The 69,890-nt window shown below is 47.5% G+C and overlaps 10 protein-coding genes across 10 annotated transcripts; 5 read left to right on the top strand and 5 right to left on the bottom strand.

Moving 5' to 3' along the window:
* Positions 1-19,257: 19,257 nt before the first annotated feature.
* Positions 19,258-19,957, bottom strand: PtA15_1A905 (uncharacterized protein; the record flags this gene model as incomplete). Its single annotated transcript, XM_053165981.1, has 3 exons — positions 19,258-19,617; positions 19,699-19,848; positions 19,925-19,957. The coding sequence occupies 3 exons, from the start codon at positions 19,955-19,957 to the stop codon at positions 19,258-19,260; spliced, it is 543 nt and encodes a 180-aa protein (XP_053017118.1).
* Positions 19,958-25,837: 5,880 nt separating this feature from the next.
* PtA15_1A904 (uncharacterized protein) lies at positions 25,838-29,891 on the top strand (the record flags this gene model as incomplete). Its single annotated transcript, XM_053165980.1, has 6 exons — positions 25,838-25,903; positions 25,957-26,075; positions 28,868-29,321; positions 29,396-29,468; positions 29,572-29,584; positions 29,681-29,891. 6 exons carry the CDS (start codon positions 25,838-25,840, stop codon positions 29,889-29,891), a joined length of 936 nt encoding a protein of 311 aa, XP_053017117.1.
* Positions 29,892-30,700: 809 nt separating this feature from the next.
* Positions 30,701-31,948, bottom strand: PtA15_1A903 (uncharacterized protein; the record flags this gene model as incomplete). Its single annotated transcript, XM_053165979.1, has 3 exons — positions 30,701-30,940; positions 31,265-31,645; positions 31,751-31,948. The coding sequence occupies 3 exons, from the start codon at positions 31,946-31,948 to the stop codon at positions 30,701-30,703; spliced, it is 819 nt and encodes a 272-aa protein (XP_053017116.1).
* A 7,860-nt stretch (positions 31,949-39,808) lies between these two features.
* PtA15_1A902 (uncharacterized protein) lies at positions 39,809-40,771 on the top strand (the record flags this gene model as incomplete). Its single annotated transcript, XM_053165978.1, has 5 exons — positions 39,809-39,838; positions 39,920-40,069; positions 40,138-40,230; positions 40,311-40,448; positions 40,523-40,771. 5 exons carry the CDS (start codon positions 39,809-39,811, stop codon positions 40,769-40,771), a joined length of 660 nt encoding a protein of 219 aa, XP_053017115.1.
* Positions 40,772-41,594: 823 nt separating this feature from the next.
* PtA15_1A901 (uncharacterized protein) lies at positions 41,595-42,945 on the bottom strand (the record flags this gene model as incomplete). The annotated part of the gene is made up of 2 exons (XM_053165977.1): positions 41,595-42,734; positions 42,826-42,945. The coding sequence occupies 2 exons, from the start codon at positions 42,943-42,945 to the stop codon at positions 41,595-41,597; spliced, it is 1,260 nt and encodes a 419-aa protein (XP_053017114.1).
* Positions 42,946-43,607: 662 nt separating this feature from the next.
* PtA15_1A900 (uncharacterized protein) lies at positions 43,608-47,361 on the bottom strand (the record flags this gene model as incomplete). Its single annotated transcript, XM_053165976.1, has 9 exons — positions 43,608-43,650; positions 43,733-44,091; positions 44,180-45,345; positions 45,484-45,859; positions 45,952-46,539; positions 46,624-46,775; positions 46,845-46,988; positions 47,058-47,224; positions 47,294-47,361. The coding sequence occupies 9 exons, from the start codon at positions 47,359-47,361 to the stop codon at positions 43,608-43,610; spliced, it is 3,063 nt and encodes a 1,020-aa protein (XP_053017113.1).
* Positions 47,362-51,034: 3,673 nt separating this feature from the next.
* On the top strand, positions 51,035-51,890 carry PtA15_1A899 (uncharacterized protein; the record flags this gene model as incomplete). The annotated part of the gene is made up of 5 exons (XM_053165973.1): positions 51,035-51,138; positions 51,227-51,435; positions 51,509-51,562; positions 51,655-51,731; positions 51,819-51,890. The coding sequence occupies 5 exons, from the start codon at positions 51,035-51,037 to the stop codon at positions 51,888-51,890; spliced, it is 516 nt and encodes a 171-aa protein (XP_053017112.1).
* Positions 51,891-55,060: 3,170 nt separating this feature from the next.
* On the top strand, positions 55,061-56,102 carry PtA15_1A898 (uncharacterized protein; the record flags this gene model as incomplete). Its single annotated transcript, XM_053165972.1, has 5 exons — positions 55,061-55,253; positions 55,332-55,467; positions 55,537-55,805; positions 55,879-55,961; positions 56,034-56,102. The coding sequence occupies 5 exons, from the start codon at positions 55,061-55,063 to the stop codon at positions 56,100-56,102; spliced, it is 750 nt and encodes a 249-aa protein (XP_053017111.1).
* Positions 56,103-61,245: 5,143 nt separating this feature from the next.
* Positions 61,246-61,919, bottom strand: PtA15_1A897 (uncharacterized protein; the record flags this gene model as incomplete). The annotated part of the gene is made up of 2 exons (XM_053165971.1): positions 61,246-61,599; positions 61,665-61,919. 2 exons carry the CDS (start codon positions 61,917-61,919, stop codon positions 61,246-61,248), a joined length of 609 nt encoding a protein of 202 aa, XP_053017110.1.
* Positions 61,920-62,954: 1,035 nt separating this feature from the next.
* On the top strand, positions 62,955-64,744 carry PtA15_1A896 (uncharacterized protein; the record flags this gene model as incomplete). Its single annotated transcript, XM_053165970.1, has 3 exons — positions 62,955-64,421; positions 64,506-64,634; positions 64,700-64,744. 3 exons carry the CDS (start codon positions 62,955-62,957, stop codon positions 64,742-64,744), a joined length of 1,641 nt encoding a protein of 546 aa, XP_053017109.1.
* Positions 64,745-69,890: the final 5,146 nt, after the last annotated feature.

Genomic DNA, 69,890 nt, shown 5'->3' with positions numbered 1-69,890 from the left:
CAGGATCAGCGCCTATTGTTTTGGGAGCATCAGGAGCGGGCGGCCCAGTGAGGACAACCATGTCCTTGTGAAAAGCCCGTAGGATATTTTGCAGTTGCTTGTTTCACATGGCCCCGGGTTTGACAGCAAAGTTGTTGACGCTAATGCTGTGGTAATTGTTCTTGATGCGCAAAGTGACCCCAAGCTTCTTCAAGGTTGGGGCTGTTTTTTTTCCTGGCCAGTGGTTCTGCAAACCACGGGTGACTTTGGCTGAATAAAAGTCCAAATCAGTAAGTAAGAATCAAACTGAGCTGGTGACTTTGATGGTGAGAGACAACTTACATATTGCAACATTTAATTTCTCTTTTGCAGTTTTTTAGTTGGCTACTTTACTGCCTGTAACATTCAAGATAATTATACCAATCAGTGAAATTGGACACAAAATAATCAGGGATAGATGGCTTAGCATAATTCCAGGGAGTTTTCAAGGGCCCGGCTTTGCGTGTCCGATTCTTCCTGGGCTTGGTAACTGGGGTAAGTTTTCCAGTAGCTCTCTTAATTACCTCTTGACCGCTTGCAAACAATAGGAAGTTCGCCTCGATGTCTTTCTTTTTATCCTGTGAAAACAGGTCCACAAACTGCTCGCCCAAGAAGCTGCCGCCACTTATGACTTCGCCTCCTGTGTCCTTGGGCTTGTACACCACAAGGAATCCTTCCACCTCATGTGCGGCCTCGAGGTTCTTCAACTAAATCATAAGTTTCAGTGAGTGCTATTTCAATGAAATTTAACAAAATAGTAGTCAAGGAAATACTTACATCAAGTATGGTGCTTTGGGTCCACGACTCAGTCTTGGCCTGCCGGAAAAATTGATCATTTTTGTTTTTTTCACGGGATGCTTCCAAAGTCCCACCGTCCGGTCCACCAAAATCGCCATGTCCAAACGGATTGGGTAATGTTGCCAAGAAATTGATGTCTTTGTATTTGTTTTTTGTAGCCTGATTGAGCTTTTTCCAGAGGCAGCCACATTCTGTCTTTTGTTCCTTATCAGTTAGATCATCTATGGATTTATAAACACAGGATGAAACAAAAGATCAGTTAGCAGACGTAGTTGTAAGAGGAGGGAGCTAACCAAAGGAGTAAGTTGAACGGGACCTTACATTTATAAAAGGACTAGAGGCCACGCTGCAAATTCAATGGCCATCCCACCACTTTCAATCACCCTTTCCCTTCACAGGCTAGCCATATTAGATAGGCAAAAATGATTTTAAAACTGGCTAAGTAGACTGTTGTGAACTATCCCCCATTCCCTGCTAAGGAACACAAACTCCATTGCATCCCATGCATGCAAAAAAACCAAATTTCTCATTCAAATCAATTTCATGCAAAAAGAAATGGATTGCACAAGTCTTAATCTGAAATGTTTCTGTTAGACTGATCAATATATAGCAAAAATGATTAAAGAATCTAATGAAAATTTGATTATGATTCATCTAATCACTTCATACTCCTCCATATCCAAGCAATCTCTGTCCATGAGCCCCGCTGTCTGATTGTGTGACCCAGTCCATCTGGAGTTTGATCAATGTGGCCGGGAGGAGGGCGCCAGGGAGAAGCATCCAGAGCAGGTGCAGCACGGATTGCCATTGACACTTTCCAGTTGCTCTGCACAAGTGCCACCTGCGCAGGGGCAAGGTTTTTTGGTCAGAGGGGGCTGGACTTAACCAAGTCCCTCCTGGGCGCAAAGCGCCCCCCTCCAAATGAGGGCCTAACAATTTTTATTTTTTTGGCATGACAGGTTTGCTCAATGTACATGAACAGTCAAAAGGCCTGCAAATCTATCAGTATTTGTTTTTATATATATCACCCCACCTTAATGGTCAAGGAATCAGCTAGCAAGAAGGCCTCATAATGGGTAAGACGCAGATCCCTAGGGGCATTGTCTCACAGATTACAATCCATTTGATGTCCGTGTCATCAAAAAAAGCAAAATTGCATCTACTTTTCATCCTTTGTACATACACCTGTCAGAGCTATGAAAAAAAGAAGACCAATGTGTCACTTTTTTGCCTCAAAGGAACTGTATTCACTTCACTGTTTCAGGGTACCTGGTGGAGTGTCTCACAGGTCAACTTCTGATACTGATTTTTTGTTGAAGGAGGGGTGGTACAGCCCCAAAATTTTGTGAGGTTGTAGGCCAAGTGTAGACCTTCATCATGTTTGTTGCGGTGCCACAATAGCTATTGTTTTGCAAAATTTATTGCAGACTTGGGATTTTCTCTGGAAAATCTGAAAAATTCCACTGATTCAGAAGTCCCTCCTTCAGAGGCAGGCGCGAAGTGCCCAGGAGGGGCTTAGGTCATTTTGGGAGGGGGCTTTCGACTCGCGAGCGGTATGGCAGGGGAAGGGACGGTGGGGGAGTCACATTATCACATCTACTCTTGATGACCGGTCTGACTGGTCATCAAGAGGTGGTGAGTCCCCTTGATGACCGGTCTGACCGGTCATCGAGAGGAGATGTGAGTCCCCTCGATGACCGGCAAAGACCGGTCATCAACAACTGTTAGTCCCCACGGTGACCGGCACAAACCGGTCATCAAGAGCTGTGAGTCCTCTCAATGACCGGTATGTGCCGGTCATCGGGAGGTGGTGAGTCCTCTCAATGACCGGTCTGTGCTGGTCATCAAGAGGCGGTGAGTCCTCTCAATGACCGGTTAGACCGGTCATTGAGAGGTGGTGAGTCCTCTCAATGACCAGTTTAACCGGTCATCAAGAGGTGGTGAGTCCTCTCAATGACCTGTCTGTGCCGGTCATCAAGAGGTGGTGAGTCCTCTCAATGACCGGTATGTGCCGGTCATCGAGAAGCGGTGAGTCCTCTCGATGACCGGTCTGACTGGTCATCAAGAGGTGGTGAGTCCCCTCAATGACCGGTCTGACCGGTCATCAAGAGGAGATGTGAGTCCCCTCAATGACCGGTCTGACCGGTCATCGAGAAAAGATGTGAGTCCCCTCAATGACCGGTCTGACCGGTCATCAAGAGGAGATGTGAGGCCCCTCAATGACCGGTCTGTGCCGGTCATCAAGAGGCGGTGAGTCCTCTTGTACTAATACATACTGAGACCCCTCTTTAGGCCCTCGAGCTGACCTGTAACCACTCGGATGAGTGTGTACAGGCCAGCATTGTGCCTGCCCAGGCGCAGGGCCCTGGCAACCTTCAGGGTGCAAAGCATGAAGGCCCAGGTGGTGTGCAGCTGGGTCGGATACTTAAAGGGTGTGGGGGATAGAGATGGGCGCTTCGCATCCGGGTACCCGCGGCCAATTTTAGCCATTTCCTGGCATCCGCATCCAACAGCGGGTACCCGCGTGCCTGGGCGGATACCCGCGCGGGTATCTTCGGATACCCACCCCTCAAAATGTGCTTACCAGTTGACTGCTGTATATGTCAGTCAACCGGGTGGCACTTCTCCCTGCCGACTGCTCCATATGGCTGTTGACCGGGAGGGACGCCTCCCGGTCGGCTGCTCGATATGGCTGTTGACCAGGAGGGACGCCTCCCGGTCAACTGGTATGTCTAGTTGTCAACCGGGAGGGATATCTCCCGGTCAACTGCTCAATACATATGCCTGTTGACTGGGAAGGACTCATCCCGTTTGACAACTAGACATACCTGTCAACTGGGAGGGATTTCTCCCGGTTGACTGGTGTGTATAGTCATCGACCGGGAGGGATTCCTCCCGGTTGACTGGTATGTCTAGTTTTCAACCAGGAGGGATTTCTCCCGGTTGACTGCTCAATACATATGCCTGTAGACCGGGAAGGACTCATCCCGGTCGACTAATTTATGTTGCTGTCGACCGGAAGCGACTCCCCCCGATTGACAGCAACATAGAACGGCTTTATGGCTGCCGACCGCCGCAGCTCCCATACCCTAGGGAGAGCGGATACCCGCCGGAATACATGGGTACCCGCTGGATTCTGCCGGAATCTCAGACATCCGCATCCGCTGGCGGGTACCCGAGGGCCTCCAGCGGATAGCGGATACCCGCAATGGGTTTCGTGCGGCCATCTCTAGTGGGGGAAGCTGTTTATCCCCCCAGGGGATGTGGTTTCGTCCCACCCCCTCCCTGGAGCCCACTAATCACTTGATTAGGGCCTCCTTGATGACATTTTTGACCGACCTTCTTTTGCCTGTTGCTCCGGCATGGGCTGGAGGGTCAATCTGAGGTGCCCTCCGGGGTGTTTGGGGATTAATCTCAACTTTTATGTGATTTTTTCTAATGAGCACAGGCAAAAACTTTGATCTTGCCTTCTGTGTTTCTTTATTTTAATAAACTTGGATTTCCGAGCTTCAATGTTGTATTCACAAAAGTTGTTGTACATTGTTGAACCTCTGAAACCACTGCGGCTACCCAAATGCTTCAAGATTGTTGATTTTCAGGAGTCTCTCCGCAGCAAGTAGGTGGACTTCTTTTTGGTATCTGAGGTAAGCATTGGTGAATACTTGTCGATCATCAGCATTGAGTTGTTTGTATTTAGCGTGCGAGTTGACCTTTTGGCGCAGTTGATCAAGGTCAAGATGCTTCATCGACTTGACAATGCTTGGGTCTAGACGGATTCACTTATTCTTTCCGGACTTTACGGCTCCGATTGCGGTCTCTTGAGGAGGATTAGAGGTTTGAGCTTCCAAAGGAGAGTGATTTTGATTACCAGGATTGTCGAAGCCTCTTGAAGCAGTCTCTTTGCAAGGGGGATTTGAGGTCTGAGTTTTGGATTTGGAAAGGGGGCAATTTTGAGATTCAGAAGGGGAGTGATGTTCAATAGGTGACCGCTGATCCTGAGTTGAATTCTGAGTATTGGTAGGAGTAGTGCGCAAATGCTGGGTTTTGGTCTGAATATTTACGCGCTTTGGGAAACAAGCACCCAAGAGCTGGCGTTTTGAAGGGCCACATTTTTGAGCGGTGCGGCCAGTTGAAGGAAGGCGTAGCTCCAAGCAATCACTCTCCGTCTGAGTCCCAAAGGTTGGTGGTATCATTTGTGCAGATGGTGAATTTGGAACTATGAAATAAATGTAATGTAGTAATTTTTTTGTAACTCTGGACGTAATTACCTGGCTGAAAGGTAGAAGAAAGAACATACATGATAGCTCAGCAGTGGATAAAGCAGGTGAAAGGTTTTGATATTTCGCCAATGAAGATCCAACACTGCCCAAGGAAGATGTTATTGGAGTCGCAGAAGGGTTTGCTCCACGATTCAATCAAACACCGGCTAAAGAAGCTGTTTTTGGTGTTGCAGAAGAAGTTTTTGCTCCAGGATTCAGAAGGAAATTGGTTGGGGATTTTGCTAAGTAAGATCAAACACCGGCCAAGGAACTTTGGGATGATGCTAACAAAGATTGATTTCCAGCCAAGGAGCTTTGGGATGATGCTAAAGAAGATGTAACACCGGGCAAGGATTTTCCTCCAGTGGAGGCATCTAATAGCCAAGCGGATCCCTGGAGGGTAGAGCCAGGGGCCCAAATTAGGCGCTGCTCAGAATTTTGCGCCGCGCTCCCCATCATAGCTCGTTGCTGAAGCTGCTTCATGAGGTCATTCCGGGGACGGTGTGGTGGTCATACTGGTAGAGGCTGACAAGAGCATCAAAATCATCAAGTCAGAAAGATCAGCAATCTCACCAGCAAAACCCTTAAGCCTTAAGATTATCAAGATCCCTCAAGATTCATCCTCAAGATGATCCCTTCTCTCACTTTCTCACAGCCTCAAGATTCTGGATCCCTCCCAGTTTCTCTTTTCCTTTCTTGGTCCTAACACATGTACTATGTGGGTTTATTATGATGTTTTATTTCTTCACTTTATCCTGTTTGGTTTCCTCTTTAAGCTTTGTTTATTCTTTTCTTCTGCTTGTTGTTTGTTGAGTTTTGTTTTCTTTTCTTTCCTTGTGGTTTTGTTTTGTAGTTAGGGATGTGATGACATGTCCTGTGACATGTCACTCCCCAGAGTCCAAGTTTGAGTTCAAACTTGGAGGATGGGACGGCATGGGACTTGCTCTGATCCACAAGATTTTCCATCACCCTTTTCTGATCCGCTGGCAGTATCCCCAGCACTATTTCTGATTCTTTATCCCTGATCCTGATCCATCATCATCATCTGATCCTCAACAAACCAACCACCGCCAACGGTATTCCATCCCGGTCGTCTCTCAAAAATCCCCCCCCAACGCTATCACTTTTCGATCCACATCTCATTTGCCGGACCACCTTGAGGGCAGCCTCAACAGCACCCATCCCCTCAACGCTCTGCCTACCGCCTGGCACGGTAGGAGTTCCACAACGGGTCGAAGAAACAGCTACTGGCTGGGACCGCCAGGCGGCGCCGGCTCTAATAGCGATTCTCTTGCACCAGGCATGCCAAAAAAACAGTCAGGAGCTACTTATAGGTAGGAATATAATAGATCTAGATGAGTGGGTTTATGGATGTTTCTAGTTAGTTGGATAATGTTGAGAGGGAAGATTTGAGGGTTTTAGAGCCAGATTATATACCCCAAGTCAACCATTTCTGGTGCTAATCAGACCTTTGATCCGGTGCCTGAGGTGTTTCGATATCACAATATCCCCAAGCAAATAATTACACTGGTAAAAAGAAAATAACACTGGTAACATAGCTATGATCGTGCTAATCAGACCTTTGATCCAGAGTCTGATTTGTTTCTATATCAACCTTTGATCCAGAGTCTGATTTGTTTCTATATCACAATATCATCAAGTAAAGCACACTGGTAACGGACTCGTGGTACTATCACCGCGCACAAGGGTGGCAGTGCCATAGTGTTGCATATTTCTGCTTGACAAAACTTAAAGCGGTAGAATCTGAAAATATGATTGGTAGGAGTTAGGCGTCAGTCATCCGCAAGCATTCAGATATCTGATGATACAGTGGCTAGGTGGTTGTTGGCAGCAGTGTTGTACCAACCAACCAAAGGATGCAACTTTCCAAAATATAATATCAGACATCCGAAAGCATTTGGATGTCTGGTGATCCAGTGACTAGGTGGTTGTTGGCAGCAGTTTTGTACCAACCAAAGCGCTCAACTTTTCAAAATATCTGCTTGGTGGGTGTGAACTGGTATCTGGTATCTGAAAGGAGCAAGATTTCAATTAGGAGTTTGCCATCAAACATCCGGGATCACTCGGATGACTGATGATTCAGTGGCTGTTGGCTATACCAACCAAAGCGGTAAACTTGACAAAATATCCCCGCTAATCTTGAGAAGATATCCCAGTTGTGGGAGGAGAATATTATTGTAGGCTGGTGTTCAAAAGCAGCTGCTGTCTGAATTTTATTAGGTGACTGGATTTCATTCAAACAAATTACGCTGCTTGCGGACTGATCCATATCTTTTGTGATGAAATTGCACTTTTTACTTTTGGAACCCCAAAAAGAAGAAGGGTGTGTGTCTGGTTTGGTGGTTTCGTCAAACCACATGTGTCTTGAGGTTGCTTGCCTCCGCATATCAGCTTTACCTTGAAACCTGCCCGCAACCACTGATATATCTATCTCACCCGCACCGAACCGCACCGAACCAATCTCTCACTTTCACCAACAACAAAAAGATTGCTCACTTCAATCTCAAGTCCCCAATATCTTCCTCATGGCCGAGAAATGTGTGAAACAAAAATCAGCCTTTTTTTGAGGCCAATGAAAACCAAAACTTAGCTGCCCTACAACAACTTCAAGGTTTTCAATCGGCAATGGCACCAATGGACCAGTTGGTGGCGGCTGATACTCGGTTAGCGGAGGATCTAGAGAACGGAGATTGGTACAACAACAAAGATGACCAACAACAATGATGCATCTATTAATTGCGGTGCTTTTACTGTATCTATAAAAATGAAAACTAAGATGTCATAGACATGTGGTTTTTTTTTGATATTCTTGTTCCCCACAAACCCTAGAATCAAATCCGCTTTTTTGGCCTATCTTCACTGGGGGATCTGTCTTGAAATGCATGAAACAACTTCAATTACAGCTATTATTAGGGCCCTAATAATAGCTGTAATTGAAATTGTTTCACGGATTTCAGGACAGATCCCCCAGTGGAGGTAGGCCAAAAAAGCGGATTTGATTCTAGGGTTTGTGGGGAAAAATAATATCAAAAAAAAAAAAAATCTACATGTTCATGACAACTTGGTTATAATCATTTTTGCAGATACAGTAAAAGCACCGTAATTAATAGATGCATTGTTGCTGACAAGATCAATTTAGAGATGACATTGAAGTTGAAGACGAGGATTCTGAAACTGACTGGGTTCCTCCTATCAACTATGAAGAACCCAATGAAATTGACCTTGCAATATAATCCAACATTGAACGCCTCCGACAAGAATTGCTGCACTTTAATTGGAACAATCTCGTCAAGGACCTCCAGGCGACATATCTAGCTCAAAAAGCCAAAACAAGAAATCAGACAAAGGACAACTGCTACTCCGCTCACTCTACCTGCGTCTGTATCTCAGCCACTAGGAGAGTTATTGATCTTGTTGATATATACTGTATGTCACTTTCTCTCCCGCTGAGAAACCGTATAGGGTGACCAAACTTGAGCTAATGAAACACTTACTTCATATTTTGTCGCAGGTCAACGACAGGCAAAGTTAAGTTCTGTTCATGCCAACCTGATGCGGTACGTCTAGTCCGGATGGGGTATCTCCCAGGCTCCCCAATTAGGCCAGTCACTGCCTTTTCAATCCCTCTGCTCATCCTACAAAACTGCCTATGGAACAATTGTCACATTGGGGCATTGCTGTTTACAACTGCGCTGAAGCAATTTCTGGAACCTTGATCTGAGCGGTTTGTTGAGTTGTCTGTTAGTCTGCTACCATGATGTATCACCACAGTATGGAGGGCTGTTGGATTGACCCATGAGCACTACCAACCAACCACCCAGCTGGCAGCCACAAGCGTCTGTAGCCTAGTTGGTAAAGGCAGCACTCTAGTATGTGTCTCAGCATAGCTGAGGTCGTGAGTTCGACTCTCACCAGACACATCTTCATTTTACAGTCTCTACAGGTTATGAGCCCAGAGCTACCTGAGCGCTACTTGCTTACAATAGAGACTTGATGAATTTGTGAATGCTTACTTGTAAGACCACGCAAACCCCTATAAGCCTACATCTAGATCACGGGTTCAATCCCTACGCTGATCATCTTTCCTGGGTCTCATTCCCACTCTCTCTTGGGGTCAATCCCCACTTCCCATCATGTAGCAAGGGGGGGTGTTGAGTTGTCTGTTAGTCTGCTACCATGATGTATCACCACAGTATGGAGGGCTGTTGGATTGACCCATGAGCACTACCAACCAACCACCCAGCTGGCAGCCACAAGCGTCTGTAGCCTAGTTGGTAAAGGCAGCACTCTAGTATGTGTCTCAGCATAGCTGAGGTCGTGAGTTCGACTCTCACCAGACACATCTTCATTTTACAGTCTCTACACGGTTGACTGCCCAAAACTCTACTCATGTGAGTGATTTCTCTGTTCTTTAGGCGTAGAGTATAATCTCTTAGGATGTGAGTAACTTATTTCATGTTTTGATCAGTCTCGTGACCTCCGAAAACCCTTCTCTGCAGTGGTTGACCTTTACAGGGAACTTGAAGATCAAACCAATACCTTTATATTCAAAGCCATGTGTCTTGAGGAACAGACGATTCTGGCGTGCCATTCTTGTCCTGCGTGCTTTGGCCCGGCGCCAACAAACCTTCAAGATTATCCCTGAATGAAGGAAACTTATCATTTGTCTTGATGGTAACTTTCAGCATCGCCACATTGCCAAGGCTAGCCAAGACTATCACCAAATAAACACACCAAGTATATTCCTCAAGCAAACAGAAGTGGAAAAAATGAAGGCCGAAATCCAAGACATTGAGCTATGCCATAAGCCAAAAGCCCAAGTGAGTAGGACCAATAGCAACATCATGCTATTTCAACGTTTATTGACCCATTTTCTGCTGCAATTTCAGAAAGACAGATGTACAGACACCACGGAAGTTTGCTCAGCACCTGTTTACAAGTGCCTTTGCACAATTCATGCCGAGGTTTGGTCCGATCCTTGTTAGCTACTGGTTTGAAGTCGGTTTGAAGTTGGTCTGATCTTGGTTCAAAGACCAGGTCATGTAATGCACAATCTATACCGATGTTTCCTGGAATCATGCCAGATGTTTTGTGTAATGTAACCGTATAATTTACACCATAAATATGTTGAAACCCAGCCCAACTTTATGATCAGTTGTACTCAATCTATAATTTTGACCAAAGACAAGAATTTTTTGACCATGATGATTTTTAACCTCTGTGTAAACCCATACCCTACAGGTTGCTCTGGAACATTCTTTTTTTAATTTTCAGTGCACACATAATTCAAAAGGAGGTGTGTGAGGTGACAAAGTAATTATCAATGCTGCTTGAACTTGGTCCCCTTGGGCCAAGGTATCTTATCCTTGCCAAAAATATGCCAGCTTTTCTTAAATCATGATTACAATCTGGTTTGAATTCAGTGTGCATTTTCTGAGGGGCTAGCTGGAAGTATTTGTCACACAGCTGTACGCCCGTACATTTGTGTGACACCTATATTACCACACAGCCAAGCAATGCTGAGCTGAGTGCCCACGCAACACCGGAATATTAGATGAAATGTTTAAAAGAGTTATATATATTTTCACCTATATGTACACACATTCTTTTGTTGGGATTTTCTGAAGTGATTAAGAAACCCTGGATAATCTGGGGCTCCCCTGAACTTAGCTCAGACTTCCAACTCTCTTGTGAAAAAAATCATAAAATTTGCTAACAAAATTATGTGAGAATGCTTGCAGCCCAGATGCCTATCTGCCACCTGCAAGATCACAAGGTGGTTATGGTGATTGATCAGTTAGCAATTTTTAATCATTTGATGCAACAATAAAAAATCAAGGGGATAGCCAGTGAGTGAAGCTAGCTCAGTTCAGAAGGAAATCACCTTTTCTCTCAAAGTATGTGATGCTTATAGCATCAATCAATACAAAAGATATAAGTATCCACTATGTTAATTTTTTTCCACAAGTCTATAAATATCTCAAGTGATAAAAACAGAAAGAAGATTCATTGAATTTATGCACTTTCATCACAAAGGTATATCTACCAAGCCAAAAGTTTTGTTTTTCATATATGAAAACACAATATTGGGCAGTTGAGGAAAGTGATTAGCACTCCGTATGAGGACCTGGAAAATTCTCCGCCCCACAAGGCTTCTGCAAAAGTCTTAAGGGGTTTAGCATCACAGGAAGAAAAAAGGGATAAACACTGGTCTTTGCTACTGGCCAAATAGTTCACCAGGTGCCTGACTCCTTTCCAGTGCGCGGTACCCGGTTTGGCTGCAAACCTCGCCAAGTAATTCACAGCAAAGCAAATATCTGGCCTTGTCCCCACAGACAGACAACTGAAAGACCCAATGACCAACAGATACCGTCCAGAGTCTGCCGGAACACCATCTTTTTCTGTTGTCGCATTGAAACCAGCAGGTAGAGGAGTAGCTGCTGTTGTCAATCCATCCCAGTGTTCAGGGAGAATTCCCTCCACGAGTTCCTTCTGAAACAGTTGAAATCCTTGCTTTTATTGTGTAACATTAAGGCCCACAATCAATTCAAGACTATGGGACCACTTGATTTTCAGGATCCTTTTCAGGTCTTCTTCCAGTTTCTTCAAGAGGGCTGGGCTGGAAGCAGTGACCACACCATCATTGACATGGAGCCATACAACACCAGCTTTGTCCGGATGACGCAGAATATATAGACTGTTGTTGTACTTCAAAGGCGAGTATCTGAACTTTTCCAGGACATCATTCAAGTGCAGCCACCAGAATCTGGCGGCTTGACAAGTACTGTAAAACGCTTTTTTCAGGAGGAGTGCGTGACCCGGCGGCGTTTTCATCCCTTCTGGTGGCTTCACCCAAACTTCCTTGTCAATTGGCGAGTTAAGGTATGCCGCCACAAAGTCAAAACTCTGAACAGGCCATCTGTGAGCTGCCGCAACGACCAGTAGCAGTCAAAGGGAGAAAAACATTGCTGCTGGCGCAAAAGTCGTGTTGAAATCTTCACCCTCAACCTGCGTAAAACTCTTTGACCGGATCCCAGAACCGTTTTAGTCTGCCTTCATAGCAAAACCCCAGCGTCCCCCTAGCGCCTTCTTGTCCTCTGGTTTCAGCTTTAAAATCCAGACGCGCATCTGTTCAAGGTTCAACAGTTCTAGCGCAATTGCTTTGGACCAGGCTTCTTTTTCCGGGGAGTTCATTGCTTGCTTGAAGGTCTTTGGCACCGAAATGACGTAGAACTGACAGAGATCAATGATCTTGTCTACTATAAATTCCTGATTCACAAATTTGATTTCCTGTGAGAAATCTCCCAGATGGAGGAGGTTCATAATATAATCTACCAATAATTTTGAGCCAGTAGCAACCGTGTCCACAGGATCTGTGGCAGTTGGAGTATCATCTTTTTTCTTCACAAGCACAGTTGCCAGGTCCGCTGAAAAACGCACCATTGCGGAGGAAACAAAACATTTCTGATCTGGGATCCAAAAGAGCCAGCCTTTGCTTTGTTCTAGGTGGGCTATGGAAAAACCTTTCAACGCGCGTTCATCAAGCTTTTTCCTCTTTTCCTCGGGTATGTGAACGTAGCCCGTGCTGCCAAAAACACGGAAATTATCGTACTGCGGTTTCTTGCCGAAGAGTGCTTTGTAAGGTGTCTTGTTGCCGCTTGCCTTGTTAGACAACCTGTTAAGCACATACATTGCCCAGACGAAAGCATAGTTCCAGAACTCTTTTAGTAAAGGGCTGTCAATGAGAATTGTTTGACCTGTGTCTGCCACTGTCCGGTTGAAACTTTTGATGACTCCGTTTTGGTAGTGGTGATAAGGCAGGGCTTTCTCCGCCGCAATGCCTCTGGATGCTAGGAAATCATTGAGCTTCTTTTTGGCAAATTCACCTCCGTTATCACTTTGAAAGGCCTGCAGACGCTTTCCGGTGGCTTGCTCCAGGCGAGTGATAGTGTTGATAATGTGTTGGTTGGCTTCTGATTTTTGTTTCAGCACTTTAATGAAAGCGTAACCTGTTGCAACATCTTGCATGGTCAGCAGGTACTTCCCTCTGTTGATTGAGTCCACCTGGAACAGGCTCATCAGATTGGCTTCCAGAATGTCAACTCGTTCTACTGTCCTAAGGGTAGAGGCCAAAGGGTTAATTCTCGTACTCTTGCTAATTGCGCAGACAGGAAAGTGAATTTTTCCACTTGGGATCTCCTGTGGTAGACCATTGCCAAGGCCTAATTTTATTATCCGCCTGATATGGTGTAGGCTGGCATGGCCAAAAGCTTGGTGATAATAGAGCAATTTCAGCTCATCTTTGGTAAGTGCCTCAGGTTTCCACTGATAGTCAGTTGCAAGGCCAAGTGGTTCCTTAAAAATCTCCTCAGAGTGAGACGTGTTAGTTCTGGATGCCATAATGGAGATGTCATTGCCACATAAAAAAGGAGAACTTGGCAAATTTTGAGAAAGAGTCTTATCAACGGAAACAGAACACATAACAGAGGAAAAAAGTGGACTGGGGACAGGAATTGATGGAGTAAGGCAACTAGGGAGACTAATGGGGAGTGGCAAGAAAGGAGACTGAAAGTTAGAGAACAAAACGTGGAATTTTTAAATCTGAGTTTGTTGAGGCCTATCCAATCTGATCATTGGGTATGGCATGCACCACCAATTCTTCTTTGGTTTGAAAACACATTCAAAAAGCAGTTCGCTGGATTCACGGGATATTTGAAAGATGTCTGTTGCATTGTCATAGTCAGCAAATGTGTTAGCCTTTCGGAGCGCTGCCATTGATATGAGGGTGGTCTTAGCTGGCTCACAGTAAAGCACTTGTCTGAGGACAATAACGGATCCATTGGGGGCCTGAAACTTCAGACTCCCCACACCGGTGATTGATGACCTGGCACCGTTGGTAGCTAAGGACACGCCAATGGGTTTAGGGAGAAGTTGAAAGTCATGGAGAAGAGCTTTAGAACCCATGGAACCGTGAGAGGCACTGGTATCAAAAATTGCTACCTCACTCACCAAATCTTCACCTAAAGCCATAGAGTGAAAGTCCAGGTCATCCAGATCGTCCGGGAGACCATTGACCTCGACAATGTGGGCCGTTACCCCCCCCCCCCCCCCATTTCCTTGAGCTGGACTGGCGGCTTGATTGGTTGTTGGGCTGGGTGCTGGACTGATATCTCGGACGGTAATGATCCGCAAGACCCCTCGCATGGACTTGGCTCCTTGAGGGGGGTTAGATTGGTCGGCGGAAGTTGGTTCGCGGGAATCTGCCCGAATCAAGTGGTACACCGCTGGGCAGCTGTCCATAGATTGTCCCTACAATGTTGCCAATGGGGTGGCCTATTCTTCAATCCTGCTGTCCGGATTGAGTGCGGTCCGGGAAGTTCTTGGTGTAGTGATTCTTGCCTCCGCACTGCCAGCACTTGTGCGCAGTCAGCGCATAGAAATCAAGCGCATCCACATCAGCAAGAAAAGCCGAAACGTTGAAGTGGTCTGTGTCGACTGCCAAGGTCTTCAGGGCTGTTGGTGGGTTGGGGGAAGTGAAACTGGAGCTTGCATTTGCCGCCGCATCAACCGCATGTTTATGCTGATCCTTGCAGATATTGAGGGCTGTCATGATAGCCTCAAAAGTCGGGCATCTTCCCTTCTTGTTGTCCTGAACTAGCTGTTCAACTTGCAGCTCAAAAGCTGTTTTGTAAGCTTCTCCTGAGTCCATTACCGCTTCTTGTAAGACAAAACCAGGATAAGCATCAATACCAAACACAAAATTAACCGCCATCCACTCCGCGTGAAGATCCCACAGAACTGATGCCACTCCGGCATTGTGGCCGTCCGGATCCAATCTGAAGTTCCTGAATTTGTAAAAAAAAAATCATCTGGGCCGCCCTCAAATATGTTTTGAACTTGGCGACAAGAGCTGTGTACATGGCGAAACAGGTGGGTACACCAGGGGAGATATGTTCCCACTCCCCAGGGAGTGCCCTACCATAACTTTTTTTCATAACTGTGCTGGAGGCCTTTGGTAAATAAAAATTGGATAGGTATGAAAAAGACTGGAATTCAGCTGTGGAAATCAGCTGGAAATCATCCTGAAATAAACCATAACTTGCCAAGAAATCATCCAGAACTCATCTAGAATTCATCCAGAACTCATCCAGAATATAGGCCTTTCTTGGCTCTGTGACCAGTGTGTCCTTTTTGTGGAGATGTGAGAGGCCCAGCCTCTGATATTGTCCCCCTCATGTACTCGCTTACATCAGGGGGACAATTGGTGTCTCAACGCAAAGCTTTTAATTTTGATGTGGCCATGAAAAGCCCATCCTGTGATATTTCCACATCAATTTACGCGCGTACATCAGGGTGACTATTGGCAAAGTGCAAAAAATTTCACTTGCATGTGCACATGTGAATTTTGAAAAGCAAAAAAAGCAAAATTCACCAGATCATTTTTGTGAGGAGGCAAGGATATCTGGTCAAACTGGAGTGGCACTGCAGTCCAACCTTGACTTAAATCAGAGTTTCACCCTATTGAAAAAGTTTTTCACCATTTTTTTAGCCAAATTCAAATCAATTCCCGCATTTCCAGGAAAATGGGTTTCACTACTTTTACTGCAACATTATAACCACATTCCAAAATTATAAACCCAATAATACCAAGTTGAATTTTACTTTAATTTTGTACATCAGGGCATATGATATGAATTACAAGAAACCCATTTTTTCAGAGGAATTACATTTTAGACTGTCAATTTTGCTTTTCTATCCTTCAACATCAGCAAACAGGAGCAATTGATGAGTTGGATTTGGGTAAAATATCATTTCATCATATTTTTTCCTCCAGTTCTACCTAGAAAACAAGAGAATTCCACACAACATTGTGTTGAGTCCCAAATCAATTCTGACTGACTTCTGAATCAGTTCTACATCCACTTTACAATTCATTTGGTGATGAGTTACTAATCCACATCAGGCCCACAACCAACCAAAACTCACGTAAAATTCAGCTCTGGCACTCCCTGGGGAGTGGGAACATATCTCCCCTGGTGGTAGTGCTTGCATCTTGGCCACCAAAGATGGATCAATGCTGGCAATGAGAACTGCTTGTCCTATCTTCTTGTATGTCAAATTGCAACATTCTTCAGAGAAAAAACGGGGTCCTTTCAGGTTTGGACAAGCCACTTCAGCCAAGTTGCAATACCAATTGCCAAAGTTTGACCCATCTGCTTTGAGGACGTTCTCAGGTCTGAACTGAGAATTTGCCACCTGAATGGTGTTTCCAACGAGTTTGCTCTGTTTGAGGTGGAACTTGGCCTCTTCAAAGTCCCGGATCTCCTTTGCCAAACGCTTGTCCGACCCTATTTGGTTCACCTGCTCTGCCAGTCAAGGATGAAAAGTGTCAGTCTGGCTACTTGGGGCAACCATTGTGTTTAAAGGAAGTTGAGGGTCCAGATGTGGGGCAAAACCTCAAGGTGGAACGCGGCCTTCAACCGGAGCTGCTTCCTTCTTTTTGGACATCGGACCTTTGTTCTTGTGTCTGTCCAGGCCAGTGGTTGTTTCAGGGCTGGGAGGGAGTTTCTCAAAATTTGCCTGTAGCAATGCAATATCTTCAGCTAGGCGGGTGCGGTGAGAGATGTTATCAATGTGCCAATTTGAGGAACCAACCAATTTTGAGGTCGAGGCAGGGTTTGGTGTTGGGGTCATGGAATGGAAAAGGTCGAAGTGGGGAAAGAGGAAAGGAAGGGGAAAAAAAATGAGGTCAGAGAGGACAAAAAGAAAAGGTTTTGGGTTGTCTGGTGATATGTATGCGGAAGAGAATAGGAAAAGGTGAAGGGAAAACACAAACTTAAGATGGATGAGGGTTTTTGAACGTAGGGATATATAAGATTATTTATATTCAGGTAGATAGAAAAAAGAAAAGATTGGTCCAAGAAGTAGGTGTGAAGTCGGTCGGCGGGCTGGTTGATGCCCAGGACGTAGAAGTACCTAGAGCTCTCTTTCTCTAAAATTCAGCAGCAGTTGAGACCGGGCCACAGTCTGGGATTTGGAGAGATGGCTAGTCTTCCTAGCTACTGAAAATCTTCAAAATCAAGCTTTTGATACCTCTGGCAAGTCCTGACTGGATTTTCCAAACGAAGTCAATCCAAAGAGAGATGTGAAAACACAATGAAAAGGGGATATATGCGACCTGACAAAAATTGATTAACAGATCAAATAAGCAAACGTATTAAGTTTGGCGGCCGCGCGATGAGTGTGGAGAGGTGAAAATGTGGATATTCAGAGGATTGGTTGGAATTTATAAGCGTTGGGGGCTCATAACCTGATGTGACTCAGGAACTCTAGTGACAAATATGGATTGATTCACCCTCTCTCCTGCCCAAACACAATTCCGGGATGCAGAAGATACCGCGACTGCAGCAAGTCTTGGAGTGCGTAGCCTTCTGGGCTACAACAATTCTGATCTTGCAAGATTGAGATTTTAGCCCCCGGGTGGCCAAACCAGCCCTTAGAATGTTTCTTTAATCTTCTTTTGAAGTCATGAATATGAATTAATTCCCTCTTCTTACCCTTCTTCCCCTTCCTGTTGCTCTTCCTTGTCATCTGCACAACGCGCCTGGATCACCATACCATAAATAAACAAAAACTTGAAATGAATCAATTAATTAATATGCTTGGTGGTATAACTTGCAAACCACATAGGTTTCCCAGTAAAAAGTCTTGGCTAGTTTCCTTTAGCCTAAAAAACTAGGGCTGATTACAGCTCACGCTGAATCAGACCTCCTTCAGTTTCTTTTGAATAAGAGGCTAGTGACTTTTCCTAGCTTATTCACACTCAACTTTAAGTTGAAAGCGCTCAAAGGAAGCCTAAAAGCTTAATAAAATCTTAAACTTCATCTTACTCCTCCTCTCCACATTGTTATTTAGGAATAGGCCGGGCATACTCTCATGCGCCCTGCTGCAGACTGAGAACGATTAGGTTTGAACCCAGTTGATGAGACGGGTAACCCTATTAGATTTAGTACTTCAACCATTGTTCCCCAGTTGTTTTCCCATTCATCTTTCTTATTGTTACCAATACATCAACTCATTCTCACACCTTCACTCACTCGGTTTTAGGTATGCTCACCACTCTCATCCATGCTTCTCCCTTGGTCTCACATCCTTGTTTTCTCTTTGTCAGGTGTGCTTCACACCTTTTCCTGTGCTTTTGGTGTGTTCCCTCACTCACAGCCTCTGTGCTGCTCAGGTTTGTATAGTTCTTTTCCATTCATCTTCTCCCATTGTTACCAATACATCAACTCATTCTCACACCTTCACTCACTCCGGTTTAGGTGTGCTTCCCACCTTTTCCCGTGCTTTTGGCGTGTTCCCTCACTCACGGCCTTTGTGCTGCTCAGGACTCCTCTTTGTCATCCATTAGTTGTAATTACCTTTATCCTTGAAATTACAACAGATTCCCCCTATTTTATTTGTGTCTGCACATCACATAAGAGATGCCGGCTCACAATCCACTCAATGATTGGCACCAACTTGTAATTGAGGCTGTTTCCTCCCAATGACTGGTCTTTTTATATATGTATTTATGTGCTGGCCTTGATTTCTGGTCTGCACCAGCCATCAAGGCAGCAAGATGCACTCCAAGGGTTTTTGGAGTGAGGCAGGGTGCACTCCAAGGGTTTTTGGAGTGAGGCAGGGTGCACTCCAAGGTTTTTTGGATTGCACAGAAGTGCTCTCCAATATTTCCTGGAGTGAAAATAGTTCACTCCAAAAACCACATCTTTTTGTAGTGAACTATTTCCATATGTAATTGCTAGCTATGTACATGAGAGCCTGTGCTGAGGAGCTGGCACTACAGCTCATAAAAACTGCCTTGTTATGTACAAAGGGGCACCTTTGTACCTAACATGACAATGTGTATACATTTCCCTTTTTTTAGGTCCAGTGTATGCAAAAGCAGCAAAAAATTCAATAGACTGGGACAAGAATAGAGAAAAAAATCAAAGGATAAATTAGAGCCAATCTTAGATATATTTAGTTCTATGCTTCCAACTAATGTAGCAGTATTTGAAGCAAGAGATAATAGAAGTGAGAATCTTCAAGTGGTAAAGATTTCATCAAGGAAATTTTCCGCCCAGTAGATATGAAGAACTAGGATACTCATAATTCACACTTAGAATTTGTGTGTGATTAAGTGAATCAAATAAAACATCAATCCAACAAGGGGTAGACCAAAGACTATTAAAAAAGGCATGACTTCTAGCATATAAGAGTTACAGTCAAATTTAGGTGGTTGTTCTGGGTCCATAACTTCTTTTCCTTTGTCCTGTGCAAGAATTTGTTCACCTTCTTTCAAGCTCAGAGACTTTTGGTCTGTGGAAATTCCTGCTGGGTTCTTCTTTTCTGATTTATTTGAATCTTCAATGACAGTTTCACCCACTTTCCCAATTGTGTTTTGATCAGTACATTTTCCCACTGGTTCTTGACTAGGAATATCTATGATTTGATGATGCATGGGTGGCAAAGTTTGGCTCTAAAACAAAATGCAGAAGATTTGACATTGTTAAGATAATGACATGAGATTGGTGGGCTGGAAATGATCAACACAACTCACAGGGTCAAATTCTGCAGTGTGTTCCAATTCATGGGATGATCCTAGATCAGATAACGGGATCTCCACAGAAGACTCCATGACTGCTTCATCCGAGATTTTATGTGCTGGGCATGTAGCTGTCAACTCAGCTGCGCTGTATTGACCAACAAGCTATTTTGGAAGCCTTTATTGTTAGTTAAGAAATATTCAGGGTTCATCAAGATGCATGTCAGATCAAGTAACTCACCAATGGCAAGATGAGCAAAAAAGGAAAGTGCATGATGCAAAAGGTTGGGCTTGAAAACTGGTTGATTTGAATGTAAAAAAGCTAAGTAACTTGAGGGTTGACAAGAAATAACTCTTTTTAGGCCACTGAACTACTCTTTAGTCCAAGTATCTCACGATGGCTGGCCTCTTTATTGGGAGAATGGGGCCTTAAATGGAGAACATTATACGTTTGTGGTTGGTACGTTTTACTGGAACCGCCCAAACTCTTATAGAAAAGGTAGGCGCGGAGGGTCTTTGGAGACCAGCGAGGTGTTATTATAACACACGAGACTATTGACGAGACCACCGAAGCACACCTTTGGAGACCAGCGAGGTGTTAGTATAACACACGAGACTGTTGACGAGACCACCGAAGCACACCTGATTGTGCGGAGAGAGTTGAGACAGAAAATGAAAACTGAATGAAGAAAAGGAAAACAGGAACCGGTACAAGGTAGGCTATTTAACAACTTCAATTAGGTTTCATTTAGGTTTCAACTATATTTATCATCACACAACCGGTTGTAGAGTATGCTAATAATGAGATATCTCAATACCCTCCCTTGCTCAAAACCTGTTGATGTTCAGCTTGATGAGAGTGTCAACGTGTTTCTTCTTGGCGAGAGCTTTGGTGAGGAAGTCAGCAAGTTGATCGTTGGTTCCAAAGTAGCTTGTTGCAGCGCGTCCCTCCGCGATGAATTCGCGAATCCAGTGGTATTTGATGGGAATGTGCTTGGTCCTTTGCTGAAACATTGGATTGTTGGCTAGGGCTATCGCTGATTGGTTGTCGACGAGTAGTGAGAGTTTGCCCGTGATTTCAACTTTGAGGGAGTCTAGGAGTGTGATAAGCCATTTAGCTTCTTGACCCGCCTCGAAGAGAGAGATGTATTCCGCTTCTGTAGTCGAGACCGCGACCACAGGTTGTTTGTGAGCGCGCCAGGAAATAACGGAGTCTTTGAATGTTGCGATGTACCCAGAGTAAGAGTGGCGATCCTTCACGTCATTAGCCCAGTCAGCGTCAGAGTACACTTTGAGTGAATTGGACTGAGAGCGCCCGTCGAGAAGTATTCCATGACTTCGAGTGCCTGAGAGATACCGGAGGAGGTGAATGATTGCACGCCAGTGCGTGATGCCTGGCGATTTGAGATGCTGTGAGAGTTGAGAGATAGTGAATGCTATATCAGGTTGAGTGCAAACCGCAAGATACATGAGCATTCCAACTGAACGACGATAGTTGGCCCCGATCCTTTCAAACTGTTGGCGTTCAAAGGCCGTTGAGCGGGTTAACTGCGTGTTGGGAATCATTGGCGTTGAGGCCGGTCTGACGTCGAGCATGTTGTGATCAGCTAGGATTTTTGCCAGGTAAGCTTCTTGCGATAAGTACAACTGCTTGTCGTCGATCCTTCCTACTTTAACTCCAAGGAGATGGTTGAGTTCGCCGATGTTGTCCATCTTGAAGCGCGCAGAAATGAGTTTCTTGAATCTTTGCACATCCGGGCTGACGATGACCATGTCATCCACGTAAACGTGCACAAAACACACCCAAGAAGGCGAGTTGCTAATGAAAAGGCACGGGTCAGCGGGTGATGGGTGAAAATTTATTGAATTGAAGAAGCTGGCCAGGGCCGAGTACCAAACACGAGGAGCTTGACAAAGACCGTATATTGCTTTCTTCAGGCGTAGACAGTGACCAGGGGGAACTGACAATCCGGCCGGGGCTCTAAGATAGACCTCCTCTTCGAGTTCACCATTCAGAAATGCGTTCTTCGCATCCATTTGGTGGATTTGATAACCCCGGGACAATCCAACCGTGACAACCGTTCGAAGAGCAGAGAAGCGACCCGTCGGAGCATAAGTATGCATGATGTCTTCTACTGCCTGAAGTGAGCCTTGCGCACACAAGCGAGCTTTGAACTTGCAAACTGAGCCGTCTGAGTCGAGCTTTTTGCGAAAGACCCAAATCGTGCCAAGAAGTTGGTGGTCTTCGGGTATTCGGACGATTTCCCATACACCTAGGTCTGCCATTGCCGAGAGTTCCAGATCAATCGTGGCTCTCCACTCTTTGAACTCCCCTGAGTTCATCGCCTGATTGTACGTTTGGGGTACACCGACGGACACAAACGCCATCGCTCCAATATCAAAGCTTGGGTCAAGGTAATCCAGCATGAAGCCATCGAGTCGATCCAAGATGCACATGTTGGCCCTTCGCTTATGCTGGAGGATGTTTGACGTGTCGATTGAGGAAGAGATATCATTCAGCGCTTTGTCCGGCGCAAGGATGATGTCCCAGCCGGGCTTTGGTCTGGGTTGCCTCTCATTAGACTGGGGGTTCGCGTCCACCATGGCTTGTTGATCCTTGACTTGATCTTGCTGCTCGACCAGACCCTGGGGATCGAAGTCGTTGGAGTTGGGTTCCGAATGGGTGTCTTCCTGATGGTCGTTTGATTCAGCAACTAGAGGAGATTCATCGAGTTCTTCAAATTGAGTGAGGTCCGGAGGGTCAATAAAACCGGAATTATCAGCTGGAGAGAGAAGGGAGACTCCTGGGAAGTCTGCTTTGTCAAAAGAGACATCATGGCAGCGCTCAACCTTCCCTCCCGGAAGTAGAATGCGCCAGTTATGCATTCCCAGCTGATAACCGACCAGTAGTCCTTGTTTTGCGGTGTTGCCAAACTTCCCTTGTCTTAGCTTTTTCTGGATGTTCACGTACGCCTTGCAGCCAAACGGGCAAAGTCTTGATGTGTCAAATTGAGAGTCAAACCAGAGTTCGTAAGGCGTCTTCCACTTCAGCTTGCGAGTAGGAGTTATGTTCTCAAGAAAAACTGCTGTAGAAACAGCTTCTCCCCAGTACTCTGCCGGAAGCCCCGCTTGCTTGAGTAATGCTCGAGCCTTCTCACTTGTTGTGCGGTTTCCTCTTTCAGCGACAGCATTCTGCTGAGGAGTGTACGGCGCCGTTACATGAATGGTGACACCTTTCTCTTTCAAGAACTGAATGAATTCCTTTGAATTGAATTCCCCGCCGCCATCGAATATCACATTTTTGATTGGACGATCATGGAAAGTGGTAACGTTGTTGTAGTATTCCACAAACTTAGAAAAAGCATCGGATTTGGCAGAGATAATGTAGACATAGCGGTACCGAGTAAACCAATCGGTGATTTTGAAGTAATAGGAACCGCCGCCGAAGGAAGATGGAGTTATTTTCCCACTCAGGTCCATGTAGACCGATTCAAGTGGGTGAGAAGCTTCAGGAAGATGAGACGGAAAAACAAGACGATGTGATTTTGACATTGAACATGAATCACATTTGATTTTTGGTACTGAGATCCCAAACATCCTCTTTAGTGCCTCGTTGCTGCAGTGACCGGCGCGTCTGTGAAGTAGATCAACGTCAGTGACCGTTGAAGCGAGAGCCATCGTCGGAGGGGACTGACCTTCACGAGTTGCGTTCAACTGAACCATGCATGTACCGCCGACGATGAGTGTCTTGAAGATAACTTCTCCTTCTCGAATTATGACGAAGGAAGACGAGCTAGTTCTCTTCAATTCACATCCGCGTTCAAGCAATCTTCCGAGACTGATGAGGGTGGCGCTCAATCCGGGAACGTGCAGTGACTTCAGTGGGATGATCGTTTTGTTTGCGACAACATTGACAAATCCGCTACCTAGAACTTCCAACGTGTGTCCATCGGCTAGTTCGACTCGGCTTGATTTTTGCCGGTAATCCTTGAAGAGAGATTTGTCTGTGAACATATGATGCAAAGCTCCGCTATCCAAGTAGCACAAGTTCGGTGATTTGAGTGCGGCGAATGCTTTGATGGTGCATCGAAGCCCGTTCCTGGTGGATTGAGAGTCTTCGCTGTCTGAGTCATTCGCTTGAGCGGTGTGAGCGTTCTTGGAAGAAGTTGACTTGGTGAGTTGCCAACACTCCTTTTCAGGGTGGTCCGTCTTGGGGTTTTGCTTGCCTCCAGAGCAAAATTCTTGCCGTGCCTTGCCTTTCTTCTTTGAGGATGAAGCGGCCATAGCGGTGTCTTTGGTCTTGATGGTGACCGAGGTTAATTTGGTGTTCTGACGTGTGTTGTTGAGCGCCTTGAGAACTCCTTCGATTGTTAAGGGTCGTTGAGCATATAAAAGGTCTCTTGCTGTCGAATACTTGTCAGGTAGCTTGAGGACAATCGTCTCGGCAATGTATGTCTCTTTGATGTCGATGTTGGGTCCAGTAAATTTCATTCCAGCTGAGCTCATTATCTTGAGGTGTTGATTAACACTGTCAATGTAATTAGCTAGATCGGGTTTGTAGGGTGCAGCTAGAAATTCATTGTAGACCTTAGACTGGTTGCCTTCGGTCTTCGCCTCATAGTGGTCGGTAAGAAGCTTCCAGAGCTCCACTGGGTTTTCTTCGTTGGCATCGGTTACGAATCGGCTGAAATTACTGATGCCCATGTGAGATAGAAGAATACCGGCCGTCTTAGATCGGTTAAGGTTGAATTGAACCAATCCAGCGGCATCGGTACCAGCGGGAGCAATGGAGGTCGTCAAGTAAGTCTTGAATCCGAGCTGTTGGCAGTATCTGAGTATCTTTTGCTTCCAGGTCGGAAAATCGACTTTGGAGAGATCTGGAATTTGTGCCTTAGATTTGGACATGACAGCAGAGTCGGTCGTGTGATAATTAGCGCGTCCTCAGAGTTAGGACTCTGGGCTCATAACCTATAGAAAAGGTAGGCGCGGAGGGTCTTTGGAGACCAGCGAGGTGTTAGTATAACACACGAGACTGTTGACGAGACCACCGAAGCACACCTTTGGAGACCAGCAAGGTGTTAGTATAACACACAAGACTGTTGACGAGACCACCGAAGCACACCTGATTGTGCGGAGAGAGTTGAGACAGAAAATGAAAACTGAATGAATTTCATGATGAAGATTGAATGAAGGGAAACAATGAAAAGAAAAGAAAAGAACCTTTGGAGACCAGCGAGGTGTTAGTATAACACACGATACTGTTGACGAGACCACCGAAGCACACCTGATTGTGCGGAGAGAGTTGAGACAGAAAATGAAAACTGAATGAAGAAAAGGAAAACAGGAACCGGTACAAGGTAGGCTATTTAACAACTTCAATTAGGTTTCATTTAGGTTTCAACTATATTTATCATCACACAACCGGTTGTAGAGTATGCTAATAATGAGATATCTCAATAACTCTTGCCTGTCAATGCTCTCTCATCAACAAAGTTTCATAGTCTGTTTTATCTTATCTCGAAGTTCATTACACAACACCTACAGGCAAGCGATCTGTCTGGACAGAAGAAGGTGGAACTGCGGAGTGTTATGGCCTGGGGGTCAGACAGTCAGGAGTAAATGTCTGACTCTGGAGCATGCTCGATAAGTATTAAGACAGTCGAACGAGTCGATGGAACTTTCGACGAGCCGCGATGGGATGTTGTACCAGCTTATGATGAGCCAAGGTGCGACCGCGGTGCTTAGGGAACTTAGTTAAGTTCGAGTCCAGAGGTGCGATCTTAAAGAAACGTGAGATTGACGTCGATTGAAGCTACAAAACATGTGACTCGCCGATTGTTATGACCTTGAGACGTCACAATGTGCACAAGTGGTACATTTGCCCTGCGTTGGAGCAGACTCGCTGCACAGCGTGATGGATTGATATTCTCACATTGCTTGGCATTACAGTCACCTCGTCAGCCAGTGCCACTGTATTCTGCCAAAGCTTTCAGTAAGGGGTGTGCTTCGAGTCGTTGGGACCTTTGTCCATGAGTGTCTATGCCCTTCAGGACAGTGTTCATCCCGGTATCTTAACTCCAAATCTCTAGATTCTGATGCCGTGTCGAGCGGAACAGGTGCTGTTGGGCCAGTCCTACGACGACCTAAGCCCTGGATGCACTACGCTCAGAAGAGTCTATCCGACCCCCACCTGGACTGCCGCGTCCAAGCCATTCCGGTTGTGAGTTCGAATTCGCGTTGCCAAGCGCTGGATTCGTTGCTTAACTTGTCAAGTTGTCCCGCTTCTGCGGGACCCGCGTGGTGACCGAGCTGAACGAAGTCCTGCTCCGAACGCTTTGCGCCCAGGAGGGACTTGAACAAGATGAACTCGACACGAGTGCCGTAGGCGTGTTGTACGCAGCTTAGATGCAATCTTGCAAGTTACTCTACAAGATGTATTTTTGCCACTGTTCCAGATCAAAGTCGGAGACGAATTGCAAAATTGCACACGGGTGCCTTCCGATGGTTTCTTCTCCGGGTTATGTAGAGCCATTGGTCCAAGTCCGCAAGGGAAGTTGATCAGTTTGTGTCCCATTCCGTAGAAGTCAACCGACTCCGGCAACACTTGGGGTTGATCCTTCCCAGTATCATGTCACCTTCTTGATTGTTGACTCGGTCCTAAATGAGTTGAGCAATTACTCAAGCTAGCAGTTTACATGACAAGTTATTTGGGCGCTACGAGTACGTGCAGCCCTTGACAGTAACTGTTGAACGTCCGGATGTGGCGAGAGGTGAGGTCAGCGCGCAAGTCCTACATTCCTTCTTTCAGGGGATCGTCTACAAAATCATTAAGTCTGATAGGTTGCTAGTCGTTCCGATAGGTTGCCATGTAGGCTCTAGGCATCCGGTGTGAAACGGTTCAACACACATGGTGGATGCCGTTCGGCATTACGGGGCAGTCGAGCGCGAGGAACATGTGTGCGACAGTGCGCTGGGGGGAGTCTTGATGTGCTGCTTTGTACGAGCATGGTTCACATAAGGAAAGCGATTGGTACTTCGCAGTGAATCGTCAGCAAGCTCGCCCCACCAAATGCGCATCGGGTTGAGGCTGATTGGACCCCAGCCGGTGCACACATAACCTATTTCAACCGTACTAATTTTGGGACATCACCTGTAGAGAGCTGTGTCTGACCACGCTGTTTCGAGGATTTTCCGGGCGGAGGATGACAGCACCTTGTGTGAGCTTGAAAGGGTTGATTCCCTGGAGCCATTGGTTGAAGGATAGTTCGCCGAAAATGTGATGAGGTGCCCGCTTGGAAAACTTCTTACTCTTGAGAATGCAGACGTCCCAGGTGATTGTGGGCGGCGAACTGGCAATGCCTTCATGAACAATTTTTCCAAGCCAGTTGTGGTCGAGGTTGCATTAATCGGAAATGAGTTTTCGCAAGGCAGCCAAAACGTTTTCGCGCGAGTTGATTGTGGCTATGTAAATGCTTTAGATACTACCACTCGTTTATCCCCACAATAGGTAGTAAAGGAGATCGCACACACGAGGGGACGGGCGGTCCATCCGACTCCAAGGATCCTGAAACCGTCGGAGGTGTGAAAGTAGGTGGGTTGACACTGGACAGGAGGTGGATTAGGGGGGCTATTCGGAGCTAGTTTGACGATTGCTAGGATCGGGCGAAAAGCATACATTCAAATTTGGGACGAGTTCGGGGATTAAAATGGATGTAAAGGTGCCAAGAGGAGCACGGTGTGGATACTGGAGGTGGATGTCGCGGAGTTTGACTTCGAAGAATGTGTCAAAGAGCCAAGTGCGATAACGATGAGGTCTACGGGATTCAAGAGACGGAATCTCAGTCAGTAAGCGGCAATGTTGATGTAGCTTATCAAACTCACCAGCTTGCCCAAGCATCAGGCTGATTAGCAGTGATGCATCATCCCGAGCTTAACTAAGCCTCTCCGAGGAGGCGCGAAGCGTCCTCCCGCCACCCGACCGGTCCGCATATTCCCTCCTTGAAGGATCGTTCCCGCGCGCGCGGGGGACATCCTTCAAGGGTGTGTTACACCCAACAGCGGCATGCCAAACTTGCCAAACATGGCAGTTTGGCTGCCATTCCTCGCGCGACTTGAAGTTCGGATTTCGACGAAGTCGGAATCCGACAACATCCCACCTCTCAACCACCCCAACCAGCCCTTAGGTTAGGTCCTGGGTTAGGTTAGGTCCTGGGTTAGGTCCTGGGGGGGATATGAAAAAATGTTGACAAGAGGAACGAAGTCGATCGACTTTTGCGAAGTCGATCGACTGTAAATGGCAGCCAAACTGCCATGTTTGGCAAGTTTGGCATGCCGCTGTTGGGTGTAACACACCCTTGAAGGATGTCCCCCGCGCGCGCGGGAACGATCCTTCAAGGAGGGAATATGCCAACCAAAGGGGTCTGTGCTCGCGGGGGGGAGGGACTTGTGTTGAGTTCGGCATCATCCATCGGTCCACACCGTGCATGTCCCGGGATAGTCCCGATGTCCGAGCCCCGGATGCTGGCCGGGTGGATAGACGCATGTCGGGGGACCCGGGGCCTCTGGTGGCTCATTGAAGCCATGCTGCGACTGGAGAGGCTGACGAACTTTGAAGGAGAACCAACTATTCTACGTACTCGCATTCACCATCAGCATGACTTCCCACTCGGCAAGACTAATCCTTCGAAGCATACAGCTACAGGCTAATCCCGCCCATCCGCCCATCGACCTCCAAAAAAACCCATTCTCAGGCAGGATCAGGATCAGAAGAAATTCGAAAACCACCAACCTCAAGCAAACGCCAACGCCAACGCCAACGCCAAACTCTAACACCACCCAATCAGGAGGCCCCCTGCCATCTCAGTCGGGCTTCTTACCATCTGCAGAATCAAGCCCCAAAAAATCCAAGTCGTCCAACAAATCATCCCCAGAGTTGGTCTCCTCCTTCCAGGAACCCTTGGTTGGTCTCAGTCCTCCTCTAGGTTAGATTAGTCAAACCAGCCAAGATCAAACTTACTCTCAAAGTACATGCTAACCTCTTCGCTTCGCCCGGCCATCATGTTTTTTTTATTGTAGTCCAACCAGATAAAATCCAAGCCAATACATCATCATCACCACCCCCACCCCCCCCAGTGCCACCCCCACCAAAACCAAACCCCTCAACCTCATTAACCACACCCTCCAGCTCGCCCAACGAATTCACAGTCCTGCCAACACATGCCTTCCACACCCATCGATTCGTCAAACAACTCGAACGGTCAAATTTCCAGTCAGAATCAGCCAAACATATATTAAAGTTTGTCGAGACCAGTCTCCGATCGTCCGAAAAACGCTGGCTACTAACCGGACCATCGGGCGGGATCGTCTCGAAATCGTACGCCGAAGGTCAGGCGTATCTCTATAATGCCGCCCTGGGTGAACTCCGGACAGAAGTTCAGGTGAAGGCCAGAAACGATGGGATCGTCCTCAAGTCGGCTAGTAATTCCGTCCAAAGAGAAATCGATAACCTCAAACAGAAACTCAAAGAAGATATCAGCGCGCTCAAGAATGAACTACAGTTGGAATTCAACCATCGCAAGGAAGAGGCTAGCGATGATCAGAAAAAATTGGAATTGTCTATCCAAGAACTTAATAGCAAAGTACTTGACCATCACAACTCCTTATATGGTTATTTTATGCTCTTCTGATCATTTTTCTTTCTGAAATTTGATAGTTTACCATCTTGGTCAGCGAAGTACGAACGGAAATTGAAACAAGAAAATGGGTGACCACAAGGCGATGTGTCGGTAAGCTAATGACCATGATTGATGAGCATCAAGGTAACCTGAACAGAGCATAAAAACTGACACTCTTCTCTTGTTTCGTTTTGGTCGCAATCACCTTTATCAGTTGCAATTGCTTCGTTAGCATTATGTGTCGTGATTTTCACCGCACTCGAAAACCAACAATCGTTATCATCGCCATCATCCTCATCATCAAGATCGGCTTCCTCCCGAAGTCCCTCTTCATCATCGCCACCCTCATCATCCGCAACTCATTCGAGTAATTCGGCAGATGATGATCGCAAACTGCTGTTGAAAGATCAGATCATGAGGAGTGTAGAAGAGCTCGGCATTTTGCCGGAACGCGAAGATACCGAAACCGACTATAATTCTTCTTCCAATTCCTTCTTCGGTTCTTCCTCTCCTGTAAAGCGGATCGGCGAATAAATTCATCTCTTAATCCTCTCCCTCTTTTTGTGATCGTAAAATAGACTCCACTTCGCTTCCCATCAAAGAGTCATCTGGACCGCTGTACTTGCTAGTTTTTTCTTTTCTCAAATTGTTTCATTATGCAAGGAACTTGACCATTGGGAGAAGAAGAGAAAACCATTTCTGGTGTTCTGGTGGGCGAAAATTAGATCATGACCATGATGTCTGAATAAATGAGACAGAATATGAAGCGATACCGAGCTTAACAATGTCTCTTCAGACTATGTAAATATGAGTCTTTAATCAAAACGGACAAGCGCTTTACTCGCGAGGTTACAAAATTCAGGCTATTGGTTTGTAAACCGACTTCTGGCCTTCCAAGCCTTTTCTGTCAAGAAAATAAGCGAAAGAAACTGTGGGGTCTGTGCTTGGTGGACCAAGTGATTGGAGAAAGATATCATAATTTGGTGGTTTGTCTGCTTGTGTCATTGCTAAGGCGACCTTGCTGTCTAATCGTCTTTTGCGCAATGAGCCTGACAAGGGTGCTTTCAAACGGTTGGACTGAGATCGTCACTTGAGAAGGAGTATGCAATAAAAACAAGATGAAGATAATAAATAAAGGAAAATAATGTGTCTTGGTTGAACTTCGTAGGGGGGAACAGGCAGTTGGTCCCAGCATGTCAGAGATCTCAGAAAAAATGAAAAATCAGTCGTTGAGGGTTCTTATCATAAAAAAAAGGTTGCAGAGTAGTTCTCGCAAGACTGGAAACAAATGCTTCAAGTAAACTATCGCAAGTGTTCGTGAGAGAAGAGTAAGTATATGAGCTCTACTCTTGAGGATTGTCCCAGCCAGATGGAGTGGAGAGAGTCTTGAAATCGTGCACATTATCGGTCCAACCGGATTCGTTGACGAAAGCGGCAGGGCTTGGAGTAGAATCATTCCACCCGGCTTGGGTGGCCGAAGGAGGAGCAGGACTCTGGGCGGGCTCATTCCATCCGGATTGGTCGCTGGTCGATTGTTTCGGGGTCGCCGTCGCTCGCCAACCATCGTTGTCGCTCGAGTTCGGCTTGAAAGGTTTTTTCGCAAAGGAATTCCGTTCATTCCCCCCAGGATTATTGGTGTTACTACCGGTACGATTGTGATTGTTGTAGCCATTAAAGTTTTTGTTGGTTTTGTTGTTGTTGTTGTAATTGTTCGGAGCGTTGTTGGGCGCGTTAGGTGCAGCAGATTGATTTGCGTTGTAAAACTTCTTGTGAGGACCAGCCGTCCAACCATTCGAATTCGGTCCGCCCATATCTTTTCTTGCTTTAAAATTATTACCGGGCTGAGACTCAGAATTTTGTTTATAAAACGGATTCCTTTCCGGATGAAGGTACCAACAGTGATCGACGTCGTGGCCCTTTTTGTTACATTGGGTACAAGATAAAACCTGATATGAGGGGGGCGGTGGTCCATGCTTCTGGTTTTCGTTGGGTTTAGGGATTTGATAAGTGTTAGCTGGTGTGATAGATAATGCTTTAAGTTTTTCAAACAAATGATCGCAAGAGGAGATTGACGATTGTTGTGAATGCGTAGAGGATACATCTTGATCGTTCCGATTGACTATCGAATCGCTTAGGTTACGAGGCAGCTGAGATAAAAACAAGACCATCCAAGTAGTTTCATCAAATTGGAGACCAGCATGTTCCATGTTAGCAAAACTCGCTCGGATCTGTTCGACAAATTCGTCCGGGTTGTTCTTGAATTTGATGGATCGCAAGTTCCTCATCGCCTCGAGTTTCTCATTCAGATCTTCGGGAAGATATCTTAACTTCAGCGCACTCCATAGCTCTCGCGGGTTATTCTCGAAATTGAGAGCCGAGACTGAGAAGATGACGGAATCATCGATCGCTTTGATCAACAGATAAAACGCCAATCGGGATTTCTTTTTGAATTCTTCTATTTCTTTCCCATCCGTCCCATCTTGCTGCGGCATAAGCTGATCACCCAAAGTGATAGCCAAAAGTCCTTCATCCTGTAGCCGCTGTTGGATATAAGCTTTCCAGGAGGTATAATTCGTGTCGTTGAGGAGCATCTCGCAAGGCCTAGCTTTTATACTAGTGCCAGAGGTTGAGAGTAATCAATCGTTAGCATTCTGTCACGACGAAGGGAGTTATGATATCTTGAAGGGCGGGGGATTACTCACTTTTCGTGGAATATGTCTCTTGATGTCTCTTTGGATTTATTTACGCAGATGTATGTGTTGATATCATTCAAACGAAACCTCTTCAGCGCATTCTACGACCAAATCGAGGAGAAACTGGAGGCCAAAGGAGCACAGATTGGATGCCTGTCGCGTAGCTTAGACTGACAGGCGTGGTGTTAGAGAGTGCAGGTCGTCAGTTGGTTGAACTCTAGGGACAACAGACGTGGTTTGCTCGGTTCATACAAGTTCGACCAACCCACGTTTCCAGGCCGGTTGCTGCAAAGACATCACTTGATCATCAGAACAGAAACGCAGGAAAAAGACAACCCTTGCTTACTTGTGTAAGTCCTACAGCTGTTTCTGAGTTGAACGCTCCGTCCGACTTGCCTCCTTCTGAGAATATACCTACGGTACCTGAGAATAAATGCCTACTGCACCTGAGAATAAATACCCAGATGAGATCTCCAAGAGAGCTGCGGCAATGGTCATCCAAATCTCGGGCCGGGCTTGGACGCCGAACGTGTGGAATTGTCAGAGTTTGGCCCGACCCGCCACAATCGGGAAATACCGCGGGCGGTCCAACGGGCGCCCGCTGGCTTCCGCTATTCAATCCGCTGTGAGTCTGACCAATCCAAGCCGTCTCCGCTACTTTTCACTCTAGCACACTTTTCCGGCCGGGACATTGCTGCCGGGGGCAATCAAAGTCCGGCCGTAGATCCCAGTGGTCCCTACTGGCGTGTAGGTTTTCACCGGGCTCGGTGTTTGGGTCTCGGTGGAGAGCTCTTTGGGAAAACCTCTCTAGGTTTTCGTAGATCATCTGGTGAGATCGCGTTCGAGGGTCAGCCTCTCAGGTCGCGGGATCGTGATCTGAAGAGAGACTCTCCTCCTGGGGCAGAGAGGAAACAAGGGGCCGCTGTCACAGCAGCGGAGAGATAAGGGGGGGTAGTGCTACCCCATTAACTCAGGGAGAAGCCTGAGCCTACGCGAGCCCCCTTACTTCGCTCCTTAGTTTTGAACCTGGACCTCGCAGACCGCAAACATCCCCACACAAAGTCCCAAAACTATTATGAGGTGAAAAACCGTACTTCCAAGTTCCCGTGCAAAGCTCGCAACGCTATTAAATAATGAAAACAACTTGAACAAGGACCCCTTGAAGGTCCGCCGGAACATCTATCACCACTTGGTTGCGCACGTCCTGGCCTGACCGGATACCTCGTGATAAGGCGTCCGCCGTGTTGTCCTTTGAGGCCACCCTCTTCGCAACCAGATTTATGCCGTTGTTGACGAGGATCCGTTGAATTTGCATCCACTCCCCGTTCGTGTGGATGTCTCTAGATTTCTTATTGTTGATGCCGTTCTCGGTAGTGGTATTGTCTGTCCACACCACTAGGGTCTTCCCCCGTTGTGAGCGCAGCTTTGTAAGCATGAGTAGACCTAACCGGACCGCCACCGTTTCTAGATAAGAGATGCGCTGCGGGTTGCTTCTTTGGCCGAGGAGTTTAAATTGCGCCCATCGCCGTCCAATCAATATACCTATGCCAAAAGACGTCGACGCGTCGCCTACCCAACCTATGTCAACTGGAGGCCCGTAGTTGATGATCCGTGTATACTCGAAGTTCTCCAGAGTGTCTTTCCAGATGCCTAAATCCTTCAACACATCTTTTGGAGGGTGTCTTACCGCCTTCCTGTACTGCCACGACATCAACCAACCATATAGTGAGTTCAGATGGCATTTCAAATGTGGCAGCAGGTATGCCACGTGATTCAACCTCCCCGCCAGTACTTTGACTTCTCCGTATCTGAAAAGGTTCCGTTCAATCAGGAAAGGCAATATTTGTTCAAGTCTCTTCTCCACTTTTCCGTCTGGTAAGCGGACTGTCTTGTTGACTCCGTTCCAGACGAAACCAATGAATTTCTGTTCTGCCGAAAAAGGCAAGAATTTCTTCTCATTTGTCAAGACCCCGAGCTGTTTTGATTTCTTGATCACGTCGCGCATGTCTGTGTTGCTGCCAAGCGCCCTGACGAAGAGATTGTCATTGACCCATTGGAAAACGGTTACTAGATTGAAATGCGCCTTCATTATCAATTTCCAAGCGTCTGCTGGCTGGCCAAAAGACCCGCAGCCGGAGACTCCCCCAAAAGTTATCCGAGTGGCATCCACTTTGCTGCCCATTGATGTAGGTCCACCTCCTGGGATAGGTTGCTTCAACACCAATCTTCTAGCCGCTTGTTTTACCATTTCTTCTACCATATTATTTGTTGAGTTGATAAATGAATTTGTTTGCAAAGAAAAATGGAACTGCTATCAGCAGTGATAGTTCCTATAGTGAAGTGGCGGGACTGTTGGGGAGAGCTGTGGATGGTGGGATGTGGACGGGGACTGAGAAGCTTAAGCAGGGGAGGAATGCGTGTACGGTTTGCAGGCCGCACCACTGACGTCATCTCCCCTTTCCCCGGTTTGGCCTGGCTCCACAAGCTCGCGTGCTTGGACCTAGGCAACCTACCCTTAGCGGTCTGGTCACCATCAAACACTTGCTTTTGCTGCATTGCCACTGGAATGCAGCAATAAGTCTCCATTTGCATTGCGCTTGAACCCTGAACTTAACACAAGTCCCTCCCTGTGCTCACAGGGCGCGAGGACCCTCCCCATTGTGGGAGGGACTTGTGCCTCTTGTCCTTTATTAGGCTTGAGGCTGCCCAGTCAAATGCCTAAAAATTGCTTCTAACCAAAGGAATCCTTCCGGTTGAAGAGGTTACAAATCTTTGACTGGAACTCTTAGACCAGAAGGAATCCCTTCCTGCCAAAGAGGTTTTGTAACCTCTTTGGCTGGAAGGAATCCTTCCGGTCAATTCTGAGGGGCAGGTACCCGCTCTGACCCACTCTGCGGGTGCGGGTGCTGTTTTCCCACTTGGCCAAAAGAAGCCGCGGGTACCCGGGTGTGGCGGGGCCATCTCTACTTTTTCAAGGCTTACTGTTGACCAAGCTTTGCATGATGTACAGTGACTTTGCAGAAAAAGCTTATGTGTGTTTGGGTGGAGCTACAACAGCAGTTCCACAGCACCATGTACCCATCACCACCCTCTACTGCTACCACAACTACCTGTACGCACTCAGACAAGGTCCTTGGACTGCAGGCCACTGTTACTTGCAGAACCCTGTGGCTTTTCAGTCTCTACTATGTCTCTACTAGAGGACATTTGAAATGCTTGCTTGGTCTGTTGCCAGTGATGCCAGTCCAAAACGTGAGGGGTCCAGTACTGATTCTCTTTGCTGGATTCTCAAAAATGCTTCACGGGGGTGGTTTTTTAGTTCCATCCCAAACAAGCTTAGCACATGGTGGTCCAAGCAAGGGTGGGTTCAAGGGGTGATGTAATCATTCTTTGAATTGCAATGAAGAGATGGAACACTTGCATGATTGAATTTTCATCCTGAATAAAAACACATGATCCAGACAACTTGTGTGCATTGCATTGTTCCAATTGCCTCATGTAATCAATTTGATGTGCATTGGATTGTTCCAATTGCCAGACAGAATCAATTCAGATTTTTCCAACTTTCTGCTTGCTGGGGAGGATCTCAAAGTGGTGGTGGGTGGCAGGGAGGTGGCGTTAATTCAGGCTTATAGTGTGGATCCCCCCATGATCCCCCGGGCTGGGAATTTCACCTAATTTTCTGCATTAAATGCTTCAAATAGGCCAATCAGCAGGTGGTGTGGTATTCACACCAGTGCATGGGTCAGGATCAAGGATGGAAGGGGGCAGCAGTATATTCAAGTTTCCGCCTCAAGACTTAGATGTTTGTTGGACCAAAAGATGCACAAGAAGCCACCAGAGGAGAATTTGACGCACTCTCCAGAGAGTGCCTGACTGTAATTTTATGTTTTTCTGGGTCTGATGTCAGATGTGGATTAGGAAATGATTGATATATTATTCAGAAGTCAATGGGAAGTCTGTTATAATTTATGAGGAAGTATCACAGGACCTCATGCAATGTTGTATAGAACCATTTCATTCTTTAAGGATAACTCAATTACAGCATATAATGAAATGTCATTTAATCAATTCCCAAATATCAATCATTTATGGTGAATTTATGTTGATCAATTTCTCTACGTGCAAGGGGTTTCACACAACATAAATGTGACTAGCGGGGGCTTTAATGGCTTTCTGACCAGTATTTGTTGTCATGGAGCTGTGAAAGGCCCCTCTGGTAATCTGTCACCCCAATGTACGCGCGTACACAAAGGTGACACTGGCAAAATGGAAAACAGTTCACATGCATGTGCATGGAGACATTTGAAAACAAAAAAACACAAAAACATCTCACAAGCTTATATGTGTTAAGAAGCCAGGTTGTCTAGCTGAAATCTGGTACCACAAACCTCCAAGCTTGACTTGACTCATAATTTCACCCTATTTACATCCTTTTCTGGCTCAATTCTATATGATACCTACCTTTTTTAGGGAAAAATGCCAATTCAGATGGTTCTTTCAAATCATTATAACCAGTGTGTACATGTTGTTGATCTGAAAGAGGCCCAGCCTGCAATTTGTAACAACCTTTTACGCGTGCACATGAGGGGAAAATAAGCAAAGTGAAAACAATGAACACCTTCATGAGCATGTGAATAATATGAATTCCACCCCAAGAAATCATCCCGATCAACAAAAATTTGCAATTGAATTATGATTTGATTGTGGTCATTGTCTCCTAGTGGTTTCAGCTGTGTTCTGATTAAGTTACAGTTGACTTCTGCATGACTTATGGATGAATTATGGATGAATTCAGGATCAGTTTCAGATCAGTTGTGGAAAATTTCCCAAATGTTTTATTACTTCTTACACTACCTTCATCAAAGGCATCCAGCACAGTTATGGAAAAAGGGTAGAGTATGGCACTCTCTGGGGAGTGCATCAAAATCTCCCCTGGTGAGCAGAGTTCAATATTCAAGTTTTGGCTCTGACAATATTCAAGGTTTTTGGTCCTGACTTTTCTCATCTCTGATGGATGTGTTGAGGTTAAATTGGGTGACACAAGACTAAGAAAAGTTTGACAAGATGTCAAGGAAAAAGTCCAAGCACAATGAGTCAAAGTATAATCATCATTCAGTGAGGAATGATAACAGTGAGGGAAACAACTAGACTATATACATGTGTAATATAGGCTAAGTTGTGGTTGTATAGATCAGAAGCATACTACATAGGAAAATGCTAATACACTATCTCAACAGGATGTTTTACTTGTTTCCCACAGTTGTTTTATTTTCTTTTGTGTGTGTTTTGTGTTTTTTTAGTGTCTGTGTACACATCAAGTGCAAGGAGAGGATGGAATCCTCCAAGTGTGGATGATTTCTAATCCAAAAAAGAACCATCAAAGTTTTGATTGATATTCATAGTTCTTGAGTCTGGCAGAGTCTTTTTTACCCTTGTTTTTTGTTCTGATTCTCAACAAAACAGCCCAAACTTCCCCTGCTAGGGGTATGGGAAGGTCCCACACTTGTTGTCTTTAGTGGAGCAAGTAGTGATGCTTGTTTGTGGTAGAAAAGATAGGCTGGTGTTGATTGGATCAATTGGTTTGCATGTTGTACATAGATCAGAGGAATGGCAAGTTAATTTTCTTCTTTTCAGAGGGAGCCCATTGACTCAAATGGTGGGTAGGTACAGTACAATTATTGGTAATGTACCAATATTGTAATGATTTTCTGCTTATTAGGGGGTATCAAATATGACCAAATCCACCATTATATAATTGACAGGTTTGAAAAAACCCAAAATATTTTAAACATTCTGGTCCATCTTCTCCCCCATTTTGGGATCCACTGGTGACAAGTTTCATTTTTCAGAATTCTGGCCTTCTTCTCCGCTCACAGTCTCTTTTCTCTTTTCCATCACTGATTGGTGATGCTCAACTCCCCCCCCCCCTTTCCATGTCATCATTTTCCATCACTAGTGTGTGATATATCTCCAGTCTATCAATAATATTTGATGTCATAATTCCATTACTAGTTGTAATTTCTCCTCCATTCCATTGACCAGTGTCAATGTCTCCTTCCATATGTTAAGTTTACTTTAGCGTATGTGTATTGTTTTTCCTTCCATCTCATGTGAGATTTTTTTTCTGTTTTAGTCTCCTAGGCCCCCTTTGGATCTTGCAAGGGGGCTCTCTAGTTGAGACTACATATATTCTGCCCCTATGATTTCAAATAAATGATCAAGTCAGAGAATTTCTGCACTCAAACCACCTCAAGCCTCCTTGGTCCAATCCAAGTCCCTTCTGGATTGTCCCCTGCTTACTTTATCATTTTCTCATGAGCTGAAAATCTCTCATCATTTTTGGCTAATTGACTGGTTTCTGATTGTGGATTTCTTATTTTTGATACCCCCTATTGGAGGACTTCCCGTCGGAATCTATGGGTCTCCCAGAAGGGATCTGGACCCCAAAAAGCTAGATTTCCCTGCAAAAATCTAGACTTTTTGGGTCTATATTGACATCTGCAAGAGTCTCAGATTTCACGGGAAGTCCTCCATTACTGTTACCAATACTGTTAACTGTAACAGAAGTGTGTTACAATATTGCAACTCAAGGAATTTTATTTTTTGATGTCTGTTAGTATCTGCCGGTGCAATTGGAAAATGTATTAGGGGGGTTCACAATTGAATTTTTTAAAACTTTGGAGGTCAATTTAAGGCCTTTATGAACATAATTTTAAAATTTTGGCAAGATGTCCAGAAAAAGGTGTGACTGTCCAATCAGTGCAATTTATCAACCTTTTAAAAATATGTTCATAAACAGGTTAAAATGGGTCCTAAAGTTTTACAAATTTCAATTGTGAACCCCCCTATTGGCCTGAGGGGGCCATTTGCACCTCTTTATCTTGTTATCCAGAGGTTAACCTGTTACATTACTAATAACGCAAGTAACACATTAAAAATTCTGGCCTGTTACAATAGGGGGGTTCACAATTGAAATTTGTAAAACTTTAGGACCCATTTTAACCTGTTTATCAACATATTTTTAAAAAGTTGATCAATTGCACTGATTGATCAGTCACACCTTTTTCTGGACATCTTGCCAAAATTTTCAAATTATGTTCATAAAGGCCTTAAAACAACCTCCAAAGTTTTATAAAATTCAATAGTGATCCTCCCTAATACAAGCCCGGGCTCAAAACTGGTTGTTACTGATACCAATAAAACCTGAGTGTAGTAACAGCAAGTGTTACGCTACACGGATAACGGCGGTTATTGTAGTGTATTGTAACTACCCATTGTTGCTCAAACCCAACCCAACATTTATCTTGGGTTGGGTTGGTTTGGGGCAGATTTGAAAATATGCTGGCCAAACCCAACTGAGTTGAATCAATCCTCATATCAGCAGAAACAAGTGGAACGGAACGTCTGATATGGGACGTGGCAGCACGGTTTGATCGAAGTTGGTGAGAGTGGCTCAGGGACCGTCAAGGCACAAAATGATTTGGCGTGATCATGAGCTGTCTAGCTGCGTAAGTATAAGAAGTACTTGGTGGCCGTCGCCCTCGATCAAATCTCAAAAACTGTCCCAGACAGGAATCACCTTGATGCTACATGATGTGAACACCTTTCATGGATGGGTGTACTGCGAATCGGTCGGGCGTAAATTGAAGAGGTGATGTGGATGTTTTGATGCGACTTCTCTTCAGTCGAGTAACTTGAGTAGTGAAATCCACACCGATCAATCGATTATATCCGCCTAGCTTCAAGCTCTTCATCATGAGATCTCTTTTGTTCACATCTCTGATAGTCAGTTTCTTTTCTTTCTTTCTATTCCATCTTCCTAGCATCGGACTTTCTCTGAGCTTACCGAGCTCTCTTCTTGCATAGCTTATTGGTCAGTACGTTGCGGTTCCGACTGAATCTTCGAGAAGTCTCGAAACAACAATCGATGCAGAACCAGCCTGGACATCCTCCGGAGAAGCATCTTCCTCAAATCTGCTCTCATCAACGGAGTTGGCTTACAATTATGTCACTCAAGTGAGTTGTGCTTACAGATCCAAGTGCTACTTTAAATCATAATCATAATGCTCGCGGTTTATTTGCAGGGTCCGCATAAATCGGTCTTTGAAATAGAGCCAGTTGACGAATCTCCCGTGGAGTTGTTGTCTGATAACCCGCATCGCAATTACGGTGTCGAAGTAAGTTGTGTTGGTTTAACAATGAGACTGATCTCTCATCATGGTGATAATTATCATGAATCATTTGTTTCCGGGCCCAGTTAACCCCCGGCACCCATCACCGGCATACGCACATCGTCGACATCCCGTCCCTGGATAGTCATGAAAACTGGGCAAGGGGAGGGCCCTCCGCAGAACACCCACGTACCAGCAAGCCTCGGCGCGGGGATCATCATAGAGTAAGTTGTGTTTAATGTTTCGAGACCCAACTCGAGTCCTGATGGCCAGTATGATGATGTTGGGCCGTCTACAGCCGATCGGCACCGAGCGAGAGAGAGGTATAGGTCGGCATAACCTTAGGACAACTGGCGGTGAAGAAGGCGGGGCCACCGATCGATATCGTGCCATCATCGAATACGTCAAAGAGCAGGATCTTTCTGGAACTATATTGTTCTTTGTTATAGCAATCATAGCGCCGTGGTTGGCTGCTGATGAGTGGAGCCAGTGCCACTGGGGTCACACGTTCCGTCATCTTTTCGATCCTAATCATAAGCCACATTAGATTTGCTTTTTCTGGAGACAGCTAGGCCACCCACCAGGACATAACAATTTATGCATGGATTACTTTTTTTCTCGGGAGATTGGACTTCAGACTACCTTCATTGTTTCTGTCTTGCGGTGCTGATGACAAATTTCCCCTAATGTTTATGACCCTGAGATGTTCCTAATTTATTTAGCCCGCGGAACATACCTAGTGACTCTCAAGCTTAGATGCCCTCCTCTGTTGGTATCTTTTTCAGTTTTACAACTTTCTCCTCAAATGATGGCCACTTTGTTTTTTCTTGATATGCAATGAGCTCCTCAAGCGGTCTCACATCTATGATCTTGATATAACATGAAAAAATTATCATGAGGTATAATAATATCCATCATTTCATTGGCCCAATGTGCTATATAGTTTTTTTCCTACTGATTTGGAGTGCAGCTGCCATGCTGTTATATAGCATGATTGATCCTATGAAACTCCAGCGGTGGATAAAGAAAATGTGTTGTTGTTTTTTGCTCCCAGTACATACAGTGCCCAAAACTGTGAGGAATTTTTCGTCAAGCGCAATGTAAATTATAACGATTCTGTCTTGACATAAATCACCGCGTGTAATTTTCTTTGGGGGCCAAATTAAATAAGTGAATAAATGAACATATGCACAGGTTGCTACAGTTCTGGTTGATACAAATCGATGGCGTATACACACAATGCAGGAAGTGTTCAAGGATGAATGTGAATATAGAAGAAGGGAAGTTACATTGTTGAAGTAAGTCAAGGGGAGCAAAAGAGAGCGAAGTTTGCAGACTGATCTATGTATTGAGACTGTGTGAAGGAGTGTTCACAGGGACTTCTGATGACGACGACGACGGTGGTGGTTCAGAAAGATCCAGAGGGAGACGAAGAGAGTTTCGATTTGGCTCTTGATGGACATGGTGATGCCCTGACCGATGAAGACCTTGAGGAGTTTAGCCTGCAAGCCGGTGTAAAGCGCGGCGGGGCCGAAATGACGATAGCGAGTGAGCAGGGTGAGCTGGCGTTGGTGAGCGAGGGACCCTTGCGAGGTTTGGATCAAGGTCTTGGAGAGCATCAATGGATAGGTGATCATCGTCGAGAGACTTGAGGCGATCGCCGAGTTCAGGAAAGTGATCACCAATCCCTCAGAGCCTTGAGCGCTCTTGCTAATCGTCAAGTGTTTCATCAGCTTCGTCAAGTAGAGCGTCAAGGATGGGTTCAAGGTAAGGATGCAATTCTTTCCGAAGCCGGACCAGAAGCCGCGGTATCCCCGATCATCGTAGATTGACTTGATCGTATTCATTAGATAAGACAAATATGTCAATTTCCCTCCGCCTTCGAAGTCCTCATCGTCGTCTTCATCTTCTTCACTGGAGCTCGAATCGTTAGGAAGCTTATGGAAGTTGTTGCTCGATGGGCTCTTCTCAATCAACGTCTTTCCATCTGCATGTTGATGATCGTCATGTTGGGAAGAAGATATCCTCAAGTGGTGCGAAGATTGTAAACGGGACAGTTTAGAAGGTGAGCAGGTTTGCAGTCTGATGGTGATGTTATTTAAGGGACAGGTGAAGAACTTGGAGACGATTCCAGTGAGCGAGCCCATGAGGATCTCCTCGAGGATAGACTCGAACCAGCCGATCGTCCTCTGAGTCTGTTTCTTGTATCTGATATTCAGCTTATTCAAGTTGGTATAGATATAAAAGTAGATAAAACTATTAATCAACGCGGCCACCGAGTCGACGAGGATGCCGTCATAAAACTTGAGAATCAAGTTCGGCGAGCGGTCTTCTGATTGTATGATTGTCCGGAACGATCCTAACAATGTCTCGTAATCCTTGGATCGCTTGATCGATGTGCCAGTAGACGTGGTCGAGAACTCTGATGCTAATGACGACATTCGATTGAACCCAGGCCTTTTATTCTTTGAGATCCTTTTCAACCGTCTCGTTTGCATTCTAGCCGTGACCTAGAGAACGGGCAGCAAGGATAGCGGGGACAAGTTAGGATAGTTGTGCTTTGTTTCCTGCGTTTTGAAGGAAGAGATGTGCACAACCTACCAGGTCAAGAGGATAGACGATTGCATTGGAAATCACCGAGCCGATAGCTGCACTGGTCGCTTGGGTGATCGCAGGTAGGTGTGCCAGATTGACTGGGGCGTGTTCCTCTGAAACTTTCATCTTGAGGACTTGCTTTACCGAGTGGTTCTTGGGAGAAGTTGGTTAGTCGAAACAGTCAGTTCAACGATCTTATACCCTCCGCCAAACCTTGCCAAGTCAAGTGACCATGCTCTAGCTGAGCTCATCATAGCGAGCCCATTTCAAGCTGTGTATCAACAACTCTTTGCAAAATAAAGCAGTTAAATCACACACATCTGGCCAAGCTTAGAAAAAGGTAATGCTGATAAAAGGACCTTTAATCAGCATGCAGCCCCCTAAATGAGACAAGGCAGTCAACAAGAAACACAAGCAAATGGACATCAACAGGACCATAGTTCATTGTATCAATCAATCAATTTATCTATCATCCATAAACAATGAACAAGGGATTTTTGGGGTGCGAATGGTGATATCTGGTAACAGTATATAGCAAAATGAATCTCGAAGAAGCGCGCCGGGATTATGTAAATCATTTTGATGTTGTTGATCATATAAGTTGGCAGCAATAAATAAGTAAAACAAATAAATATATAATATAGTGTGTTTGTGAGAGAGACAGCTCGTTGACTGAGCACACGCGATGCTTTACACGATACATACACTGATTATATATATATATATTCGTACACCCAACAACTAACTACACCATATAGAGAGAGAGAGGGGAATGCGTGGGTAGGTTTTTATAGCAAGGATTCTTCGCCAGCTCCCGAGACATGAGAGTTCCTAAATCAACAAACATTAAGAACAGCCGTCAGATTAATGGAGGAAAGCAGCGGAAGAGAAGAAAGGAAGCGAAAGGACGGACAATTCTTTGAGAGCCTTGGCGACGCCGAAGCTAGCGGCAGCCATAGCCTGCTTGACATGCTTAGAGAAGCCCAGCTGGCCGGGGGTCGGGTTATGGAAGCCGCCGTCCTGCATCTGGCTGAGTTTCTGGCAGTTCTCGGTGAGCTCGGCGAGGATCTTCTGGGTCTTGCCGTCCGTCGGACGGGCCGAGACGGAGGAGGAACAGCGGTCGACGATGGCGGAGACGATCTTGATGATCTGGCTCAGGTTCCCATCCATCTCCTCCGTCGCTGCAGCCGAGACTTGCGCCGTCCCTCGGATCGTCGACAGGAGCGATTGGATCGAACCTACTATCGACTCGGTTTGTGTCTCTAGATAAACCTAAAACGAATCCGAAGAACGCAAATCAAATCCGCGTTTCGGTTAGTTTTGGATTCCACTGTTGGTAGTAGTGTCAAGAGAAACTCACCTTTAATTTCTCAACCTCTTCATCAGATTGAGCGCTCATCTCTCCTGATCGGTCTCCAGAGTTAGCAGTTTCGGTACGAGCAGATCTGGAGTTGGAACGATCACGGCCAGCTTGGCCGTTTAGATCATGACGGATAGGGATTGAGGGGACGTTGCGGAAGGCACGGTTGAGCATGCCGGCCCTTGGCGGAGAATCGAAGACTTTGTCTGGGTTAGTCGACGACGAGCCGGACACAGAGTCTCTGAGGTCGGAGGCGTTGCTACCATCGAACCCGCTTGGCGATCGAAGCTCTTCAAACTTGCTTGCGATCTGTTGGGTCCGACTGGTTAGCGGTCCGCCAGGGCTTTTCTCAGTCGGGTTCCGGCCATTCGAGCTCGGCTGGTTAGTCGCTAAGGCTCCAGGTGGCCGATTCCGGCTCAGGAATCCGTTCAATTTGCCCGGTTGCTCGTATGGGTCAGCGCGTGGAGACGCGCCCGAGCCTTGTTGGCTCCGAGGAGAGTCGCGGTCTCTGTCTTTGTTGATCCTTAATGGAGCCGGTGAGTCATCATTTCGACGTCCCAGAGAGCCTATCCCGGCGGTGTGGTTAGGAGAAGGGGAAAGTCCATTGTTGGCCGGACGGGGCTTTGAGGCCGTGATCTGCGCCCCACCATTCTGATGTGAATCATCATCATCATACTTGGACCGATTGGCGTGGAAGTTTTCACTCATCTCGATCTCCGCCTCAGTTGCCCGACGCATCCCGACTAGCTGGACCAGTTCGACCATGCTGAAGGAGAGATGACTAGCAGCTGCATCCAGGAGACTGATCGGGGATAAGCCAAGGGAGACGACATGGTTCTTGGTTGCAGTGATCAAGTTACTGAGCGTGGCGTTGATTCGCGTCTTCATCGTGTCTAGTGATTCCTGCTCCTCAAGATTAAGTCTCCCAGACATGCTCGGATCAAGTTCGAATTGTTGAATGTCTTCATCAATCGTCGAGACCGTATCGATGACCCTCCTCACGGACGAGATCAGCTCGTTGGACACATTCGATCGCCCACTCCGCAGCAGATCGTCTATCGAGGCTGTATAGGAGGTAAAGTGGATATCGACGATCGCACCATTTTGGGTGAGGGGTAACTTTTCATTTGGTAGGAATTCCTTGGGCGCATATATCGTTGATGAACCTGATCGCACAAGTTTTGAGGGCGGGTATTACAATCTATCAACGTTAGCTACTTGTTTCTGAAGGGTACATGGGTTTCACAGCGGTTGGATGCATGTGGCTGAATTCAGGTGATGGGGAACCGAAAGAGGGGGCTCACGTTTGAGGTCGCGTAGCTCGGTCTTGGCGGCTTCATAGCGTCTTTTATTGAGTTCGACAGTATTTTCCAGGTCTTGAATGGTCTCCTGAAAGCGGTCTTGTTCAGCCAAAAGTAAATCCTGCCGGCTGTGCATCTGTCTCAGCTCGTCAATAAGCTCGACGACTTCGGCCTTCAGTCTTTCGACGACCGAGTCATTCGATCTACTGTTGCTATCCGACGCGGGTCTAGATTCCAACCGCTGATTTAGATGGGAGATTTGCCGTTTTAGCTCTTGGATCTCGTGCTCGGCAGATTGGTACTCTTTGGATTTAGATTTCTTCTCGTCCTGCAGGCTTGTTTGCAGTGTCTTGATTTGATGCTTCTGCTCTTCGCATTGCTAGTGGTGAATAAAAGCGCGCAGGGTTAGATTTGTGAATGTTTCCAAAGCAACAACATGAAGAATAATGAAGAGAATGGGCCATCGTGTACCTGTTTCCAATGGAGGATCTCCTCTTCGCATTCTTCCAGCCGGGCGGAGTTTGAAGTTGATCTGGTGCTGTTGAGCTGAGTCTCACGAAGTTCTTTTTCGAGGGTGATGATTTTGGTTTGCAGGGTGGCAATCTGACGGTCGTATTCACTGATTGAGACTTTGGATCCATTGCTATTGATTCGGTTGAATGCCAGATGGGAATCGGATTCGTTTCGTTTATGAGAGAGATATTTGATAGACGAAAGACTGCCTGAGCGGGGGCGATGATCATGTGGAGCAGGAGGCTTGAGGATGTCACGCGAGTTAGGTTGGTCGATGGAGGCGGTTCGTAATGGGGGTTCGAGACTGTTGACATCTCCTGAGATCTGGTCATCATAGGCATCATCATTATTTTCGATCACTAGGGTGGATTTGTCGGGCACGACCATATCTGTGGTGATAAGTCCTGTGGCCGCATTCATGGGTGGATTGAGTGGTCGGCCAGGGTTTGATGGAAGAGAGGGTGGGGGTCTTTGAGGATCAGGATTGTACTGGTTGAGCTTGTTCCTGACGGGTGTGGTATAATTCTGTTTTGAGGGAATGGTGTGCTGTGTGAAAAACGTCGAGAGAGCGAGAGTAAAGTCAGCAAGATGGCTTTTTCTTTTTTTTCGAGAAGTGGACTATCGATTCACATCGGGCTGTAGGAATTCTGGGTATCGTCGTTCAAGTTCGTAGAATACATCGCTGGCCAGATCTTTGAAGCGGGAGCGAGGCAGGGAGGCTAATTTCTGACGGGCTTGATTTCGTTTGGGATGAAATTCGTCTCTTGATGCTAGAAAGGGGGCTGGTTGGGGAAGAGATGGGTGAGTTGGATGGTGTAGATATTTTGAGAGAGCTGAGGGGGGATGTTTACCGGCACCGTTTTGTGGCTGTTGTGGTTCTTCAGAGTCGGCTATCCTTCGACACAGTTCGTCGTAGACATCCGTACTGAGTTCCTGGAACTGTTGCCGGGTCAGCCGGGTGAGTTTGTCACGGGGATTGGATCGGTTCGGAGGAGCTAGGAGGGGGTGAAGGTTGTGTGTTAGTGATGGTGGGTGTGTTTTTGAAGTGAGTTATTGGACTGAACATTTGTTGGATTGGTCGGATGGGTTGTGGAGCCATGAGTTGAGCAGGTCGTAGTGGGTTCGTGCGGTGCGTTTGATCTGGGCATCCAGCTGTTCGTTGTTTGGGGCGGGTGATGATGAGGGAGAGTGAGCTGCGGCTGGTTGGGATGATGAGAGTGACTTCTGCTGGCTGGGCAGTGGCAGTCCAGTTCGTTGCTGCTGCTGCTGCTGCTGCTGATTTCGGTGTTCAGATCGTTGCTGGTAGGATGATAGTCCGATTGATTGTGAGTCGGTCTGGCTGTGCGGCGGTGTTGGATAGCGAGACATGGTGGTTGGGTTGATGCTGGGTGCTGCTGTCCTCCTGTCGCAGCCCACTAACAGGTAAACTCCCGGCGCGGGGGTCTCGTCGAAACCCGAATTATCTACCCGCCCTTGCCGCTCGGTGCGCAACCTCACAGGCTCACAGTGCACACTTTCCCAGACACTTTCTGAGAATTATGGTATTCAAAATTGCATATGCCACTGTTTACATAAAATCATAAAGCCCATTTTGGCTGGGAGATGTCAACGTGCATAAAACTTAAAGTGACATCTCCCAGCCAAAATTGCAGTTTATGATTTTATGTATTTAAAAAAATCTTATGCAATTTTGAATACCATAAATATGGCATGCCAAGCTCAACTCGAGCAAGGTTCGACTGCTGATTTCTGAATCAGCCAACCCCCCCCCCCCTAAAGGTGTCACCCGAAACCCGCACCTCGGGTGTTTTCACGGGTGGTACCACCCGGGTGTCGGTCCACGGGATCACTCCCTCAAACCACCCGAACACCCGGGTGGTTGTGCAACATAAATTGAGTGGGGGGCAGGAACAATCTCACAGTGATGTTCCGTGGTTCAGGGACTGATAACGTCTCTTTCTATTTATAAGTGGAAGCCTGGAGGGCTGCATTTTGTCGGACATCATTCAATCTGGTGACTGCTGGTGCGGTGTAGCGGTTGAAGAACAAAGAAATAAACAAAGACGATTGAGACCAAGATAGAAAAATTAAAAAACAGGCCCTTTGGAAGACTGGTACCAGTCTTTGATACATAGAAGCTCTTCTACTGTATGAGGGGTGAGCGAGGAGCGCGACCAAGAACAGACCCGCCGACCTTTTGAAAATACCCTCTCCGACGACGCACTTGTTGCGGGGATAGCGAGATAACATCTAGCCATTCTGGCCAAGATGGGGAACGATTGCTGTCGGTTGCGCCAGTAATCGAGGAGCTTCGTTCCTTTAGACTCGGGGTCTTCTTTGAGATATCGCTTGATCTCGGCATCGATTGTGTCAACCGGACCGGTGGGTTCATAGAACTCAGAATCAAAGAGATCCATCTTCGTTTCTCTGTCTCGAGATTTGCTAGGTTGGCAATTTTGCTTCTCGCCTGGAGGGTGTTTCTTGTACTTGATATCAAACTCGTTCGCAGTGTCGGAGAAAATTCTAAGTACTTGGTCAACTGAGATGTTGTAGTGTTCATGAATGAACTCAGCATGTTTTTTCCAGAACATGAGCTTAAATGTTGGGTCAAGGACCATTGCGCAGAAGTAGGCTGGTTTGGTGAGCGCGTTGCGAACATAGTAATCAATTTTCTGTATGACCTTGTCGGCTGGTTGGATAAGCTGAGCCGAGTCATAAAGACCTTGTTTGAATGAGTGGAGATGTTTCATCAATACCATGTAGACTGGTAAGGCAGTGTTCAAAGTCGGATACTTGGTTCCGCAGAGCTTTTCAGTTGCATCGCTAAGTGGTGCAAGGAAATTCATGAATTTTTCGGCTTGATCCCATTCGGCAGATGTCAAAAGGTACGCAGTAGTTTCTTTAGTAGTTTTGCAGTAGTGATCACATGCGCTCCGAAGACTGATTGCCCGTCGGAACATCTGGAAGGTCGAGTTCCACCTTGTAGCCACATCGATCTCGAGGCAGTCAAATTTTGCACCACTTTCACGAAGTTCCGGTTGAATGAAGTTAACAACTTCTCGAAATCGTTCACGCCGTAGTGGAGAGAAGCGGACAAAATTACATAGCCCATGGATACGCTTGAGTATTGTTTTCAGATTGATACCGATTCCATCCAGCTGAGAGGTCAAATTAGTGATCCTCATAACAGACTGAGCTGGTTGTCGTTCCTCAGTCTCTATATTCTCGGTGTTCGTGGATGAATCCATTGCTGACATCGAGAGTTCTTCCACTTCCTTCTCCTCAAGGCCAGTTCCTAGCACCTTTAATCCCGCCTGAGCTCCAAGATTAATCACGTGCGCTATACATCCAAGTAGCTGCTTTTTAGTATCAAAGCCAGGAATTTGAAGCTCGATATCTTTTGCCATTGTGTTGTTTGTAGATGCGTTGTCAGCTGTGATGGTATGTATCTTGTTGCTACACTCGTATTTCTCAAGAACTTCATAGAATAATTCGGCGAACGTCTTTCCACTATGATGACCTAGAAAAACAAAAGCAGAATTATTAGACCAGAAACAAAAAGACAACAGAACTTGCAAGTGCAGCATGCCTTGTACGTTAGGAACGGCAATGGTTAGATCTACCATCTCAAACTTCTCATCGATGAAGTGTGCCGTTACCGCCATGTACGCACAGTAATTTGGGGCTGTCCAAGCATCCTCGGTGAATGAAAGATATTCTTGTTTAGCTATGTATTGCAGCTTGATATTTTCCTGTGATGCCATATGCATCCGAGAGAGATGGTTCGAAATCCCGGTCCGGCAGGTGTTGTCCATCAAGGGCATTGCCTCTTCATTCACAAGTCGGATAAGATTTTGGAAAGACTTCTTTTCCACAATGGAAAAAGAGAGATCGCAATCGGCGATGAAGTACACTAGTGCAGTTTTAAGCGTTTCGTTATTGAGCTCAACCTAGAAAAACAAAATCAGCCAATCATGATGCATGAAGCTTTCATTTAGAACACCTATCTGTCACGTACTTTTGGCACAAACTTTGAGTTCCTTGCCCATTTTTCTAGATCAATCTGTGAGTTCGCAGCTTTTTTGACAAGCTTCGGATCGGCAAGGCGATGGATTTTCTTCAGATGCTCGTGGAAGTTCTTGGTGCTGGAACTTTTATCCCTCTTCAACTTCGAGCCACAAATCTTGCCAGTCTTGAGGACCACTTGGCAGATAGCTACATCACCGTGGACTTTGAGATGGTTCCAAACCCAGCTACGGCGTTGATTATCCGGTTTTGACGTATCACCATTTTCTGTATCGCTGTTGTCATCAACCTCAATGACCGTCCTTGGCGTTGGATCCGGTGTGGTTGGGCTATTGCAGCGGCTTTGAGTTTTGTTTCGCTTTCTCTTCATGGTTGGTTAATTTCGGAGCAGGAAAATGGCACCAATAGGGCTGGCCGCTGCCAATGAATGAAAAAAACCTAAACACCCGGGTGGTTCGGTGTCCACCCGGGTAAACTCGGATACGGGCCTCGGGATGGGGAAGACCCCCCGTCCCGAACCCCGGGTTACACCTTTACCCCCCCCCCCCTATTTTGGCCAACACAGCTCTTGACTATGTAAATATTTGTAAACTGATGTGGCAACTCTGAAACTGGGAGAACAGAAACAAATTTTAGTTCTGCGTAGCAGGTCTGGCGCAACACTCTTGTCCCCTGACCGGGTTTTCGCAGCTGAGGCCAGTTAAATGGTACAAGCACCTGTACTTGCATGTTCAAAGACTTCGATCGGACAAGATGATGAAAGCCAAGTATAACAATACGAAGTGAAAACGAGTATCACTCGAGGTACCCTATAAAGAAGAGTCTTTCCATGATTATCGGTTCATACTGGGGGTCCTGGCCTCGTGTCAGTGATCTGGGAAGAGTGGTGGCGACAACTTGAATCTCATGAAGCAGTGGGAGAGACTCGATCGGGCAGTGTGGGAGCAGCTCTCGATGGGGCCGCTATACATACAAGAAGAATTGTACGGCCTCTGATCTTGATCCATCGAGGCATATGCTGCCCTCCTGCCAGACATTCACCGCCTCCATGGACATCGTTTCGGAACCTCTGGAGGCCTTCATGCGTACAACGCCCATCTTCCTACCCTCGGTCTCACAGTTTTTGGGATGAAGCTTCAACTACATAGATCAAAAACGCGCAAGACATCTATTTAATCAGTTGAAGTCTTCACTGCTTTGTTCCTAGCTTAACCGCTGGATTCCTGTCTCTGTTTCCTGAATCGTCGAATCAAGCCATCCGTGAATCTGTCAAGATGCAAAAGATAGTATCATTTCTTCTCTTTGTCTGCCTCTTGCATGGTTTGGCGCTCGGAAAGGAGGCACCGATCGAGCCTCCAAACACGCAATATTGCACCCAGAGCTGGAGGAGCACTCAGAGCACCCCAAAATTATTTCGTAAGCTGCATCAATTTCCAGCTGGAATTGCATTCTCCATGTGATTGATCTGTCGGATCATCTCAACAAATAGAATGCATGACGAATCCTAACACGACCTACTCGTGTAAGACTTGCGACACCCCGGGTAAGCTTTCATTTTTTTTTTTCATTTATAGGGTATGGGCTTTCCAATTCATATGAAGGCGCCCCTCGTGTTTTGTGCTCTTGTCAACGCAGTGCCGTACGGCGGGGCTAGTAATTGCTACCGATATCTGAATCAAACTACCCTCAAGGGTGAGACGGACGACACAAATGTGGGTGCCCTCCTATGCCAGGAATATGTGAAGAAAGACGACCACTTGGGTAAGTTTCCTTCCACACCCCTTTTTCGTATCATTCAGAATGGTGGAATTCAGAGGCCAACGATGCTGACGGCTATTCTCTTGCGCTGGGCCCGCTTATTAAGACTGTAAGAATGCGGGCACAGGTCAGACATACCAATGCGACGAAGAAATTTTATTCAGCATTGGTAAATCATGATAATTCCTTTTGATTTATTCATCATGGACGAACAGGCTTAGCTGATTTGCTTTTGGCCGTTTGATCCATTTAACTCCAGCATGCAACGAGTGCAAATTAACAGCCAACTCCAAATTTTGAAGCTCTGCGATTGGGCAAGATGCAGATCGTGATGTTAATTTATTTATGTTATATATTTTTCGGAAGACCTGAATAAAATCTTACTCTTAAAGAAAGAAGATGTACATAGTCTGTCTTTTGTTTACTAGCCACAGATAGGAACACCTTTTGCTTTGAGTTAGAATCATTAAAGGATCTCGTCGCCAGAACTTGATTAAATTTGAATGAGGTGATGTTGGTGACGTGTGGGGGAGATCATTAAACTGAGAATTGCTGTGCACCGAGTCGGACATACAAGCTGATGAAGTGTGCTAAGCAGCTGACAGTAAGTGGGGTGGGATTGGAGACAAAGAGGATCAAATGGAGGGGTTGGAGATTGGGAGCTTGGGTGATGAGAAGTTTGATGGAGTTGGAGGATCTATCAAGAGTTGGGCAGACAAGGGAAAGAAGATTCTGAGGAAGGAGGATGATCATGGCAAGGGAAAGTGTGATTAGCCCCATTCAAGTTGGGAAATTTAATACACTGAACCTTTTCATAAAATTATACAAAATTTCCAACTTATTGCAATACCTCAGAATGGTTGGAAATGAAGGAACATGAAGTTTTTTTCAGTTAGGGTGCTAAGTTGACTTGCATAAAATCATAAACTTCTAAGCTGAAAAAATATGTGCTACCCAAACAGGATCATGGGGTGATTATTCTGTCTGTCTGATTGGTGGAACCATATTGATCATATGCTGGATTTCGTTTAGACTACATAAGTTGCAGTTTTTTTGTGAGGATCTTTTTTCCACTCATGCCCTTGAGAGCAACCGATCGTCTGAACGGTTTACACTTTGTTCCAACTGACAAGGAGTATGTTTTGTACGATTATTCATCTCAGTATCAATTTGTCTGGTGTTACTTGGGTCGAACTTGGCCATAGTGGTTTAGAAGCCAAATTTCTTTGTAATTTAACCCATCCAAGAGATACCTGATCGTTGGAACGAGCTTCCAAAGACTTGATTGGAAGATTGTTGGACGATGGAGGGCAAAAGCTCCCGCTGAGCATGGCAGGGCTGCCGTCTGACTAATACCGATGTTGCGCGGCAGCTTTGTCTTGAGACTTGGGGAGAACGGACAAGGCTGAGCCACAGAGCTGGAGGCTTGGGGTGCGTCCACCTGAGAGCAGCTTGGATGCTGAGCACATTCCTGGCCAACCATTGACGCAGCTGCTGAGCTCCGCTGCTGCCGACCAATATGTAAGGCCCTCTCTTGCCCGGGTGCATCCGCCTTCCCCATCTCCTCACTCTCTCCTTCTATCGCACTGGAGCTTCTCGGCAGCTCATCCGCGGCAATCCCTTGAAAGACGTGCCACTTGCCTTTAAATCGCTCTTCCACTTTTTCCACCTCGACACAGACTCTCTCCTCATCTCTCTCCCGGTCCACTTCAGCTTTAAGGCGCACGCCGGCCAGGACTCCCCGAAGAAAGCGTCTGGGGAGTCAACAATTTTGCGGAGACCTGTTGTGTAAACTGCGCACTTGAAACCCACGGGGTGTTTGATAGCGCGCAAAGAAGACTGGAGCCGTCTGGCCAATCCGAGGCGGGTGTTTGGGTCGTCCGGGATATCGGCGAGCCACATTGGCCGTCGAGGTCGGGCTCGGCTGGCCGGGCAGGATGTGGGTGCGTAGGCCGAGGAGCTGGGCGCCGAGAGTATCTTCTTCTGTTCTCCGCCATCCGGTATACCAGCTGGAACCGTCGCTGGTGTACCGGATGGTGGAGAACAGAAGGAGATACTCTCAGCGCGCAGCTCCTCGACCTCCTACCCAGCCAGACAAGCCTGACCGACGGCACTCGACGGCCAATGTGGCTCGCCGATATCCCGGACGACCCAAACACCCGCCTCGGATTGGCCAGACGGCTCCAGTCTTCTTTGCGCGCTATCAAACACCCCGTGGGTTTCAAGTGCGCAGTTTACACAACAGGTCTCCGCAAAATTGTTGACTCCCCAGACACTTTCTTCGGGCAGTGCTGGGTGGCGTGCGCCTTAAAGCTGAAGTGGACAGGCAGAGGGCTGAGTGACCCGTGCAGATCGGAACCACAATCGACAGCTCATGGTGGTGGCCGTGCTCTCGGCATCGGCGAAATGTCGCACCAATGAATATCCCCCTCAGGAACCGGCTGACTTCAGATGTCGGCGCGACGTTCTTGGCAGCCTTAATCTAGAAGAAAGGCGTGCTTTCTAAAGTCGTTGGAAGGAAGTTTTTAACTCGCTCCGTATAAAAGCCAAACTTAGCTAATTCCCTCCTCCTTGGGGGAGCGAAGCGACCTCCGAAGGACGGACTGCCGGACGGCGTCCCCCCTCCAATAGAGGGACTTAGTTAAGTTAGGGCCTGTACCATAGGGCATGAAAATTGAAATTTTCCAAATTTATTTGCCTCAAAATGTCTTGTGACAAAAACTGAGCCTGGCCAAAATGTAGGCTTGAGCCCAAATGTGAAGAATTGCAACATTTGAACCCTCTGCTGGTTTTCAGTTTTTGTGTACAGGGCAAAAAAAGTTTAAATTTTTCAAAATTGAGGCCCATGGTACAGGCCCTTAAATAAAAGCTGACCACAGTGACCCAGATTGGGTAACAATTATTGAACTCCTTAAATACACCGGTTGTGCATTTGGTGTAATTCTTGGGCAGCGGTCCCCCCTGTATCGGGCTCATTGGCACAGCCCAAAAATTGCACCTCGTGCAGGATCAGTGGAATAGGGAGTTTCAATTGAAAATGTTATGATTTCAACCTTGGCCACCTTGCATGTGGACAGCTTCTTGAGTGTCCCCAACCATTGATCCATCAGTGTTGTTTGTAGTTCAGCACCGATAGCAGTGCAAGACCCGGTATTCAGTTGATGTTTGTATTCTGCGGGGCTTCGGGGTGAAACCACCAGGTGGGCTCCCCGCCCACCGGGGCCCGCTGAGGCCTGGGGTTCTGACCCCGGGGGCGCCTTGGAGACTTTCGAGATCGACCACCATGCCGATTTTCGCTCGCCCGTCCCTGAAGAGGATCGCCAGCTCAGCCGCGAAGGCCGCCGGTGCCCGGATCGGGATGCCCTGTCGACTCTCCGCCCTCCGGCTCTCGCCCCGCTCCGACGACTGTGCACCCCTCCATGCTCGCCGGGACAGGCCGCCGCCCGGCACAAGGAGTCTGTCGTCCTCGGCGCCCAGTCGGTGCGGTTTCTGTTGCTCGTCCGGGTCGGCAGAGCTTGCTGACGATCCTCTCCGCATGGAATCGCTGGCTGCAGGTGGGTATGCCAATCCGACCAAGACCCCGGCTAGCTCGGTCGAGCCGGTCGGCCACCAGAGTCGGAACCTGATCGAGGACGGCTCCCGTTTGTTGGAGAAGGGAGATCTCGAGGGCGCGCTGGAAAAATACGAAGAGTGAGAGCATCACAGAGGCCCCTCCTGCCAGGAGACTGAGGGAGACTGAGCCTGGGGTGATCGATGCAGGAGTATTGCGATGGCGCCGAGCTCGACGGGATACTACAACCTGGGCATAGCGCTCTACCAGCTGAAGCGGATCCCGGAGGCGATCGAGGCGTGGCAGGAGTCCCTGGCAGACGGGCCCTCGGCGGACGTGCACACCAACCTGGCCTCGGCATACATCCTCTCGAAGCCGCCGGAGCCGTTCAAGGCGCTCGAGCACCTCAAGAAGGCCGTCGAGCTCGACCCGACCGACGGCGAGATCTGCTTCAACCTCGGCGCGGTCAACGAAGCCAGTTCAGTCGCCCTCCATCCGCCCCACTTGGACCCGCTCTGACCCGCTCTGCTCCTGACCCCCCCCACCCCCAGACGACCATCTCGCGGATGCCCTGGCTGAATACACCCGCGCCCGCCAGCTGGGTGTCGAGCGGGCCGAGCAAAACATCCGCAACGTGAGCCGGACAGCCCTTACCTCCTCCTCCTTCGTTCTCACCACTGATCTCCCTCCTTTTTTGGTGGATCAGGTCGGCGCAAAGCTGCTGCGGAAACGGCTCGAAGAAGAGGAGCGCGAACAGGCGGCCAAGAAGAAGTAGCCCTTTTCCCTCGCCCGATTGTATCACCACACACATGCTCTCCATCCCATCTGTCCCACTGTTGTCCCAGATTGCTCTGTGTCTGCAATGCCGCTTGTTCCCCACGAGATGCGCGCGTTTGAGGGAGGCCGAGTGTGTTGTGCCCGGTGTGCTCGATGAGGCATGTGTGGATGCAGACAGGCTGCGGCCAGCAGTGAGGCCAGATTCGTCTAGCCTAACACAATCCCCTCGTTCCAGGGGCCGGGGGACCGGCGCGCCGGGGGCGCCTCGCGAAGCGAGCCTCTGGAAGAGGGGCTTGCAACTTAAGTGCCCGTCCTGGGGTGAGAGATTTCCCATTTTCGCTGTATTTTGGGTAATATTCACTTCAACTGTGGATGGCGTCTTCATCTGAGCTCCCCCTTGGATGAGATGCACATTTCCCAGCAGGCGGGCATCTTGCCTTCCTGCTGGTATTTTTTTTATTAAACATTCTTTAGAAAAATATCACTTTCCTGAGAATTGAAAGCTGGAGCTCAGCTCGGAGCAGGAAGGAATGGGAATCCACATGGAGCTGTACTCTGAAAGATACAGCCCATCAGTTTTTTTTTTCAGATCATTGACGGCCGCAATTCATTCCATAATATTTTGCTGTTATGTATAATTATCATCATGTTATATCGGATTGAGTACTTACTTGAGATTGCAGGACACGAGTCCAGTGAGCTGCTCCCATTTCCTCAACTGACAAGATTGATCGATGGCTACAATAATTCCACCGTCAGCAGTCCCAACCCCACAAAGGATCCTGTCGCAAACAGGTGTCAACATCTACAAGAAGCTATTCAACAAGAGCAGTGAAAAACTCCGTGAACATGTTTCCAAAACTTCGATCGACTTTTACGGCCAGTTTGCAAAGCAGTTGCAAGTGGAAGCCGTGCTAAACTTGATAGAAGGCCGCAATACCTTTCTCCTGGCTGGAACCGGCTTTGGGAAGTCTCGAATCCCCGAACTTTACTACAAGATGATACCCAGTACAACGAAAGCGGTCGTATTGGTTTTGAACCCATTGGATTCGCTAGGCGACAATCAGGTTCTTGAGAAGCAGCAAGCGGGCTTCACGGCTATCAATCTCACCAAGCTTACGTTCAACGCCAAGACTTCTGAGGAGATTCAACAAGGGCTATATCAATTCGTTTACCTAAGCCCGGAGATCTTCCTCAATAACAAGATGTTTGAAAAGTTATATTTCAGCTCGGAATTTCAGAACCACCTAGCCTTGGTCGTGGTTGACGAGGCTCATATGATCTACATATGGGGCCTGGTTGAGAGCTCTACAGCTAAGCATATCACTTCAGCGCACTTTCGCCACGAGGACTCCGGCATATTCCGGCCATCATACGGAAAATTAGGTGCACAACTTCTCTTTCGCAACGACCAGCCAATATTGTTACTTTCGGCGACTTGCCGGCCTGTTGCGGTTGAGGCCATCAAGAAGAGCCTCAAGCTCACCGACAAAAATCTTACTACCTTACATGGTGAATTGACTCGACCAGAGATCCGCATGATCCGAGTCCCAATGGAAAAGTCACTGGCTTCATCTCTAGATGTTATCAAATTGTTCCTGTCGCACAAGGACGTCACAAATGCCGATATGGTTCCAAGCTTGGTCTACAGTGGCTCCCAAAACAGAACTTTGTCCGTTTTGGAAGCCATTGACCGCGCCCGTGAGACTCCTGGTGGCGCGTTTATCCCAAACAGCCTTTGTGCTCGAAGATTCCACTCGTGTACTGGAGACGAGGATAAAGTCACAACTGTTGAAGACTTTTCAAAAGGATTCTATCCGGTCATATCTTGCACAATGGCCCTTGGCCTTGGACAAAATTGGAAACGAGTCCGAATGGTTGCTCACATGGGCCGTGGTGATCCAGCCTCCATCTGCCAGATGATAGGCAGGTGCGGGAGGGATAGGAAATCTGGCTTGGCAGTCATGTTTGTGGAAAAAACACGGCGAGGTGGCAAGAATCGGCTTGATCAATTTGTACGAGATGCTCCTCAAAACGACTTGGATCGGATGGACGCAATGGCGATCACACCCCTCTGCCTCCGGGTAGCATACGCAATGGATAACAAGTTAGTTACTGCTTTTGGTGTCCTAGTCTTACGCATATCTAACTGTCAGCTACACCTCCAGATATGGCTATGTTCCACTTTGGGCCGACGATCCAAATTATATCCAGGAAGTTCAACGTGAACACGTCGCTGGAATGTTAATTTGTCGATGTTCAAATTGTGCGCCTGCGGAGGCCATCCAACTCATGGAACACCTCAATTTCGCCAGCCAATCAAACTTCGACAGCATTTTGGATGGAACTTTTACGTCAACTAAAGTCTACAATGTGAAGCACAAGTATCCTCAGAAATCTTCTTCAATAAAGAAGAGGAAATTCACCGAAGCCGATGAATTTGAAATCTCACAATTCTCTTCTCGGCTAGTTGGCGAGTTGCATCAGCATTACAACACGGTGATCTCATCAGGTGACAATGTGGATGGATCATACCTTTTTGATGAAGAGGATAGTAAAGCAATACTTTCTTCGTTGGATTATATCAAATCTGCCAAGGATCTCCCGCAAGTTATAGGTGGTAACTGCTTTTTGGGCCAATGTGACTGGATCTTTGAGTGGATAACCCGATTCAAAGCTTCGGCACCGGCAGCTGGCGAAACACTCTCAAAAATTGGGCCGGCTTCTAAGAAGCGTAGGACCGCTGGGATTACTCAAAAACCTAAAAGTATCAATTCTCATCAGGCCCTTGGCCTCGGAGCAGCGCCACGGCAACCTACCAAGAAGGCTTTGGCGGCAGAGCAAGCGCGGATACGATCACTTGCAAGAAAAGAGGCAAAGCACCAGATGGAAATTGCGGCCAAGAGAAGGAGAAATCAAGTGGCACAAATAATGTTGGACGCAAAAAATGCACAAAGCGAGATGAATAGTAAGTTTGACTATTTACAACCTATATACAAGTGGATTTGTAGATTCTGCAAGGCTCATGAGCTTCTACATATTTTCTGAGCCAGATTCACCTGATTCCGAACTTTCTTGAGTATCGCTGGGCCCCAATGCTGAAGATTTATGATGCTCAGAAAATATGTGCTTCTTGAACTTTTTCAGATCTCCATCATTAATAATTTGGGTTTTCAACTTCTTGATACCAAGTCGGTATACATTATCTACTATTTCTCCCGCGCTGTTTGGTGTGTATTGAGCCAGAAGGTCTAGGTTGTTCCCAAGAAGAGTGAACATCTCCAGGGATCGAGGAGGGAGATTGTTATGGTGTGACTGGTGTATAATTTTGGCCCCGCAGTCATGTTTGAGGGATTGGAACATGCGCTGCAACTAAATAAATCAATGTCAATGTGTGGCTGCCTTTGCAGAACCTATCAAGATGAACATACCAAGAATATATTAACTGAAAAGACATTGCGCAGGCGGTCAATTTGGGTGCCCATGCCATTATTGTTATAAAAAAATTTGATCCAGTAATTCTGGATTTCAAGCCAAAAGTCCTTGGCCACAAAGTGATCTTCTCGGCCAGTCGGAGATATGAGTAGGCTGTGTTTCATATAGATCCTCAAGGGGGGGGGGCAGTATCACTGTGAGCATCAAAACCATCCGGGGGAGATAGGATGAGTAGTTTGTTATTCCCTTCAGCGCTTGGGCCATGATGGACCATTTCTTCCAAATCAACAGTAAGCGACCAATGTCTCCAGCTTTCATCGATTGCTTAGCTTCAACAACCGTAGAGAAATCGTGCAGCAAAACTAAGGTATTGCTTAGCTTTGGGCTAGCCTTTGGGTGGGCCGCCGCATTCCGAGCTCGAGTAGAAAAATAGTTTTCATAGCAGACCTCCACAATTTGGTTCCAACGCTCAGTGGGAATTTTTGTTCGGGTGTGATTGGTATCGTTGGTATTAGTCTTCATGATGACTCTTGATGAATAAAAAACAAGTGAGGTCAGTCATCCGCTGAACTAGATAGTCAGTCAGCAAAGGATCAACTTGCCTCAGACAATAATAAACCACAGCCTCAAAAACTCGCTCCATCTGATTGATCATCAAACTGAAATCCTTCTTTTGTATAGCTTTCTCGGAGGGGAATCCCAGGGATTCCAAGTGCTGCCAGGCACCACAGTTATTCATGTCATTCGGGTTGCCAAAGTGATGACTGAAGATGTTGGAGGCAATGTTCCACAGGGTATGCGAAGCCCCAAGCTGGAAATGAACATTGTCCATTCGATTTTGAGGAACCGAACTTGGTAGTCGCTGGGATCGCAAGCAGTTAAAGTTTTGCACAGTCCCCAAATCTCCATCCATTGGTTGCAAGCGACCAAAGAAATCCTCTTTTGAGAGGCCTGTTTGGTTGATAATAGACTGGAACACCTGGCCAATCCCTTCGGCGGAGTTGTCAGAAGCGTCCATTAGCTTCAACATCAGAAGATCCGGGCGCTTGGCGCTGATTGGCTCCAGCGGAGAAGGCCTGGTGGCGATTGCGGATTTCGGATCTTCAGGAATTGCTAGGTACTCGTAAAGAACCTTGGCAATCTGACTCTTATAAACAGATACCTCGTATCTTTGCTTTGATGCCGACGGAAGAAACATGTAAGGTTCTATTACCAAATCTTCAACAGACCGCATGGCCTCATGGAAAAAGCTTAATTCCATGTTGGGCAAATCCAACTTCGCCAGGAGTTCCTTGTTAGGCAGATGAACATAGCCCCAGGTACCGCGCCAAGTGTGGGAGCGGTTGCCAATAGACTGCTGATGGATTCGTTCCTCCATATCAATGTTGTCTATGCAAATAGTTGGCGCCAGCGGTACACCTGGTACTGTTCGCATGGCTGACCTGATAGCTTTTTCGCCTTCGTTTGATAAGGTTTTCAAGGCCGACATGGCCGTGCTTCTTGATGACGCAAGTCCAAGGTAGTTTAAATATTCGTGCACCCGTTCTGAAACTCCACAAGCAAAGAACCGGACTGAGTTATTGAGCTGAAGGGCGTTGTGACGCCTGTTCCGGGTAAAAGCAAGCATTGCACAAATTGTAGTTGAGACCTAACACCGTACAAAAGAGCAAATCAATCAGTCAGATGTACATGCAAACATGATTTCCCTAACCACCTACTCTATGCGCCCGCTGTTGAAAGCGATCCTGTGCATGGGCCACTTGGGTGTAAGAGATCCCGGATAGAACATCAGGGGAAGCAAGGTCGTTGGTGATAACTTCAGCAGAAGCAGGTACACCACTCTCCTCCTGCTGATCAGCATTCTTGGGAGGTTGGGCATTCAGCATGCCCATCATTAGATCAAACACAAAAGGCATGTCTAGCTCGGTGAGCACACCATCATGTATGGCCTGTGTTTCAGCGGTGAAGAAACCCTGCTTAACCGTTGTTGAACTCATGTGAAAACGACCAGCGGGGTAGTTCCCAGTAGGTGGGATCTGAGTGGCCGTGATGTTGATGGCCTGAGGAACAAGGACAGGAATCACTAAAAGGGACATAATGGGAGCCCAACAGGAAATGAGCGTACCTCTTCCAGAATAAAATCATACCAAGCCTGCCGCCCTGAATCCGTCCTATTGATTTCATGGCGTAAAGATGCAATGAGACTCATAGTGGACTCTATTCCACTGGGAGCCGCCCAAAATCGACGCAAGTAGGCTATATCAGAGTTGCTACTTGTGAGGAAGCGTTGGATGAATTGCTTCGGAGTCAACACCGTAGGCGGAGCTCGCAATTCTTGGCAGATGTTGAGAACTTTCTGGTCAACACTGATTTGCTCCATTTTAAATTTAGAGTGATTATTGAGGTTATTGGGAAGTTATAAGCAAAATATTTATCTCAAAGTATTTCGGAACTAATGGATGGACTAATGGACAGAAGAGCCTGGGGAATTGCTGGATCGGGCGAGAGACCCTTGCTTTATACTCATCAAATCACCCAATCTGATCCCTTGGATTGGCTAAGCTCCATAGGCAGTGGCACCTAGAAGCGAGATGTCCCGGTACGTGCATGGACTGTTTTGGATAGATACACATGGATCCATCCTTTTCCAAAAGGTTCCGAAGGCCTTGAGACAGTGATTAAGCTGCTATCTAGTTCAAAGAGGACCCAATGACCTCCGGTGAATGTGATTTGGTTTGATAGGGCTATCTCGTATCCAGTTCCCAGAGGTCCCGATGCCTTTATGACTGTGATGAGGCCCAGCAAGGCCATGATATGGAAATAGGAGCCGTACAGGTAGGGTACAGCTATTTATGCAAGGATGGAATGCATCCGACTGGCGGGCTTCATACAGTGCAAGCCCTGAACAATCTGCCGGTCACTCGTCTCAAAAATGTAAAACTTCAAAGGGCCATGGCCACCGGATGGTTTGCTGAGTTTTATCCATGCTTGGGCATGGGAAGGGCCGGATGTAGGCCTTTCAATTGGTGTAACAGGCCTCGGGAAATTCCCTCTGCAAGATAGGGAACAAGCGGAGGCAAATTCCTCCCACCTAAATTTGAAAACCGCTCACGCCAAAAGTCAGGGATACCCCACAAGCCCCTCTTTCAGAGGCTCGCTCCGCGAGAGGCGCCCGGCGGTGTTTCACCCGCCTCCCTCTGAAACGAGGGGCTTGTGTTAAGCTAGCAGATTCGTGTGGGCTGAGTTTGTGTGATCGAGATTTGAAATGGGGCGGGGGGGTGTGTTCGGGGGGTTCTCGGGGGGACTGGCCCACCCCCTGCTGGCTGTGTCCGCTGCCCGCACTCCAGCACTCCCGCCACCAACCACCACCCCACCAACCACCCCCACCCCCAGCCACCCACCCGCACGCTCGCACATGCTCCAGTCGCTCGACCGCCTCGCCCAGCCAGCCCACACCCTCGCCCCCAAACGACCCCCCAACTCATCCCCAGCAACCCAGCTGCTCAGCCCAACACCCATCCCCCACTCATCCCCAACGACCACCCAATCCCATGCACCCAAGCCACCCAGGCACAAGCGCCCCCCGTCCCCCCCCATCCGCATCCCCATCCAGCCCGGACACTGCCTCGTCTTCGGCCGCAAGCCCGACATCCCATCGCTCGCCAGCGAGATCGCCCCCAAGACAGCCATCCTGCCCATCACCCTGCCCAAGTCCTTCACACACGCCTCCCGCACACACTGTCTCTGCACGCTCATCGCCCCCCCGCTCGGCGGACTCAACATCCGGATCGTCGTCAAGGGCCAGAACGGGCTGATGGTCGACGGCGAGCGCTTCGAGGAGGGCTCCAGCGCCGGCGTCGAGCTCGAGCGCCGCGACGGCGAGCAGATCGAGCTCGGCTTCTACGGCGGCAAGAAGGTCGAGTGCTACGTCAAGATCGACGACCACAGCCTCCAGCGCGCACGCGCACGCCCGAACGCCCTCCCGAGCAGCACAAGTCCCAAGCACCCCCCTACCACCACCACCACCACCACCACCACCACCACCAACCGAGCCGGCAAACGAAAGCTGCCCGGCTCATCAAACTCCCCCCTCATCGCCGCCTCCAAACAGCAGCAACAACCATTACCCTGTAAGCCAGACCCATCACCATCCTCATCGCCATCATCCTCATCGTCCCCCGCCACCAGTGCGGCCGTCGAAGACACATCCAAGCTCCCACCCGACCGACCCATCATCAGCCCGCCGCCGGCCAAGAAGCTCTGTCTCTCCCCGATCCCCTCGCCCCCCTACGACCGGCAGACCACCGACGGACTACCCCCGACCGGCGAGGAGCGCGAGCGCGGCGTGCGCGGCGTGATGGAGGCCATGGACCTCGACCTGCTCGGCCTCATCGCCTCCGCCGTCGTCTTCTCCTCCCGGGCCACCGTCAGCACCACCGAGCTCATCCGCGCCGTCCTCGACACCCAGCCCTCCCTGGCCGAAGCCGTCCTCGGCCTGCTCCCCGAGCCCCTCGACTCCCGCGACTCCCCCCGCCCTCCCCCGCCCCTCAACCACTCCATCGCCGACGAGCTCGCACTCGGGCGCAAGAAGGAGCGCGAGTGTCTCTCCGCGCCGCTCCCCTCCCTCTACCCCTCCCCCGACGAGCCCCCGCCCGACGATACCAAGCCCTTCGCTTTCAAACCCTCCCCCGTCCGCTACCCCGCCAGCGAGGCCGGGCCCTCCGACCGCTCCCCCGCCCCCGACTTCGTCGCCCCCGCCTCCGACTTCAAAACCGACCGCATCGTTCTCGCTTGTCGCCCCGTCATCCTCGAGACCCTTCGCGCCCATTGGCGCCCCGACGGCTCGGGCATGTTCGGCTGCGTCTCCAACGACGGGCTCAAGGTCCGTCCCCCCCCCCCCCCCCCCCCCCCCCCCCTCTCTCTTTCTGCCTCGCTCATCGCTTCCCTCGTGTCTTTGTGTGCGTAGGACGCGTCCGGCGAGCCCCTCGAAGCCCTGTGGTACTACCAGCCCCAACACGACTCCGACGACGAGCGGCGCCTGAACCTGCAGCCGTACGTCCGACACGTCAGGCACACCCAGACCGTCTCCAAACAGGTACTCGTCCTCTCCATCACCCCTCGCGCTCCGATCGCCTGCTGACTTCTCGGCGCGTGTTCCAGTACTACTTCAAAAAAGTCCGCGGCTCGGGCCGCAGGAAGAGCTAGCCACCCGCACCCCTGCTCAGATATATTTCACACACACACACACACATGCATGTAAAGCTTGCCGTCCGCCCCCGCCCAAGCCGCTTCTTCTCCCCTATCACTATCTTTCTCTTTTTCCTCTCTCGCGATGCCCACCATATTAATGCCCTGATCCCTGCTATCCACCCGCGCCTCCTCCCCGCCCCAGAAAAACGATTCAGAGAGGCTCTCTGCTCATGCGTGTCTATCCAGAGACGGTGCTCTGCTACTCCCGCACGCAAGCCTGATCTATCCTTATCCACACAACACATATATATGTTTAGCATCCGCTTTCTCTCGCACTGTCGCGCTATGCAACTATCAGGGCCTCTTCCCTCACCTGTCCTCCTCTCGCTTCCTCGCGGTCCTGTTATGGCCATGTCCTCCTTGCCTGCACCTGTCGTGGGTTTTTTTTTTTTTTGGTGCTGTTGTTGGTGTGTAATGTGTGCCGTTGTGAGGCCCCCAGGAGGATCCAACACGGGGAGAGATCTTGCCGGCTGCTCGGTTTCTCCTCCCTTGATTGTGTGTTGGTACCACCACGCAAGTAGATGGTCGAGAGGGTCCGGGGGCGCCCCGGTGGGCGGCTGGGCCCACCGCGTCTTTGAGGCGTCTGGCGAACTAGGCGGAGGATGGTGTGGTCGGGGTCGCCGCGGACGGAGCCCCTGGGAGTTGCAGCACACCCACACTTAACTCAGTCCCTGCCTTATCGGTGAAATTTGCCTGAGAGAAATGACAATAATCCTTGCCTTTTTATGCTAAGGCCCCTGTGTGAAGCCCCCGCGCACACTAGGGTTTCACAAGGAGTATCACAAGACTCCCCGGCCCGTATGCTTAGTTCCGCTTCCTGCCCACGTCCTAGCCGGTAGAGATTCTTGTTTTCCCATCTCTCCCGGCTAGGTAAGAGTTTCCTTATTTCTTTCTCCTCATGTTATTCCTGGTTGTACTCAACAGAGAGATTCTTGTTTTCCCATCTCTCCCGGCTAGATCCCCCAAAGAAATACAGCCCACCGATTGGACCTAGAAACGTTCCCGGCTTCTTAGCCCCGTCCCGAGCGCCTTTTCCCATCATTCTTAGTGAGGGTCCACCGGACCCTTACACTTTTTTTTTTCTCGATCCAATCAAAACCGCTGTCGTGACAAAATAATCGACCGGTCCATCCCTACTGCCAGTGAAGCCTGGTCTTATCGCTTTTGAACCTCCAGGAGCTCCGCCTGGTCTCCAAGTCTCCGTATTCCCAGCACTCTTGGCTGGTCTCCCTACAGTCTCCAGCAACTCGGCTGGTCGTCCTATCTCCAGCAATCTCGGCTGGTCGTCCTCGTCCTATCTCCAGCAACCTCGGCTGGTCGTCCTACCCCCAGCAATCTCGGCTGGTCGTCCTATCTCCAGCAATCTCGGCTGGTCGTCCTCAATCTCAATCTCCAAGCTCGTTTTATTTAACTCGCCGCTCCGTCCTACTTCCCAGGACTTTTGTCTGACCTTCCGACCCAAGACTTGAAACCCCGTTGGGGCTCATGACAACAAGGAATAACAATTCAGGCCCCCTTCTCCCCATCACAGACCCGGAAAAAATTCTCCGAACAGCCCGACAAAGGGCCAGACTAGACGCGCTCGCCGCAGCGAATCGATTAGCTTTAGCAACCGCGACCAACGCTGCAACCAATGCGATGCAATGCGTGTATCGGCCTATACAGTGCATTGCATCGGCTTGCCGATACATGGCATCTGCACAATCGTGCATCGCATTGGCTGGCCGATGCGAGCAATGCATTGCATCGGTTGGGCCAATACATTGATCTCAGAAAGTATGCATTGCATCGGTTAGCCGATGCGATACCGATGCAGTATCTGGGGCATCGGGGGGGATTTTTTTTTAACTTTGAGTTGCAGGTAAACGGACAGGGAGACGGGATCAGGTCAAGAAATGGAGAAAAAAAAAGTAAATACATCATATAGGGGAAGGGACTACTTGTTTTTGCCCTTTCCAGCGTTCTCAGTGGCCGCTTTGGCTGGTCTGCGTTTTTTGGCCTGCTCTTCTTCCGCAGCAAGGTTGACTACCCTCTGAGCTGAAGCCAAATCGCCGTCTGCTTCATATCCTTGTTTCAACCACTGGTGTGAACTTACACCTCGCTTGATTGTCCTTGCAGCCAAACTGCCTTGGTCGCGTCCACAAACATCAGTGGCTGCCGAGAAGCATCATTCCACCGTTGCTGAGGTGGCTGAGCAAGCAAGGTAGTCTTTGGCCATTGAGGCCAAGACTGGGAACTCGAGTTGATGTTCCTGATAGGTACAAAGGATGTAGTTTGTTCAGTAAGGGTTCTGGAGCAGGATGTTAAGATTAAAGAGAAAAACCGTACCTTCCACCACTTGAGACATTGCTCTCCTTGATCAGCTGGGAGTTTGAACTTGCCCGAAAGGTAAGTAGCCAACTCGTTGTCCGGGGGTGTCTCAACAGCCTCTGGGAAAAAATCAATGTTCCGTCCTGGTCAACAATGTTTGTCAGGCTGGGTACTGGCTTCAACCAGAGGGCTTGAGGCTGTCTTTGAGCCCAATGCAGCTTCAAATGACGCCTTCCGTTTGTTGTAGTGATGTTGGAGTATTCTTTGTGCGCGGGTTTTGGAAGAGGGAAACCAAACGTGGAAGATTGATAACCAATAGGCAGGGTTCAACATTGTGGCTAGGATGACTGCATCACAGTCCAAGGCTTCATTGAGATAGGTGGATGTTTCTAATAGCATGGTGCGGATCATGCGTTGGAGTTTGGGTTTGTCATTGTCAGGCACCAATCCAGGAGTGTCAGTCGGATCCGCCACCTTGCAGGCCTTGGCCAAGACCGCACATATTACGCTAAATTACATTAGCGCCGCTACAAGTGTAGCTTAGCGGTTTCCCGCCAACAGTTTTTGCTCTTAGCGTTAGCTGTAGCTGAAAAACGCTAATTCTAGCGCTAACGTAGCGCTCTTCCCGCTACACTTCCCAGCCCCCCTTTGTAGCTTAGCGGATTGGCCCTTGCTAACGCTAAAAAAATTGTAATTTAGCGTTGTAGCTTTTTGAGGCGCTAAAAATTCTACTGCGTTCAAATTAGCGGGCAATCTATTACGCATTTGCAGTAGCGGTTCATTCACTGCAGTGCAAACCTAACGCAGCACGCTACCATTTCAAATGCGCAGTTAAAATAATGATACAACAACCACTCTTGCACATTTCTGGCCAGCTTTGCCAGCACCAAATCAAACGCTTGCTAATTGCTGGTAGAACTCTTACGGTCTCAGCTTGATTTTTTTTATTGTTCTCAGCAGCGGCTGATGTGTGTGGAACCGGTAGGAGTGCCCTATGTGCAGCGACCATCGAGCAATGCGTCAGCAGCCACATCTGGTTGCAAAAAGGGGTGAAGGCCGGGGGTGATTTCACTGATTGCCAGATTGTTCTTGACGCAGCTGAAGCTAATGCAAAATTTGCTACGCATGTTGGCAACCTTATCAACAAAAAAAAGCCAATAAGATTACACATGTTGGAGATCCAGAGAAATAGTGTCTCTTCCCAATTTATGTACAAGTACCAAATTTTCTTCTCTCTTGATCTCACCTCATGTCACTCGTTCAATCCAATCTCACTTGTGCAATATTAGAATTCAAAATTTCCAGGCTGTCTTGCCTTTTTTTTATCTTGTCTGCTCCCTGCTAACGTAGCCGCTAAGTTAGCGGATCATGCTTATAAATTACACGTTACGTTAGCGCTTAGCGCGCTAAGAACAGCTGAAGCGTAGCGGTTTGGGCGCTAATAGGCGCTACCATCTAGCGATTAAAAAAATAAAAAATTTGAGTGGCCTCCCCGTAGCTGTAATTGCAGCGCGAGGGTAGCTACAATTTAGCTTTAGTTTAGCGGCACTCAATTTCGCTAAATTGCAAAGCTACAAAGCTACATGTAGCAAAATATGTGCGTTCTTGCCTTGGCTATAGTCCCCAGTTTGGGGATGAATTCAAGAGCGCCTCTTTTGTTCTCAGTCAAGCCATTGGTTCCCACATCGATGGCTTTGAGGCCGGCAGTGAGGATCAAGGCAATCTTGTGGCAAAAACATCAGATGTGATTGTTGGTGAGGTCCATGTTGGTATTGGTTTCCTTCAGAACAATGCAATCTACCTCGGCAGTCATGGTTTGGTTATTTGAGCCGGAGTCGGTGGTTTGGGCTATAATGTAATTATAAATAGAACAAAACAAAATGAGCATCCTTTAGAAATCAAGAAGAAGAAAATGAAACTTATCTTTTGGTGAAGCAATGACTTGATCACAATATTGGAAAAGGGTAAAGCAAGGTATTTGCCCTTGTGTGTCCAAGATATATACTTGAGAGACAAGTGGGATACCCGGAAGACCCAATCCTCATTGATATAAGTCACTGCAATCCCAAGGAACGCTTGCCGGTTGCCTTTGGTTGTCCACACGTCGTGGATCAGGGTCATTTTGGATGGTACAGACTAATCCAAGATGTAAGAGGAGGTCAGAACGCATCAAAAGGAAGAATAAGAAGTAAGTCAGCTTACCTGTAGGGTGGCCAACACCTTGGCCTGCAAGTTTAAGTACAGCCAATGCGCCTCATCCGCAGCCCAAGTACGAGAGTAGAGTATGATGCCGTTGCAAGCATAGTCGGATGTGATCCCCAGAAGTCGATCTTTGATTTGCATCCATGGGAGGGAAGAATGGATGAGCCACATGACCACAATCTGGTTCAAGGTACGGTTGTCGAATGAGGTCGTTTTTAAGAATTTTGTCATGACACTGGAATCCACATCCTTCTCCCTATTGGCGGCCGCTTGTTCTTTTGGAGTGATTGGCAGGTTTGCACCAGAAAAGATCGCGCGTTTCCTGCAGGGCAGGCCACTTGATTCAAGTTTCCGTCTTGGTGCAGCTTCAAGTTGTGTTGAGTATTTTTGCCCTTCTTATAGACCTTTGCGCACCATTTGCAGGTGTAGAGGTTCTTGGGCCCATCAGGCTACAAACAGAAAACATAGACATTAAACTTCTCTAACATAGTATTCTAATGACAATAGAAGTTAAAGTGGGATGACTTACTTTTCCATGTTCACGTTTTGGAGACTCAAAGTAATCATTCACATTGTCAAAGCCGTCCGT

This window comes from Puccinia triticina, chromosome 1A (genome assembly GCF_026914185.1).
Source record: "Puccinia triticina chromosome 1A, complete sequence".
Taxonomy (NCBI): Eukaryota; Fungi; Basidiomycota; class Pucciniomycetes; order Pucciniales; family Pucciniaceae; genus Puccinia; species Puccinia triticina.
Note: the sequence above shows the minus strand (reverse complement) of the source record. Positions and strands in the feature narration are given on the sequence as shown.